At 35.8% G+C, this 72,089-nt stretch overlaps 1 protein-coding gene across 1 annotated transcript; it reads right to left on the bottom strand.

Moving 5' to 3' along the window:
* Positions 1-16,685: 16,685 nt before the first annotated feature.
* LOC116510288 (zona pellucida-like domain-containing protein 1) lies at positions 16,686-70,601 on the bottom strand. The gene is given in 14 exon segments (XM_032219779.1): positions 16,686-16,718; positions 16,721-16,863; positions 17,620-17,650; positions 17,838-17,899; positions 18,574-18,682; positions 21,250-21,308; positions 21,311-21,357; positions 21,359-21,418; positions 26,005-26,085; positions 27,767-27,864; positions 37,896-37,968; positions 38,380-38,561; positions 42,061-42,281; positions 70,490-70,601. Coding segments are annotated over 14 exon segments (1,305 nt in total). The 5' UTR covers positions 70,596-70,601.
* Positions 70,602-72,089: the final 1,488 nt, after the last annotated feature.

The following is a 72,089-nucleotide window of genomic DNA, read 5'->3' as shown; positions in this document are numbered from 1 at the left end:
AACAAATAAAATAGTGTCATACATTATCTTCATCAAGACAAGCAACTTTATATCTGATTTATAAAGAAGGGAGTGATCCAAGTGTCCAGAATTATAGAAACCTATTTATTTATTGGAAGACTGAATAGGATTAAATAGTCCTCTACTAGGAATAATAAGCTCTGAACAAATGGTATTTGTCCAAGAGAGATCTATAAAGGATAACGTATGATACATCTTGAATGCTTGAATGGTACCACTCAAAAAAGCAGAGACTATTTTCTTAATGGAGTAAAACAGCCTTTGGACTGGCACTTTTATTTTGTCATCATTAAAGAAGATTAACCTCTTATCCAAATCTTTTATCATTGATTGGAAATAATATAACCTTTTCATGCGTTCAAATCTGCTGCATCACAAAAGGAATAAAATAATTATTTTTTTCTCCTTGTTACTGGCTCTAGAGTTATTTGCAAGAAAGTTTCAGCAGAATAGTAAATTTCCAGAATTAAATGGCAAATAAGAATAAAAGTTAACATATATACTAATGATATTGTACTTAACAGTTCTCTAAAGGATTATCTACATTTGCTAATGGAATATAAACAGCAACATATTATGGACATTCCAGGACGTGCAGTCACTAGAGGCAAGGGAGGCGGAGCCTCACCAGTCTCCTCAGGAAAAAGAAAAAAATTTAAATTTTTTTTTTAAATAATTAAAGCCAAGATAGTTGCTACCAGATTCCAGCTCACAGTGGCTTGGTGTCTGCTTAGTGTTAACCAAAGCAGGAGGCAGAGAACTCGGGCCTCTTTTCCATAAGGAATTTTTCGCCTTCTAAAAGTTAATAAAGAGTTAAAAGGCAAAGAAGTTCAGATGGAAAAGAGGCACTAATTCTCCCGCCTCCTGATTTGGAAGCAGCCAATCGTGTCTTCTTGAGCACGCTTACGTTGGGCGGGGGTGCTTCAGAGGAGAGAGGAGTGGGCGAGAAGGAGGAGGCTGCCTCTTTGCTGCAGACCTGGGCGCTTGGCGGCTCCCGCGATGCAAAGTAAGTGCCCCACCCCCCGATGCTGCCGCCCGCTGCCCCGGCCTGCTTCTCCAGGCTCTGCCGCTGGAAGTCCTGGATCGCCTCTGGGGGAAGGCTGGGTGAGAAGCGGAGCGAAGCTTCTTGCGGCCTCCCGGCACTGCCCAGAGGCTCTTGCAGGAGCACGTGTCAGCGGCCGGCGGCCTGGAGCGGCCCCGGTTGTGAGACAAGGGAGCACTTAAAGCAGCCACTGCCGCTGCCGCCACCACCCCTCCTTCGCCCGGCGGGGCGGTGGTGGCGGCAGCGGCAGTGGCTGCTTTAAGTGCTCCCTTGTCTCACAACCGGGCCACTCCAGGCCGCCGGCCGCTGACACGTGCTCCAGCAAGAGCCTCTGGGCACGCCGGGAGGCCGCAGAGAAGCTTCGCTCCATTTTTCACTCAGCCTTCCCCCAGAGGCGATCCGGGACTTCCAGCGGCAGAGCTTGGAGAAGCAGCAGCCGCAGGCCGGGGCAGCAGGGGGCAGCGGGGCACTTTGCATCGCGGGAGCCACCAAGCGCCTTTGCTGCAGACCCGGGCTCTTGGTTGCTCCCGCAATGCAAATTCCCCCCCCCCCGCTGAGGCCGACCACTGCCCTGCTGAGCCTCACCAGGTATCAACTTCACCGCACGTCACTGGGACATTCACATTATCAACAGCAGATTCAGTAAGAATAAAACACTTACTTATTTAGAAAATTTATATGGTTGCCCACTCATTCTAATGACTCTGAGAGGCTAACAAAAATATGATTAAATGAAATTTATCCAAAGATGAACAATATTTCACATAAATAACAGTGTTTAACATTAGAATTAAATCAATTATATCCTTGAGAATTAATTAACTAGAAATAATAAGCATTTATTTGGAAAAAAAATTTTTGCAGACTTGGAAGAGCCAGACAGGCATATTCAAATGGAAAATAATAAGCTTACTTTAGCTAGAAAGAATAACAATAAAAATGATAATTAACGGTTACTTTCCTATTACAAATAATCTGAAAAGTTCAGTAATGAGCAGCAAAAACAGCAATTAAATCTAATTAAATAAACAATCAGGAATTAAATATAAGATTTTACAAGAAAATAAGATAAACTATACTAAATCTGAAGTTATACTATAAGGCTGGTTATTTGAACTGGATTACCGACTGGATTATACCACAATATGATTGTGTCATTCAAAGAAGAAAGATTTAGAGAAGGCCTACATAAATATCTAGGAAAGAATAAATAAATAGGAAAAGAATAACTACCAGTACTAAAAAAAAACCTCCACGGTATTAAAAGTGGTTTATTAAAAGCATGGGACACAAACACATGCATGCAAATACACAAATATAAATCCAGGTAGGTTTATTTTTTTCTATAAAAATTTATATACAAATTGGTACTAATATGCAATTCAAAGCTGAACAAGTTTAATGGATATAGCTTAAACAGTTGTTCATTTGTTTGAGAATAAATGGAAATAAATATCAAATTCATGATGAATCTTAGTGAATTTTCAGAGATCTGAATAAGATGATCTTCTTCTAGTATATTATCCCTATGATAGATAATATTCTTCTTCTTCTTTTGCCTTATCTATCATTGGATGTTGGCGATCATGTTGGTAATCCTATTTTTGTCAACAGCCGCATGAAAGAGTACTACTGAGTTTTGTCCAACCAGCCCTTAGGTTTTGAAGTCATAATGTTCTTCTTTTTCCTGGACCTCATTTGCCTTCAATCTTTCACTGTAGGATTAAGTGAAGGATGCCGAGAATTAATATACATTCAGAAAATTATTTAAAATGTAAAAATATTTGTTTTACTATACATCCGTTCACAAGAGGCTATCTTTGGAATCAATAATTTTAAATTTCCATTTTAAGAAAAGTTGTTGAGAAGATCACCGGGCTGCAGTTACAGGGAGCCCTGGAGGAAATTATCCAAATCCATTTTTGTCAGGTTTTGGATCACAATTTAGTTTGGAAATAATCTTGGTCATAAACAAAATGACGTGGAAGAGCTGTGGTAAAGGTGTCCATCCAACCTTGGCCCCTTGACCGTATTATCTTCTGAACTTGGTGCACTAGTTAGGAAATGGGAGAGACAGTTTTATAGTAGTTTTTTTTCTTTTGGGGGGCTGATTTCAGATAAAATGGTTGGGCATTTTAAAAAGAAGTATCAATATTTTTTAAAAAGATTAATTTTTTCAGTGCAACAAAGCATCTAAATAGCAAATAAATAGCTTGCAGAACAGATGTATGGAAAAGGGCCAATTTGTGTACGGTATAATTCTATACTTTGTTTAGTAATTCAATGGCTTATTTTTGTTAATTAAATGTAAAAAGAACACAATTTCATGAGGCATAGGCTACCTCAAGTGATGAAGAAAAAGAAATACTTCACTAGAACTGCACTTGCGGTAATATTTAAGGTTGCAAGCTAAAATATTTTGCTAACATCTAGGGAAAAAATCTCTGAAATATTCCTTTCTGCACGATTAAAGCAGACTGCTGTCTAAAATATGTTAACAAGCAAATTACAGTCATGTTAATAGAATGTATTTGTTGTTATTGAGTTACTCTTTCCTTTATGTTCCCTTAAAACAGAGAAAAAGAAGGGGGGTCTATTTTTCTCAGATAATGCTGTTCTGAAGAAGAAACTATTATGATATACCTTAGCAGGCAGTTATGAGAAATAGGTCAGAAAAGCTGAGGCTATTCAAATATCACTCTCAAGTTCCAAAAATCAATCACCAGCATTGCTCAAAAAATAAAAAGAAACTTTCCAGACCCAGGGGACAGGAGAATGAAGAGGAGCTCTTTCTAGAAAACTTCAATGGCTTTTCATGAAAGCAATATTGACTCTCAATTACCCAGTGATAGATTATTGTTAAAAGGAACAAAGAACTTTCACCTGGAGAATATCTTTCTCTAAATAGCACTTTTATTTCCTTACATGATATCTGATATTGTGATCTAGGTGTTGATTTAATCTAAACTTCAAAAACATACACATCAATCATTCTAGGGGTGGGGGGAAAGATGCTAGAAAAGAAGTGTTTTGCAATTTTTAGTATACAAAATCTATGGTGCAATCATGCAGATCCATGTTCATTGGCCAATTGATATAAGCCAAGCATACCTATAGAACTTTAAGAATTGTCCTAGCTTCATTATTGAATTATGTACAGCACCATAGAAAGAACTACATAGTTGTAAAAGCTAACAGCCAAAATGCTCCCTTATGAATGGAGAAAGGATAGAAACAGAATTGGAATATATGCAAATAATTGAAATCTAGGACAGCAACTTAAAAAAAAAAAGAAATAGTTTAGTATCAATATATTTATTTTTTCTGAGCAATATGTAGTTATGACTCTAAAACATGAGTAAAACATGAGCAAAATGCACTTTGTAGTGTTTTGTTTGACTCTTTCACATTCTATCTTGGCTTTGGTAGCTGGTTTTTTGTAGTTAGCCAGCCTTGCTTCATTATTTTATGGCTCCTTCCCAAAAGTCATGTTCAATCCTGGCAAGATGCCAGGCAGTTGGCTGCTATCCTTTCTGTTTCATCCATCAAAAACAATGTGTTCCTGCAGCTCTTGAAGCACAAATTAGATTTCTGAGTAGGATGTTGAAAATCAGGATTGCTATGAGCAGCTTTCCCCAAAATACTATTCCATTTTTGCTAAATGGAACAGTTAACAAGTTAAGCTGAACAGAGATTAAACAAACTGTGTTATAATATGCTGCCTTGCATCTGTTTTTTTATAAACATCGATCATTTCCATTTCTAGAACAGATGCTGTTTTTAGAGAAAGGTTGTTATTTCACATTTGAATTTTGTAACAAGCCTTAAATGTACTCACTGTCTAGTCCTAGCAATGAGTTTATTTTTAACTTTATCAAATAAAAAACAGCTTTGTTCATATTTATTTATCTCAATTCTTCAGATTCTTTAATTCATTGAGTTTCTCTGCAGATCTCTTATCTTTTGGCTTATTTTTAATGTCTATTGATTAATAAACCAATCACTGTCCCAAAGTTGCTTTAAAAAAGGCAATTGGACTTTATTTTTTTCCTTGAAGATGTTTTATTTTTCATCCAAGAAGCTTCTTTAGTCCTTCAAACTTCTCAGAGGAGAGGCAAAATGCCTTCAAAGAAAAACAAATTCCAGTTGCCTTTTAAAAAGCACCTTTGGACAACCATGACCTGGGTGACTGAGAATCTCCATAGACAGCAAACCAATTCTTGCCTTGGTCAATGTTGGCTTTGACTTTAGACAGATTTAGATATACATTTAGATATGGTGGCAATGTGGCTGAGATATTGTCATCTCATTGATCGATAGGGTTGATATGGTTGATCAGGCTGGTTAGATGCATGACCCCTTCCTCCCTTACCATTCCATGTGTATCTCTCCCAAAGATGTATGTTTGGTGGAAGAAGACAACCATCCCACATAGAAGTGTACTGATCTTCAGTCAACTGTGTATGATAGCTGTGCTCCACTGCTAGAACCTCCAAAGAAAGTCCATTTATTTTTTAATTATTTTCTGCAGCAAAATCTCTTTAATACTTCTTTTATTCTGCTTATTTATACATACTCCATGTCTGTATTGCTTGGTTATCCCATCTTGACAAGACTTCCCTTTCTTGAAGTGAACCTTTGATCTATTATACTTTCTCTATTATTTCTCTATCACTGCATACTATTCATATCAGCCTCTTGAATTTGATGAAACTTTTCTTGATCAGAATTAAATGTTAGAGCTATATTTTTACTTTATTTTTATGGTTTTCAATCATTTTTCAGTTAAACTGGCCTTTCACCTCCCTTTTTTCAATCCTTTCATGTTAAAAAAAACTGTACTCTTTTAAAATACATCTTGACTGTCCTTCCTTGGAAATGTTCCACTTAACAATATGTTAAAGTTAATGGCACTTGGTCAGCGTATAAAGTCTACAGCTTTGTAGAAGCAGGAATCAATTATGTTCATGTTCTGTCCACTTCCTTTCACTATTAGTTGCACATCACAGAATTATTGCCTCTATTACTTCATCTTTGGTAACCATTCTGGATATAAAAATTAAATAATCAACTTAGTCTGATTTTTCAACATTTTTCTATAACTCCATTTTCCTAAAAACATAATTTAGTCTTTAATGCAGATTTTTACAGATCTTTGCTCATTAATGCATCATATAATCTATTTAACATTCCCTTCAGATGATTTAGGATCTTTGCCAACAAGCCAATATTATCTAGTATTAGAATGCATAATATTTATGTTCCCAATCAGCGAAATACTGATTTCACAAAAAGCATGTACACAGTTTCCATATTTTTAGCAAAAACAATCAATCATTCTTTCCAAGTATACCATGTCAAGAAAAAGATATCATAAACCTCACTGTAAGCCAACATTGAAGCACACAGCACAGAGCAGCACAGAGGACAGGCACTAAGCACTAGATCCATAGAATTAGGGGTCTACTAGATAGAATCCAAGGTGCAGATTATGCAAAGGTGCCCCAGAAACTATCCAATACATAGTGGCAGGGTTTAAGATTGCATGCAGGAACAACATACACTGAGCAGCACAACCAAATAGCTGGCCTTGTGTATAACCATCTGCACTGTGGATGGATGATAGGTGTTCCCAAGTTCAAATGGGAAATTCCACAGAGGTTCCTGGTGAATAACAGGGTAAGATTTCTAAATCCATTCAGGTACTAGTCAATCAACTAGATATCATAGTATAGATAAGGACCAGAAGGTAGCAGTGGTGATAGATCAAGGGTGGGTTCCTGCCAGTTCTAACCTCTTCTATGGAAGAGGTTCCAAATCTACAGTGCCGTTTAGAACTGGTTCCAGCTCCCTCCCCCTGCCCATCCGCACATTATCAAGATGACGAGTGAGAGGAGGAATTCTGGGAGTTGAAGTCCCAAGTTTGAACACCCCTGGGTTTTGTTTCTAAAGGATTAGGGGTGCAAGGCTCTTGTAATTTGACAGCTTTAAGACTTGCACACTTCAATGCCAGAGTTCCTGAGCCAACATGACTGGACAAGGAATTCTGGGAGTTGAAGTCCACAAGTCTTAAAGCTGTCAAGTTTGAACACCTCTGGGTTTTTTTCTAAAGGGTTAGGGGAGCAAGGGTCTTGTAACTTGACAGCTTTAAGATTGTGTGCTTCAAATGCCAGAGTTTCTGAGCCAACATTTTGGTTGCTAAGCAAGAGCGTTGTTAAGTGAGTTTAACCATATTTTACAAGTTGGCCACACCCACCCAGTCACATGGCTGGTAAGCCACTCCCACCCAGTCACATGGCCAGCAAGCCACTCCCACCCACATGGCTGGCAAGCCATTCCCACAAAGCAGGCCACACCTACAGAAGAGTTTCTAAAAATTTGAAACCCACCACTGTGAGAGATATAGTTGTGTCAAGTGACAACAATATCAGGAAGAAGGAGTATGAGAAAATGTAGAAGGCTCCAAGAATGAATTGAAAGCTTGCATAAAGTAAAAGCCAAGTGGTCCCAGTGAAATAGGAGCACTCAGGATTGTGATCTAAGCTAGGAGAGTAGTTCCAATACATCGCTGGAATATGATGTTTTCTGTTCACTAAAAACAACTAAATTACAGTGCAGGGTTTTCAAATTCCCAGGCCTTTGATAGTGGACCTGAGATAGGACCTATTGGGTGACAAGAGATTAGACACATAAACGCACATGTATGTGTATATACAATGTAATACAAGGTATATAGCTTATAATAATTTAAAGAAAGATAAATATCATACTCTTTCCTACTGTATGAATTTACAGCACTACTTTTCTTAATAATCTGCTGCTAGTCTTATTTATTTGCTTATACATTTTAATTAAAGTTAAATTATAGTGAATTTTAATTATTTTTATTCAGATTTTTATCTGTGATTTTAATGCTTAATTGTAAGCCATCTGAGAAAACTTGCTTTTGAAGAATGGTTCTCCCATTTTAAAAATGCATGCATATGAATGAATAAAACATGATGTATACTGATAATGAGCCTTAATGAAGATCACTCTAAACGTAAAAATGCTAAGTTCACACTGTCTACCTTGCATTATTTATTTGTTTGTATAATATTATCTTCTATCAAAGGCCTCAAAACAGAACATCCAATTCTCCCCTCTCTATTCTAAGTAATCTATGAAGTATACAAGAAATGGCAACTGGTCCAGATCTATTCAGGAAATTTAATAACTGGATATTCAGTCTTGATCTCTCCAGTTCTAACTCAACCTGTTATTTTCACTGTTATGAAATTCTCTTTGAAATACACATGCTTTGGCTTACAAGTTTAGAATGCGTAATAAGGCTTATATAATTTATCTTCCCATTAAAATGCAATTAATCATCCCAGGACCTAGTTCTCTTCATGTCCTGAATGTTGTAGCCCCAAGTGCTCCAAAATTATTATCAATGCCATTTTTAACATGACAGAAGAAGAAAATTAAATACATTAACTGTATTGTATTAAATGAAAATAAGTATTTGTTTTGGCCACTATTTTTTGAAGAATACAATCTCTAACATAGGTGGTCCTAACTTGCAACCATTTGTTTAACAATTATTTGAAGTTACATTAGTGCTGAAAAAATGACTTAACACTAGTTCTCACACTTACAACTGTCGCAGCCTCCCTGTGATTGTGTAATCCAGTTAGACATTTGGTAATCAGCATGTATTTAGAATGGTCATAGTATCCTACATCTTGATTAAAAATTTATGACCTCCCAGCTGGCTTCTGAAAAGTATGGCCAAGTATGGCCAATTGGGAAAGCCAGTTTTGCTTAATGACCATATGATTCACATATCAACAATAACTTAACAGCCATAATTAAAGGTCATAAGTGTTGATCATGATCACTTAACCGATGGAAATTCTGGTCCCAATTGTGGACTGGCATGAATTTCAAACGACAGATGAAAGACTTGACTAAGAAGTTATGGACTTTTCTTCAGTTTTATTATTTTATTTTATTGATTATGTTCTTCAAAGTTCCATTTGTTCATGGATTTAGGTGTTTATTGGTTTTTGTTTGAATTTTTAAAATAAAATACAGTATTAAATAGAACGGAAGCAATTATGGAAATAACAGGAAGACAAAAAGGTAGAGGAATGAACAATGATTTTAGAAATGTTATGCAGGCTATAATTTTCAGGTTAAAAATAGATATATAGATAGATAGATATATAGATAGAGGTAGAGGTAGAGATACAGATATAGAGATAGAGATACAGGTAGAGTGTCAGCACTCTCCATTAGATAATTAGGAAAGAAAGACCACAAGACTCCATGTGTGGAAATCAAGTGTACTTTTAGTAATTATTAAATGATTTAAAGGCATAGCGAAGCGAAATCTGAATATTTAGGCGCGAAAGCGATTGATATATAGAATAGCCCATTCCCCTCCCCTTGGCATCACAGTTACAGTCCAATCATAATTCTCTCAAGTGTCAGGTGTGAGATAACTTCAAAAGGCATCACGAAGATGGAATGTCAGTGCCGTTAGTCCAGGCGGGAATCTCCCACGCATGCATAGTCCGACCAGCAGCTGAACTCCAGAACCTTCCTCCAGCACAATGAGTAACCCCTCCCAAATACCATGCCCTCCCTCCCGTTTCATGGCAGCCGAAGCAACAGCAAAGCAGAGGCTGACATAGAGGTAGTAACAAGATTGTTAAGTGAATTTGGCTTCCCTGTTGACTTTGCCTGTCAGAAGGCCACAAAAGATTATCATACGACTCTGGGACATTACAACCATCATAAAATATGAGTCAGTTGCCAAGCATCTAAAAATTGATCAGGTGATCCACATAAGTGTGAAAAACTGTCATGTCATTTTATGTCATTGTAACTTTGAACGGTCGCTAAATGAACTGTTGTAAGTTGAAACAAACTGTATAAAAGTTCCTGGCACTTGTTTTGTATTTTTAATGTTGGTTTCTAAAGTTGTTATGTTTCTTTCCTAAAGCTGAATGTTAAGCATGACAACTGCCAAAAGTAATATTGTGTCAAGCACAAGTGTAATCAGAGCTGTCATAAACAGTTCAATACAATACAAATTAGTTATGCTAATTTGAAGCAGCTTGTGAACATACTTCCACGCTGCTGATATGGTGACATTCAATATTCTAACTTTAACGATTCCTGTAATATGGTGGCTTGGTAAATTTACTACTTTTATGCTTACAGTAGTGTCGACAAAGCATTCCTGCATGTAGATTTATAATGATTTGAAAACGTGCTGCTACAAGAACAAAATGGTACTGTTATTAAGAAACCAAGAGCAGCCTATATAAATTACAAAGATTTATTTCTTTAATGATATTATATATTACATTCTCGGTTTGCCACTTAACAATATAAATCTGTTATTACTTCCCCTAATCTGTCAGAATCATCTGTCCATCTGGAAGGACCAAGAAACAGCCCTGCTGCACTTGTAAAATATAATAATTCCTAACATAATTCCTATTATAAGACATTGACTTAAAAAAAATTCTCCTTACATACTTTTTTTTAAGTGTCCATTAATTGCATGTTAGAGCACACTGGCTCAACAGCAGAATGAATGAAAGCAAGTTGTGATACCAAGGAAGGAAGTTTGAAATGTATCTTGTCATACCTTCTCAGTCACTCAAACTGTTTACAATGCAGAGAAATAACTTAGATATGAAACAGATTTCTTGATTTTAAGAAGTCAATTTTAATCTAGAAACAGCATCATGATCCCAAAATTACTCAGTTTCAGTTACAGGTAGTCCTCGCCATATGACTACAATCGAGCCCAGCATTTCTGTTGCTAAATGATACATTTGCTGTGACTTTTGCCCCTATTTTATGACTTTTCTTGCCACAATTGTTAAGCAAATCACTGCAGTTATTAAAGAAGGTTGTTAAGTGAATGTGGATTCCGCATTGTCTTTGCTTGTCAAAATGCAAAAGAGATCTATGACCCAGGGACATGTCAACCATCAAAAATATGAGCCAATTACATATACATCATATTTTTCTTCTAGATGTTTATTGGAAAGGCCTGAATGTCCACCATGTTTGATCCTTTTGCCTGGCAAGAAACGTAGACTCAAAATAATACATAATTAAACTAATTACAAGTACTAGCCTTAATATTTAATTATGTGGGTGGGTGGAAGCTTTTAAAACTCAGAGGAATTCCTATGCTGACAAAGAAACCGGGTGCACCATGTCCTCAAACTGCTCCTGATACATGGCTGGAATCTTAACGAAGCTGCGGGAAGCTCCACGTAAATTGAAAAGCAAAAGGGATTATCTGTTTAAGAATCTTTATCTCTGTAAATATATATAAAGGTCTAGTTCTTTGAGTCGATACTTATTCTTTTTGTCATGTAAGTCTAATACTCTTTATTTTTCTGTTCAGTGTATCCTTCAGAATTTTATGATTGTATACAAAAATATACTTTCTTAATTTCAAATTTCTTGTTGTACAATATTAAAATCCCAACTCAGTGTCCCATTTTTGTTATGATGACTTTGGACTTGTAAACAAGTGAATTGTACACTAAACTTATGGAAAATATGGAAAATTCATTTGAATTAATCGAGTGATGATGAAAATGCATAATGACCAGCTAGAGTCTAGACATTTGAAGAGGAGTGTGACTCTCAGGAAATTATAATTTTAATAAGACAAAAAAAGGATGAACTGATGGATGGAGTGTAACCATATTTATTTTATTGTTTATTTTCATTTTTAAAAATCCACATCAAACTCTCTTTTTGACCTAATGATAAATCCACATAGTTTTCTCGGCAAAAATATGGAAGTGGTTTCCATTGCTTCTTTCAAAGTGAGATGAATTCCTTGTTATTCTTCCCATGCAGTATTCTTTACTATCTCATAGAAAAAGTTTGCCCGTCTGAAATAGCCTTTGATGTTTCCTTGAATAATCAACAGCCTATAATTTCAGGGTAATTTCCTCATTCAAATACTAATCAGGGCCAACCCTGCTCAATTTCTACCACAAAAATGCTGAGAATATATATAAAGATGTCATTGACTTCTGCTTAACTCTGGTGACTTCATGCAGTTTTAAGGCACAGTTGGGAAGCAATGTACCACTCCATACTTCCAAGGTATTCATTCATTTACTTACTTACTTACTTCTTACTTACTTACTTACTTACTTACTTACTGTCAAGTCTACAGTTCTGGGATCACCTGTTGGTCTTATCTAAGTATTAAAAAAGCCTGTCCCTATTTAGTATACAAGCACAGACACTGAAATTCAATTCACTTTAAATTAGATTAAATCATTTTAGTTTTTGTTTCAGCATCAGTCCTTTTTGTGTGTTTTTTGTACCCTTACTCCTTTAATTACCTTCAAAGTTAAGTACTCAGGCCAAAAATGTTATTTACTCTTGACTTAAAGACAAATCATTACTTGACTCCTATTCAAAATGCAAGATTTGTATCATATGATAAATTTAGACCCAAATCTTTCAAGATTGAAAAAGCAGAATTGTCATTTAAAGATTACAGAATTTTAAAATTTAGTACCCTGTGCCACATAATTGATCTCTTCCACATATTAAATGATTACAAGACTTATGATGTAGAAATTACAATTGTGACTAAATATACAAAACAGACAAGAAAACAAACATATAACTCCACTGAATAAACCAACCCAGTATTCTCACTCAAAGCACAAATGACCAAGCTCAAAAGTTCCTACTTAGGAGAAAATTATTGGGTTCTGAAATTCTGCTGTTAAACAACGATGTTGCAATACCTAGTGTCACATGACCACAGCAACTTACAACAGCATTCCTGAATCCAAGTTCACATTGTTAAATAAATCCCATGCAATTGTAATGTCCCACAGTAGCATGATTGCCATTTCTACCTTCTGCCAGGTCATATTGACTTGGCTTGTTGGAAACCACATTGAACTTCACAAATGGCAGTTATATGATTGAAAGTACCACTGTGACATCATAACTGATCAGCTGCCAAGTGCATGAATTGCAAATACATGACTACAGAGACATTGTGACCCCCTCAGGTATCCATCATAAGGGTTTTTTAGTGCATTGTAACTTTGAACAGTTACATTATGAGTGGGCATTAAATGAGAAAAAACATATATGTGAAACTAGCTCTTTGGAAAAGATTTAATTCTGGGAAAAGTATAAAGAAAGAAGAAAAGGATAACCAACAGCAAAATGGCTGTGCCATTGGAAGGCCTGAAGGACTGGGTTAGCAATAGGCTGTCAGACAGAAAATCTGTCTTTATGATTCTAAGAGTCAATGCCAACTTGATGGTACACAGTCAATCAACAAATATACAAAAATCCTCATTTATACTCTTCAAATCTTAAGATAATAGTTACAGTCTCTGTACATTGCTGGAGTGTCATGTGATCACCAAACTGGAAGATATTTGCCTATGGCTGTTGAACAAAGACAACGCACCAGCATTTTCTGATATTATTTTCCAAATGACTTTATTAATCATATTTTACATGTGATCAGACCTATACCCTGAATTGCAAGTACATGTTTCTGAGGTATTAAGATTGGAGAAAACCATGCACAAGTTTCATGTAAAAAAAATACAGTTTAGCAGGTAGGTATTGGATGGGTATTTGGAACTCAGAATTAAGGACATGACAGGTTTTTTTAATATCATGATATGCAATAACCCTGACATTTTCTGTACATTCAGACACCCACACACAACGTTGTTTAGAGCAGTATGTACAGTACAGTTATATAGTTTGCCCATTGTGATGTTGAGCACAGCTCCAAGTTGTTAGCATAAAATTGACATTCAAATTACATCCTATATGCTAAGATGCATTCTGCATTATGTAGCCTATGACTGGCATACACTGTCACATATTTTGGTTTACAGTACAAACTATCTCTAAATTTCCATTCTTTGATGCCTGATATAAAAACTAAGCCATTGGCTAATAAAGCATCAAAACCCAGAGGTTTTGAGACTCTACCTTTAATTGGTTGAGAATTCTAAAATTGTAGTCCTAAGACATTTGAAAATTTTGAAAACAGGTTCAGAAAGACATGCCTAAGTGTATCAGAGTAGTTTTAGATGTAAAGTTAAAATAGTAATGATATTTGGCTTTGGCCTGTTGTTTTCACATTCTTTTTCTTCAGTTAGTGCTTTACTCATAGTAAAAAGCATATTTTTTACATGAAAGATAGATTGTGAAAGAATTAATTTACTCATGAGACACAATCCACTTCAGATAGTTTAGAACAGTGTTTTCCAAAACTTAGCAACTTAAAGATATTTCTACTTCTAGAATTTTCCAGACAGCATGCCGAGTTGAAGTTGACATATCTTTAAGTTGCCAACTTTGAAAAACACTGCTATAGGTTGAGCAATTAAAATCACATATTTCAGATCATAATTCAGAAATAACCTCTAGACTTTAATTTCTAGGATTGGTGTTAGAAACAGAAACTGATAATAGGTAGCATGTCAGAGTCCAACAGCACTGAGACTACAGTGTGCTACTACTGCTACACTACAAGCCACCATGCAGAAATACTCACAATACAGCAAACTGCAGTAATGTTTTGCTAGATTTTCAACAGCATTGTGGGGCTTTTAAATGGGCGATAGTTTGTTGTTGCTAGCATCAGTTGCCCATGAATGGGAAGGGATACCAATTTAGTTACATTCCACTGATATTTACCACTGATCCAGGAAATAGAAACAGAACACCTTCCAATTCTGTTTTGATTGATATGATCTACATTTACTACTGATTTTTTTAAATCAAAGATGCAAAGTAGAACTGGATGATAACATCCAGTACCTCAATTTTGTTTCAGCTATAATGTTAAAGGTAAATAAAGATTCAGTCAATTTAATGATGATATCAGGATTATAAATTAATTCTATAGGATTATAGGATTATAAATTAGTTCTATAACAAGTATTTATGTGAAAGTCACTAAACTTCATTTTTCTATAATCTTATATATTAACGTAGGGAGCTAAGTTAAAGCCGGTCACTCCATTAATGCAGTGTGCAGGCGACTTTCTTTAAGCTTAATTTGCTGAACATGTGGAGGCTTATCCAAACGTTTCCTTTATAAATATATGCAAGCCATTCCTTCACATTTTGAAAACACATTAAAGGTTTTGTAGAGCAATACACTGTGATATACCAATTTGATGAGCTGTAACCCAAAGTTTCATATCTAACCAAGAATACATCCTGTGTACAAAAGTTTAAATTACCTTACTGTAATAAAAATGAGAACCATAAATCTTACAGGCCCTTTGCTTTCCTTCCTTAAGTAGTAGTAAGTTTGGACAGCCTTTGGTAGATTGTTCCATTAATAATCAAGAAAATATTGAGCCTAAGTGAAAATCTATTTCACCATCCTAGAGATAGGATGTAGAAGAGAGCAAGAGAACATGCAACTAAGTAATGTTCATCAAATAAGAAGTGAAATATCATTTTCTTGTTCAAAAGCATTCTCTTGGCTATTTTATGTTTCACATTATCCTGTTCTTGAAACATCTCCAGAAAAATCCCTCAAGAATTAATTAATTTTGAGTGGAATAAATGATAATAGCAATTTCCATGAATGGAAAAATAAAGAACCTCCATGCTTCATTAACCTACTGTATGACAGGTTCCATTAACAGGAAAGGAGAGGATGGGGAGAGGGAGAGGGGATGGGGAGAGGGATGGGAATACACTATTTCTACTGGTTTCCTGCAGTTGATTATTTGGTTTAATGTATATAGCTGATTACAGTAAAACAGAACAGAAGAAACCAGTTTTAAAAATAGGGAAACAATTTTCAAACAATTCTAAAGGGGAAAAAAGAATAAGAGAAGGATGTTGATGCCCTGTCCTGCCTGCACATATTCAAAACAATGAAGAGTCTCAATCCATATTATTGAGTTTTGAATTTGCAATATAAATTATTTAGTTTAGGCAAAGTACAATCAAAATATAATTGTTCTATAATAGACGCTATGCTGAAACAAAGCAAAAGATCTCATTACAACATTCAATCTTATTTCCCAAGCTATTATAAACATAATCACTTTTTTATTTTGGTTGTTCTGAAGTGTTTTGTGTTGCCTGATATGAATTCAAAATTGTATGTCTATAATTATATAAAAACCAAAAATATACGCCTCTAGAGATATGCATAAAAAGTTTTAACCCTGTAGAAAGTAAGTACAAAAATTATCTTTTCTGAAAAGGATAATTTAACTATCCTTATCCTTTAAGGATAATTTACCTATCCTTTGAGTTTCATAGCATGCTGGTTTATATAGATGTATAGATTTAGACAAGGATTTGCTTTATTTAACCTTTATGATTCAGTTTTTATTATCAGTTATCCCGCTGGCAAAACATCAAAATACCTATTCTTTCACATACAAAGTACATCAATGACAGAAAACAACTACAGTGCTAATTCTATTACTTATTATCTATATAATAGCATAGCACTACTAGAAATAACAGGAATCTGATAACAATGAAGTGATACCTTGGTGACACTTTAAGGCAAATACATTTTATGGCAATTGGAGAATGTTCAAATGATTTGTTCCTTCTAATTGAAAACTGGATTTCTTACACCACTCAAATAAGGTTACTACTGTGCCCCTTTCTGTAGAAAAGGAGAAGGGATAATACACAAGAAATGGTGCTGATAATTCCTAGAATTACTATTCCTGAAATCAATGCACTGGTGACTGAATTCAGCTGGAAAGAAAATCCATTTGGACTTCCTACAAAGGAAAGGAATAGAGCAGAAAGTTAAAATATTTTGCAAGGCCTGAGAACAATCCAGATACATATATTTGACTTCTCAATTTCATAATTAACCCTATGCAGGAAGAGAGATTAGAGATTTCAGAAGAAAAGAGTCTGAATCAAAATAAAATGCATGTTGTTTTGTTGATCACAAAATAAACCTATCCCAAAACCAAAGGTGCCTGTTTCAACAGCACTATACCATGAATTCTAGGCCCAAAGGACTGCGTCCTCAAAGTGTGTTCTCAAAGAAGTCATTAATCTCATTGCCTCTCTAGAATTGGCAGACTTTATTCCTTTCCTCAGTTTTCAGTGTAATAGAGTTTTTAAAAGTTTCTAGAGGTAAGTCAGTGAAAAAGTGGCTCTGCTTTATTGATTTCATCTCGTGCCTTCTTTCTTAATATTTGGCATATCCACATTTCCACATCATTTTTTTCTCACCATTTCCCATGGAATGAAATCAGAGATATATCTGATCATGATATAATGTCTGATCACTGTAATATCAACAGAACTATGATTGTCTTTTTAAATGTATATGCTTTTCTAAAAGATGGGATCTAATAAGCTTTTAAAAGCTATCCAGAAAAATTTAATTTGGATGTTTACATTTTATGTCATTTAAATTAGGAGAAAATGTTGCACTACGTCAGCCTACAGTAAATACAAAGTATTTGACTAGGATAAAATTCAAATATTTCTTTTAAAATTACGGGAAATGTATTGCTTACCGAGCTGTGAATTGTTGGTTGGGAATTTCCTCTGTATCAAATACAAAAGGAGATTCATTTAATTTGAAGGTATTCATTTTCTTGTGCTTGGACACAATCATTGACACTTTAAACAGGAATAACTATCTGTCACCTCAAATCTAAATTTACATTTACAAAGATATTCATCAAAACAAAAATTTCTACCCAGGTTTCCAACCAGAAAACTTTCTATCTACAAGGTAAAGATATAGCCATTGTGCCAGTGTAGCATTCAAAGTACAGCACGCTATAAAATGCACTGGGATGAAATAGGAAAATAAAAATATGGGCTTTTTAGTTGCTTTATTGCACCCACATAAAACTTAAGTTGATGACTTAAGAGATGTTGAATAACTGCAATGAAGATCCAGGCTAGATTTATGTAGATTCTCTGCATGATTCTGATCTCTGCATAATCTGTTTTTTGAATCTATGAGAACTATGCAAGCAGTTCCAGGTTGAGAACATCCAATTACATTACAGACAACACATACTTTGAATGGGCTGCCTATTATTAAAAATGATGGGAGAGTGTTCCGTTCCTCTTTTCTCAAACTAATGAATCTGTGAACCTGCACAATTTAAATCTATTCCTCAAAGCAAATGAAGTCCTTGCTTCTAAAGCAAAGAACCCGCATTGCTTTACATTTCTTCATTCCTCTAGTGGTTTTAGAGGCTTCTACTCAAGTTATGCTTGAGTCTTGCAAAACCGTCTTATAATTACGACAATTGTCAAACAAGGCTAAATAAAGAAATTTGTTCCCAAGAAAACCATCAGTCTTCTCCTTCATGAGGAGCATGTGAGGCAAAACTGCCTTATGTATGACTACATACCTATGAGAATTAAACAATCAAATACAATGTTGAATCTATTTCTTGAACAGAAAACTTTCCATTTATATTTTAGACATCATGTAGGATGATTGTCCTTACCAGTTCTCGTAATTATCGGGCCAGCAGATATTACTGCACTTCCAGAAATGCTCTGAGGTGTCCAAGTGGTTTGCTTCATCACATCTCTTTTTTTTCTATTACTGCAGGCCTAGAAGTTTCAATCAAAGTAATTATGATTCAGAACAGATAGAAATAATATTTTTCTTTGGTGTTCTATTTTTAATTTGTATATAAACTGGACCTTTAAAAAAACAAAACTAAAAGCAGAACCCTCCTGCTTAAAAAAGCTTGCTTGCACTGAAACATTGGAAACCACTAAATATACCGTCATTCATTTTTGGTTGTTTTTCTTAACATATTCAGAACTTATTTATTGTATAATGGTTATATATGCATGAGGAATCTCATCAGTGGTGGTTTCTGGATCCCATTGCAACCAGTATGGTGCAACGGGGCCCGGGCGTTTACCACATGCAACGCACGCAGCACACACACGCAGCCTGTGCGCAGCATGCACATTCATAATTACCACCCATGATGCTCCATGATGCTCCAGCTGTTTGGTGGAGCATCGCGCAGGCGCCATATGCTCCATGCATGTAAGCCCTGATCAGCTCAAATACAGTAAGGAGGGTGGATGGGCTGGTGGTCCCTCCAGAGCACCATACTGGAATGGTACCTGGTGCTCCCAGCAGCCACCAGTACGCCCATACCGGGGCGTACCATCATATCCGACCACTGAATCTCATCTAGGAGGTTTTTCAAATTACTCCACATTTGTTGGAGAATAGCAGATGAAATTCAGGCTAATGATTGCTTCTTTCACTAATTCTTCACTGAAAAGTCTCCATCCAGCAGATACTTCCATAAAACCTAAGTAGGAAATTATTCCATAATCTACACTTGAATGTCCTCTGTATTTCCAGTCTTTGCTGAGCTGTTTCCAAACCCTTCAGAACACAATTACCCTCTTTATAACTTACATTATTCTACGTACTCAGAAAATCTATTTTAAAAGTTGGTCAGCACCTCAGCAGAACTTGGGGGGGGTGAAAACTTAAAATAAAAGATTAGAGAAATATTCCCTAGCTATGGAATTTGTTGTTCAAAGAATACTTCTTCTCAGTTGGAATACTTAGAAAATTAAAAAAATCATCAGCAATGAATATTTGAAAATATACAATACAAAAGTAGAATCAAAAGGTTGTTTTAGCAAACTGGCACACCATGGAGTCTCTATAATAAAAATGTAATATACCTACTATAACAGTTGTTAATTACCTGGATTACTAAGGAAAGGATATTAAACATAAAGGGATGTGGTTCCAACAGATTCTAGCAATTAAGCTTAGGTAAAGGTAAAGGTTCCCCTAACACATATGTGCTAGTCATTTCCACTCTAAGGGCCAGTGCTCATCTCCATTTCAAAGCCAAAGAGCCAGCATTGTCCAAAGTTGTCTCTGTGGTCATGTGGCTGGCATGACTAAATGCCGAAGGGCCACATAATGCTGTTACCTTCCCACCAAAGGTGGTTCTATTTTTTCTAATTGCATTTTTACATTCTTCGACTGCTAGGTTGACAGAAGCTGAGACAAGTAACCGGAGCTCACTCTGTTATGCGGCACTAGAACCGCAGAACTTTCCGATTGAGAAACTCAGCATCTTAGGCACTGAGCCACCATTCGGTATCTTATGCTTATTAATTATTTAAGCATAAGAAAGGGGAAAGAAAGCTCAGGCTGAGTCAAAGGAATCCCTTGGCCCTGATATACTCCAGGCAGTCCTGTGATCATTCTTAAGCACTTTAAATAATAAATCTAAGCTAGGTGCAAAAAGCAGCTAAAAGTATAATGTTACTACAAGCCTATTCTAGTTTTGGCTGAGAAAAGAAATCTATACAAATTAACTTCAATTGTAAACTTAATAAATTTAACTTCACAAATATTCACAGAGTCCAGCTTGGATATCTTTTATGCAATTATTGGGTAAAAAATAGTTCATAAACTGAAATACTGAATTAATTGACAGACTATTTATCAACAGCAGGTTGTTATTTGATTCACTATGGAGACATTCTACCCACATATAATAGAACAGTTTACTTAAACAGAACGCTTCCATCTGTAAAAACGTTGAAATAATAATACTATGCGGGATGCTGCCTACCTTTCTAAATGAACATATATTTCCTAGAGCACAAGAGGAAAGAGGAGTAATTTTTTCCCATCCTACTTTGGGCAACTCAAACACTCCTTGTATTCTGACACTGCTCGGTATCATTGATTATATCTAATTTTTCAGCAATTCGGGAATTTATATAAAGTATCTCCCTACATTAAGTTGATTTTATTTGGATTCAGTTTTTCTCACATAAGCTTATTGGAAGATGAATCTAGATTTTAGGTAATCATACTGACTTTCACATCACTCTTTCATAGTTATAATTAATAATTATCAAGCCCTACCTTTCTGTTAAATAAATAATGTGTCTGAGAGTGGAAGGAATCAGTCAGGAACAACAAGATTCACCAAAGCTACCAGAACTCAGTTTGATTATTTCATTTTAGTGTAACTTCCACATTGGAGATTCATCTATCATTGAGAGTATGGATTTATTGCACACTAGTCAACTACTTTCTAAAAAGATCATCTATTATCACCCACTAATGTTAAGTCCTTCAAGTTGCACCATTACACAAACACTATAAAACATACTTGAACAAGAAAGGGGCAGTCATCCGCTCTGCACACTTGTGATACAATGTAGAAAAACCGCAGGACATTTTCTGGTTCTTATGTTTCACAAAGCGGAACACCTCAAAGAAAATCGGCCATTTGACTCTTCCCATTTTCAATTATAGTGTCCTGAGGGTCTTTGTCACAACTGAAAAAAGAAATAAATGAAATTGAGTAACTTTCATATGCTTGAGAAATACATTAACATACTACATTTTAGAAATTCTTGGCATTTCTTTTCACATACCTTCTGCCTCTAAAAAAACAGCCTGACTTGGATATACCTAGAGTTTTGACATAAGAACATTGATTTCCATGACAAAGCATATATTATACATTAAATAAATGAATAAACTTCCTTTTGAACATACCCTATTGGTATTACCCTATTAACTATTTCAAAAGTTTAACATCAACATCTTTCAGATATAAATGCTTGTACCATATGGGACAACTGTATTGCTACAGCAACTCATCCTTAGGCCAATATAAATTCAGACTATGAACAAAATTAATTAGCTTCATAATTTAAATATGAATTGACATAATTCATAGTTATACAGTAAATAAGAATACTCTACATTTTTCATAATTCCCTACATCTTACCATCCACATTTCACTTAAATGTGTACATATATTAAAGAAATGTTGTCCCAAAATATCTACATTCCCGCTAATCAAGAAAATTATGGCAAAATCACATATGAATTTTCAACATAGTCCTCCAATATCTAAATAAGATTTCTTACATCTTCAATGTTGAGTATTTTTTTAAAAAAAAAGTTGGGAAACTTTTCAGAAAGCAAGAAAGGTAGATTCAGCAATTTATGAAAGACACTTGTTCAGTTTCTCCCAGCTGTTTGATAATTCTTGTTATCCATAAATATTTCCATGATACAGACCAATTCTTTTATGATTGACATCTTTTATTACATTTTCATTTTCTTTATACAATCACTTAAATACTGTGCAGTTAAAAAAAGAAGCAATAAACAACTCATAACACTTCTATCCTACATACACCCTTCCTTCTACCCCTCCAACTTTCATTTCTCCCTTCCAACAATCCCCTCTTCTACTTCCCCTCCCCTCAGCCATTCCTTTCTCCCCTTCCCACCATCTCACCTCCTTACATTCCCTTCTCACTCCCTCTTAATTCCCCCCCCCTCTTCTTTCCCTCTACACCTCACTTCGGTGTATTTCTAGTATTCATTGGTCTATTTGTTTTGTACTAAGACAAAAGAAAAATAAAAGGAAAAGAAAGAAGAAAAGAAAAAAAGAAAAAAAAGCAACAGTAATCCAAGTGCATTCATTGTTCTGAAAATTGAGTCTATATTTCCACCCTCCCCCCCACCCACCCCCAGAACCCCCCTCCCTGATCCCCTTCCGACTTCCCAGGTCCCATTCCCGGCATCATTCTTTATCAAGCAAAGTCTGGAGTATATTGAAACCAAATAGATTAGAGTTACAAAATAATAAAAAATAAAATAAAAAAATAAAGAACAAAAAGAAAGAATAATAAAAAGAAAAAAGGGGGGAAACCCCCCCCAAAAAAGAGAAGTCAGTAAACTTCTAACATTAAACTCAGCTTCTCATTATTTTTTAAATCTTAAACAATGTCTTTACCCGCTTCCGCATATAATTGTATACCTCCCATCCCTGGCCTTTACCCGTGTCCACATATATATTTTATCCTCATCCATGCTCCTCTCATATTTACTCCACCCTCGTGTAGACTCTCCAGATAATCTTTCTTAACCTTGTATTCAAATAACAATTTATACAAAAATCAGCTTACATTCTGGATCAAGGTAATCTAATTGAACTTTCACTACCCTTCCATCTACCCCACGCCACCCGACTCCATTCATCCCAAACCACAATCCAAGAAAACCTACGATCTCCGCTCTCCTCGCCCCAAAGAATAGATCATACGCAGTTTAAATTAAGATTCAAACAAGTCTTATATAAGTCCCATACAATATATGTCCAAATTCAGCACCGCTTCTTTCAGTCTCAATATCTCTTCATCGGTATACAGCTTTGTCATTTTATACCAGACAGGAGTCCTGAAATTTTATTCAGATTAAAATTTAGAAGTATTTTAAAGGCATAGCTGGATCTTTATTCTTTACTCTTCTGCCCTTCTGGAAGGGGAAAACAGCACCCTCCGCCTTGGAGCCACGTGTCCCGCTGCTTATCTTCTCCTTCTCCTTGTCTTTCTCCAAGTCCGGGTGAATCAGGAAGTCCCGCCTTCAGAGTTTTGTAGTAAAAATCTCGGGCTTCGCAAACAGAATTGAGACGATATTTTTGGTCTCAAATGTGACTGTGATACCAGATGGCACTTCCCATTTATATTGTATCTGAGAATCTCTGAGTTTTTCAGTTAAGAAAGTGTAGTCTCTCCTTGCTCTTAATATTTGAGATGGTATTTCTTTAAAAACAATCAAGTCCTGTCCATCGATTCGCAGCCTGTTATTGTAGAACTTCTGTATTATCGCATTTCTGGATTCTCTTGTGGTGAAATATATATTATGTCCCTCGGAAGCTGTCGTTGTTTTGCTACACACGAGTTCTGGTGATAAATTTTTTGAATCTGCCAATCAAAGTTAAATCCCGGACTTCCCACCGAACGTCTGAAAGCCTCAAAAAAGGTCTGTTTCAAATTCTCCTGTTCCTTTTCACGCATCCTCTGACTCTTATTGCAAATGCAGTCTTATTGTAATTTATCATAACGAGTTGTTTTTGAGCATTTTCAACTTCCTGTTGTAACGTTTGAATTTAGATGTCAAATTAGAATTAGCTTTTCTCCAAAAGTTCCAATTTTTCCTCCATTTCAGCAACATAGTCCTGTCATAACAGTCATAACTCCGAGCATACCTTCCCTTGTTTGAGCAATCTTGGCATCCAGTTTATCATATAGTCCGATAAAAGTTGTTTAATTTCCTGTCTGAACTCTTTAAGGGTTTCAAAAATAAATTCTTGCGTTAAGAAATCTCCAGTAGAGGGCGTGGGAGGCAAGGGCAGCGATTTTGTAACAATTTCTTGAGATGTATTATTAAGGAAACGCTTAGACTGCTTCGATTTGGGAGACATTATAAAAAACGCACAAACAAACAAGCAAACAAACAAAGTCTCTGCTCCCCTCGGTTTTAAATGGGATCTATTTATAGACTTTTAACAGTTAATAAGGAGAAGTCTTCAGGAGAATAGAGCTGATTGAGTGCGTCATATATCAAACGCAGAAGCTGTAAAATCGCCATCTTGTAACGCAGCTGGATAAGAAAGCCTTTTACAAAATTGAAGCTGGTATTTGAATAGTAATAAAAAAAAATTTCTCAGGAATGGTCCCTTCTCGAATTAATCTTAAATAGCTTAACTTTGTCCTGAGGGGGGGGGCAACCTGCCTAGGGCTGAAAAGAAACAGCCGAGAAGAACTGGCTGGAGTAAAAAAAAAAGCTCAGCTATTGTTGAACCTCTTCTCCGTTCACAGTGAAAAAAAGGGCTGTGAATTACAAAGAGATCCTAACGACTGAGCTACTCCCTGCCCCTTTCTGCCAAAAAGGGGAGATATCTATAGATCTTTTTAGATATACAGACCAGAACTCTGAGGGGAGCTCCGTTGAGCTCCCGACGGCAACAGCTCCTCCCCCGGAAGTCCGATACAGACCAATTCTTGTTGAACATAACAACAACTGTTTCATCTGAAGTAATGCATGACAAAAATTATGACCAGATTTACTGACAAATCAGAACAGACCAGGAGATAGAATGTTGGGTTTGTAAGGAAATTGTGTGCAATCAATGCTTATCACAGAATGCTACTCAAATGTACACTTAACTCTGAAGCAAAAATAACACTATTTATTTTCATTTATAAATTTTATCTGCATGGCCATAGGTATGTGGATTTTTGATTGGACATGTTCATTCAATAATGTGCAAGAATAATACTGAATGATTTTAACCACATCAATCTGTGAGAACTGTGGGAAAGAATAGTGGTAAATCATGCATACATCAATATGAGATATGAATACTATTTTAAAATACAAAATGAAACAAATGACATTCCAAGAATTGTTACTGCAGAAGTCTTTCTTCAAATATTTCTTTTTTCTTCACTGTTGGTATTATGCATTATCTGATTGTGGACAGAGTTGATTATAATATTTGATGCTAAGCATTTAACATCTGTGTAACTAGTACTAAAGCCTATAGTAAGACCATCTTAAAACAGACCAAAGTATAAATAATGGCCTAACAGCTGTAAGGGGATTGTAAACAGATATAAGTACATTCTTGCTTATGTTCTACCATAAATGGAATTGAAATATACACTTCCTCCAGTACTGGAAGAAATATATACTCAGTGTGACTTGTGTCCACTTATCATACTATTCCCCTAAATTTTTCCTCTGAATATAATGCAAATTGGAAGCCATCAATTGAGAATATTTGCTTAGAATATATTTATTGATGAAGGCAAATAGAATAGGTTAGACTTAGCAGATAGCCATTATTTATATCCATATTTCTGCACTGATTCCAAAGATTCAATTCTTCGATATGCATTACTTATTATATTAGCTGACATTTTAACAGTGTAAATAATTATTAAACTAATATTGTATCTAAGCAATTAAAACTTTTGAGTTGACTTTTAAAACAATATATTTTATGTAATCCATCACAATCATGTAAAATATAAACATGATGGTTAAAATGTCTACCTAAAGAAGAGATCATATCGCAAATTGTCATTTGGATTTCCAGATGGAGTAGTGTAGCAGTAATCCATCAAAACATTCCATCTGCCAAAGAAAAAGAATTAACAGTTAAAGAAACTATTTCTCATTCATTACAATCTTACGTGTATTTACTGTCTTTTTAGTAACTTACAACATGTGTAACGTTTTGGGGTAAAACCTTGCAAATGGATTTGCACAACATGTTAACTTAGGTAGGGTTTTTTTTTCATTTTTATTTATTGTTTGTTACTTTCTGTGACTTAGCAAGTTCCAGCGCAATTGGTTAGGTTATGGTTCAATGTGTTGTATGAGCCCACAAAATGAGTAATCACATTAAGTAATCATGTTCCAATATCTAAGGAGATGCCACAAAGCAGAAGAGGCCAGCCTGTTCTACAAAGCAATTGAAGGACAAGAAGCAATGGAGGGAAACTAATCAAGGAGAGAACCAACCAAGAAATAAGGAGACATTTCCTAACAGTGAGAACAATTAATCATGGACAGCATGCCCACAGAAGTTGTGGGTGGTCTGAAATGGTATAGGGCTGCCTGCTTGAGTTGGGGGTTGGATTAGAACATCTTCAGTGTCCCTTCCAACTCTATTATGTGTTTTAAGTGAATGTGCCCACTAAAATCCTCTGCCTTCTGAGCAAGATTTTTTTAAAAAAAAAAACTTCAGCCTAGAAATGGCAGATATCAAATAGAAGTATTCTGCTAAAAATCCTATCTACTACTCAGAAAGGAATCTATCTGCCTAAAGATTAATAGATATGTGCATCACACAATTCTACATTTTAGCTATGCAGTTTTTATTTTATTCCCTATAATCTATTGAGGTAGATTCTGCTTTTGAACATACAAGAAAATAACTGAAAAACACCTCTAGATTGTTTGGTTCATAAGTCCTACTAAGTCATAATATGGGTCTGAATTTGATATGATGTGAATTAACTAGCCATTCTATAGACAAACCATTGTTTATAGCTTAGGTTACTATGTAAGACCAGACAATGATCAATATCCAAAACTTTAAAATAATGTAAACTATTAACCAATTCATAGTGACTGAGTACAGAGTTTTGACAAGCCCAAAGAAAAGCTCCATTCTGAATGTCATATGTCGTATGCCTAAACTATGTGCTCAAGTTCTTTATACATTTGCAGTAGTTAAAGCTGTCAATTCTTATTTAAAGAATTGAAGAGCATATAATGGAAAATAATTTTGCCTGATATCCTGGTAAGTTAGAGTTAGTTATTCTGGGTGAGCTAAGCCAGTGATCTGCTTTTATTCAGTGATTATGCTTTTATTCAAACAGCATTCAACTAAAGACCAACCAGATGCTTTGGTCTTCCTAATGATCTTGAATATTCTTAACCTTGGTTAGATTTCTTCATTGCTTGTTTTGGAGAGTTCTTGGGAGTTTGTTTGTTTGTTTGGTGGCTGGTTGATTGGTTGGTTGGTTTGTGTTTTGTAGCTTAGCAGTTGGATGAACCTAGACCATCTAGGTTTTCTTTATGTAACTCAATCCAGGACCAATCATAATAGCAAAGTACAACAAATATGGTAAATAAAATAAAAAAATCTGACTCATTAACAGCAATGCTGGATCAACTTAGAAAACAAGTTAATCAATAATCAGGCTCTTTAGACATAATTTGTGAATTCAACCCATGTGAACAACTTCATAAGTTCACAACTCATGCATTAAATGCAAAGCTAATTTATTATTATAATTGGCAGTACCTTCCATCCAGGTTTGTTGCTCTCACAGCTGCAAAAACTTTTGTTTTTAAAGGTAGTCCTGTGTTAGGTATAATCAGCTGTTGGCTGTAGGTAGAGTCCTAGATAATAAATGCAAATATTGTAGCAATGTCATAACATAGAAGTTCCAGTGAAATTACAGAAATCTAAAATGTAATATTTTCTAACAGAAAATAAATAAGATAATTCATAGTTCTCTGCAAGGCAAGGAACGTTTAGTGCACACTACTTTAAAATATCACTGGAAGTCCTAGGAATTTCTCTCCTCCTAGGAAGGGGAAATAGTGTTGAACCAAGTGTAATTTATAATTTGTTTATACTGTTTTCCTCAAAATTGCTCCCCCAACACCTTTTTATCCACTTAAAAGCAAACATAATCCCTAACAAAATGACTCTAAAGGGACTATTGAGAAAAATAGTAAAAGAAGTCTAGACTGATCTTATATTTCTTTCTTTAAACAGTGGTTCTGCATGCATTTTTTCAGGGGGAAAGTTGTAGCCCAGATTGATAGGTCCATGTTTGCAATAAAAAATTTAATCTGGCCCATCACGTAAGACACCGATCCATGATGATTTTCTCATTTGTTACAATCATTTTAAAATAAATGGAACTTTTGCAAACAAATAGCTTTTAACTTCAACTGATTTACATGGTGTATTTGGCACCACCTAAAACTGAAACAGTGCACTGACACAATTCAATATGACCAAATGCACTTGCATGAATGCACTTAATATTGTAGTTTATAGGGACCATATGTCAGAATGTTTAAAGATAAGTTCTTCAGAAAATACAAATGGTATCAGACAGTATGTAAAGGAACTAATCAAATATTAATCATGCTACGTGAATGGTTAAAAAGTGTTACATTGAATCTATATATCAGGCTGTAAAATGCATTAACATACAAATAATCTGTCTCTTCAGTTTAGCAGTGTTTTTTTAAAAATTATCTAGAGTTCCCTTAATATCAAAAAGATATTGAGACAGTAAAAACAGCTTTACTTTTATAATCCCTACTTTTTGCGAATATACAACCATATATTCTGTTGAAACTATTGTACTGAAACTCATTGGCATTCAAGACAAAGCAAATTTAGATTTTTACATCTTATCAACTACATATTTAATACTTAGTTTTGATCATTTTAAATGTAATACTAGAAGCTAAATTGAATACTAGATGTTGAATTGAAATTTTAAATAAGATTGGGTAGTATCTCATTTTTTTAAAAAAGTAAATAAGCAATCATACATATAATGCAGTTTGACCTTATACAAAACAAAGGCATATTAAATTTAATAGGTTGTTACCAGATAAGTGTGCATAAAATTGCAACATGCCAGGCGACATGGCTCCATTCCCAAATACATAGTTCTGTTACATTGATATAAAACATCTCTATGACCTTTATTTTTGTGTAATCATTTCTAGAAATCCTTAACTAGTAGATTTAATGTTACCCCATTCTAATTCAAATCAAAGATGGTTTAGATAATCTTCTAGGATTCCTTTCAATATATAAACGTGGTACAAATACTTAAATCAATTGCTTTGATTTACAGTTTGAGAGGTCTTCTCATATTCATTCTATCACAGAATTTTAAATAAAAGTAAATAATTTCTTTAAAAAGTGAATTAATTTCTTCTGCAAGGATATCTTGCTTTGATTATATGCATTACAATTCTTTCATAAAAGTTATGCTTATCCTTCTAGATACTATCTTTAGTTACTAACTGGAATAATACATTTCAGAATTATTCTGCCTCAATTTAAGAATTATATATGACTCCATTTAAACTTTGTATTAGATATTGTTTTAGTGGGATTACTGAATATGTCAAGACATACTATAGATGAAAAATACTGGGACACAGATATAATTTTGATACATTGCCCACGAGATGCTTATATTATAGCAACATCACAGATAGAAAAAACATCAAAATCTGTATTTTGGAGTAAACTGAGGTTATCATACAGATACATTATTAAGGACAAGCTCATTTCTGAAGTAGCAATTTTTTAAAAATACTTGCAATATTAACTAATTAATTTGATATAGATATTATCTCTTAGTTGTCCAGCTTAAAAAACTGTTATTCTGTATATTTGAATCAGATACTTTTTTTTTTTGCTTTTGAAGTTCTATAGTAGTTAAAAATTTTGCAGTAAAAAACTAAATTTAGTAATACGTTCTTACAATTTACAAAGTTCTAAAAAGATTTTGCCTTCATAAAACAATGTATTTTGGTAAATGCTTTAAGCAATGTGAAATTAATTAATTAAAATGTGGTAGTTTCTTTATATCATATTTAATAGGAATTGATTGCAACTTGTTCTGTTATTACATTGTGGTGAAATCAATAACATTATTAATATATGGTTGGACCAACCATTGCCTGTTACAGAGACATTTTTGACAATATTCTGAATATCGGGCTTTGAATGTATCAAAATTAAAAACAGTGGATTTTAGGGCTAGGCTTTGGGTTTTCTCCTGTGAAACTGGAAGGAAAGATGTCTGCCTGCTTGCCATAATGCAGTGATGGTGAACCTTTTCAGCACTGAGTGCCCAAGGAGAGAGCACATGCGTGTGTGTTCGTTGGGCCCGCAACCCAGAACAGGACCTGCCCAAGGGGCATGCGCGTACCAAAAAGTGAACTTCCTGTTTCCGGCATGTGCATATGTGCCAGCCAGCTAGTCTTCCAGTTTCTGGTGCGCATGCACGTGCTGGCTGACATACCAGTTCTTCCAGTTTCCGGCACTGAAGGCCAACTGATCATCACACATGCATGCATGCCAGAAACCCAGAAGAGGAGCAAGCAATGCCCCACATGCCAGGCGACATGGCTCCACGTGCCACTTCAGGCACGCGTGCTATAGATTCACCATCACGGCCATAATGGATTGCTGAAAGCCAATAGTTGCTACAGAGTTTTCTCCCAGCAAAGGAATAAAAGAAGAGGACTATGATAAAAAATATATGGTTATAGCATAATTTAGCAGAGAGTCGTCAGTTTTTCTTTTCTTCCTTGTTAAGTATTATTGCAATGATAAACATTGTAGTTTTATTATTTCATGAACTTTATTGCATGAGGGTATATTTTAGTTTAATTGGTTTAAAATTCCTAAAAATAAAAATGCCTTTAGATTATACAAGGCTAACAAAATCAGTAGATGCCAAGTTTTAATATCCAATTAAATGGTGAAAACATCTGTTCCAAATCTGGAGTTCTTGCTTTGAATGAAATCCCTTCTCGCTTAGTGGGGCATCAAATCCATGTAACTTTATTTTACTACTAGAAAAATTTCAAGGTTATATATGAATGCTGTGTTGATATATACACACACACACACACACACACACACACACACACACACACACATGAGAAAGAGTAGCAGCTTGCAGAGCACTTGGCCTGAATTACCTATAAATTTACTAAGCCATATTTTTAGGACATTGATATAAAAGATATGGATCAAATTATATTTTAAGTCATGTGCTTTCCCAAAGCAGCTTGTTATTCTGAATTCTGACATGAATTCTAATTGCTGACTTTTTAGCCCCAGGAACATCACTATGATCTCCTTGTAATGATGTCTCTTCCAACTCTTCCAACTGTTTTATTTCCTATGTTCCCTTTTATATTTTTATTAAATTGTCATGTTTGAAAATGTCTAAGTATGTTTAAAGGAGTATTTGCATTTATTACATGATACCATAGTAAAAAAAAACGTAGGGATAATGAAGTGAATATACCAATAGCTTTTAGTTTTATTAATCTGAGAATGAACGCTACCTTAGCAGTATTTAAGTCACTCAGAGGCAATAGTGGATAATTGTACCTTAATTCATTAAGCAAACACAGCACAGCACTAGAGTATATTACATTTTAATATATGGAAATTAGTATCCTTTGTATTCATGCTTAATTAATTATGCTCCTCGTAGAGTAATATCTTGACCCCAACACAATCATTTCTCAAAAGCATCCCTTGTTCACCAAGTAATCCTAATAAATCCAATAGTAGATTTATACATATGTATGAATTCATTAGGAGCACCAACACCACAAAAGGAATTAATCCAATGTTGCCACCTTCTACTTAAGCAGAATGTGAATTTTGTTTTGCAAATATAATCCACAAATTGAATGCCCAGTATCAGCTTTGACAAATTTCAGGTACTTTTAACATACTATCAGCATTTATTTCCTTTAGGAAAATAAAAAGAAGCTGTCCTTCCAAATCTGGCTCTTTATTCCTAACCTTTCAATATGAAACAAGGCAGATCTGCAAGAAACTGTAACCACATTTTTGCAGTGGAGAGCACTGCATAATGCAATATAATGATCTTTACTTTCCTTACAGATATTTCATTCCAGTATGTGAAAGTTGAGTATAAAAGAGTGCCCCGAAGTGCTACACATTCTTTTTCAGAGTGCGTCAGATAGATTATTGCTTATGGAGCTACATTATAGTTACTATACCTCTGATCATCAGTCAGTTTGGGATAATGAATAAACAAACACACCAGCAGGGCAAATCGGTCTGAATCTACTGTGCTCCAATTTGTGTCCTTCCAAAATCATATCACTATCATGATCTATTTATTAGGGATGTCCCAAAGATGACAACACAAAGAAGTATGCTCAAAATGGAATGACACTTTGCTGCAGAAAGCAAATGAGTGGGGAATGATATTGGATTCAGCGAACAATGCATCTGTACTGAGCCTTAGAATAAGACAGCTACTGATAACTCTCCTTCCCCCATTCACTATGACTTGGGGAGTGGAGAAATATTACTATTTCCTTAACAAGTTTCCTGTCACCTTGATCTCTAGCACTAAATGGTTCCAAAATGGATTTATCTGGGCTAGCATTTCTGCTGCAGTCCTATAACCATTATTTCCAAAACATTCATCAATACACAGACTAATTTCTTATCAACATCCTTTCATTTTATTTAAAATCTCTCAACTACCTATTTAAAATTTGGCACAACTCACTCCTACCATATAGACTATTTTCAATTTTTTATCTCAGAGTAATGCTATAAGTCCCTTTACTAATACTATCTCATTTTGAAGGTTCAAAATGCATATACTAATTTTTGTCAAATTTGATGCCCCTCTTTGACAAAACAGTTTATCTGTTTTGAAGCTTTAAGTTATAATAAATGGCTGTGTGTATGTTTGTGTGTGTGTGTTTGTGTGTGTGTTCCAACTCTGGAATGCCTCAAGCAATTTTAACCAAATTTGGTACACGGATGACTTACTCCCTAGAAAAAAATACTGTGGGGGTAAGTAACCCCTAACGCCCCTTGAGGGGGGGTATTCTATTAAGATACAGCCTGCTGTGCCTTAAAATGGCTTCTACTGTACAGCACATTGGAGTTGCCATGGTAACAGCTTCACAGTACTCCATAAGGGCTCTCCCTCTGGTAAGGGAGAAAATGCAAGATTACAAATTACATTTGGCCCGGACATTTTCCCCCTATAAATAAATATCCAGGCAACACTGGGTTATCAGCTATATTCAATACTAAAAGACCCTCTGTTCTTTTATGTTTTTCTCATGCTAGACTACAGTATGAGAGAATGTAAACCAATATATAAATAAAAAAGCTAGATTATTTTTAAAAATCCAAAATAAATTATACAAACCAGAATAGTAATCCCCTGCCCCAGGGCTCTTAAACTCCCAGCCTGGGGACCGGTTGCATCACATACTGGTCACTCCCACACCCGGTTTAGCAAAGAGGGGGGAAATCCCAATAGTCACTTGATGCCACCATGATGACATGAGATTGACCTACACCTATCTAACCCATTTCCTAAATATTTGATATCATGCTTAAACTATAAATAGAAATGTACCATTCAGAATGAAGTTAGCCTTTATATTTTTAAAGTAGTGTACATGGCTTAACATGTGCTATTATTCTTTTCATACATGGAGGTGAGTGTGTTAATTTTGAGTTAGACAGTTGAGAAACGTGATTCTCTAATATTTTGTGGTATGAGTCAGCTGGAAAAATAAACTGATACATGATACTCACCAATTACATGCTCTAAAACAATTCTGTTAAGTTCTTTGTTTTTAAGGGGAAAACTGATTATAGTTATAACAATATCTAATAGATGTTACCATCTTAGAGTTTAGCAGCTCAGCTGTTCTAAAAGGATGAATAATTTGCACACCTCTTTGCATCAGAAAGCTATTCAACAAAATGCTTTATCATAAGAAGAGAAGGTTATTACACATTACTGGGAGAGAGCAACCTGCTGTGGGAAAGGGTACATCTTGTACAGAGGATTTTATTTATTTTATTTTTATATTAGTGTTATCTCACCTTTATTACATTTATAAAGGTGATGAATATGCATAGTACTGTTTTCTCCTCCTGTTTTCTCTACCACTAAAACCCTCTGAGTTGGATTGGGCTGAGAGACAGTGACTGGTCCAAAGTCTCCCAGGCAGTTTCTACGCATAGAACTCACAGGATCCTGATTTCTATAACAGCACTTAACTACTATGCCCAATTGGTTCTTATTTACAAGGTCAGTGTATAAAACCAAAAATTAGTACTATTGGCAAAATAGTACTGGCTACTATTAGTAGCATGAATTTTAATGAAACTAATTTATTTTGATCCTTTCAGCACAATATAATATTCCTTCTTCTCAAAGTTTTCAGAAATTTGCTCCTTTCTCTCTAATTGTGTACATACACTAGTTTTAATCTAACATCTTTTGATGTGGTCTGTAGAACTGCATGTCACTAGAAAGCAAAACAAGACATTTGTTTAACTACAGTTACTATTATTCCATTATGATAGTTGTAGCTCATTTGTTATATTCGAAATCCAAAGCGCAGACTTTTAAATCAACTGCATGAATTATACTCTAGGTTCATGATGAGATGAATAATAATCTTGAAAATGTAATTGTAATTTAGTAAAATGCCAGCTGAGCAATGGAAAGATGATTTTTTAAAATTATATATTTGAATGGATAAAGAAAAAATCTAATCAACACAAAATAAGATTTGGAAGATTATGTTGGCCTTATAAATAAAAATCAGTTAAATTTTCACATGTCCCACTGAATGACCCTATTTATTCAATACAAGCATTTTCAATTACATATATTCAAATTTAATTATCATGCTAATAAATAGAAAGCATTATCTGTCGTTAAGAACAATATAAAATATTAACTATCTTAATGCCCTGCCACAAAACCAAGTAAAGAGAATAAAATTAACATTGATTTATATTAGGGGTAAATGTTTTTTGAAATTCCTGATGATGAAAAAGTACAAGTCCCAGAATCCCTCACTACTAAGAGTTAAAGTTCTGAAATGACACAAGTTGCTTCCCCAAGTTTAAAAAACTGTAATTATTTGCTGTATCAGTACTTATGGCTATATATTTTTTAAAACAGGCCATTACCTAAGCATGGTTGGGATATCAGATAAATGCCTTCTTTTACAATGGATGTATGATTTCTGAAGCCGCTAGTGGAACCCTTGTGGAATCTACATCCAGGCTGAATAACTGAATCAGTTGAACTACTGTTGCCCGGTGGCAGATGGGCCAATCTTAGTGCTGATTAATCAGAACACTTCCATTGTAAACTGAAAACAAAATTGGAATGATGATGATGATTGTTGCTGTCGTTCAACAACATTATCCAGATTATAATCCTCAACTATGTTTTCAATATGTTTCTTTCTATCCATGTGACTGTTTTGTCATCTTGGGCTTTTTTAAGTTAAAATTTGAACAGAAGACACAATACTATGATTCCATATTATAATTATAATTAATGAATAAAGTATATCACCATTATCATCATTTTGTTTATTCACTGGCAAAAAAATTGGGTCAAGAATTAATAGCCCAAAGTTTCCTTCCTACATCTATCTTTCTATCTTTTTTGCAAGCATTAATGGAAAGTGGGTAAGAAAATTTCACAGCATACATGATGATATTACGTAGGTATCATCAATTTGGTGTCATTCCTATTTTTTGTAGAAACAGTAGTCATGCCACTTTTTTATTTTAAAAATCTATCCAGAAATTGTTTTAGCAATAATTAGGATTAATGAAAAATATGAAGAACACAAATTCAAGCCTACAGGTATCTACTCTCAAGCAACTCCTATAAGAACAATCCATTTAAAACCGATTTATCCTGTTGATTTCAGTGGAATCTGGTCTGGAATTGAAATTAAGAAAGAATCCACTTCTTTCCAAGATGGAAAGAAAGCCAGATCGTTTTTAAAAAGTGTAAACACAAAGCCCAGAACTGTAGAAAATATGTTAAGCAAGTCAGAGCTTAGAATAAACTGATGCTAGCAGATGCTAAGAACTGAATAAGGGCTTCCTTATACTGTATATGTTTAGAATAAATGGAAATAACTAGAAAATAGGGGCTGAATGAAGAATGCAAAGTGCTGAGGAGCAATAAAAGATCAGGAGAACAAACAATTCATCTCTTGTTTTTTTTATAATCTTCTTCGTCAAGAATATATGTGTTAAACAGTGAACTTGTGAAGAGCAAAGGGCATGCCTTGAAGACTGAGCCCGATAGACATGGACATAGAATTTCTGTATACCTTGAATGAATTTCATCTGAGGACACTCCGATTACATTCCAGGACACAGAAGAAACTAGAATTTTCAAATGTATTTTAAAGAAATTGCAGAGAATGCAGAAGAAGATCATAAAGTGGTAAATCGGTAAGCATTTCAAAAACAAGATGGCAATCACTGATGTGGTAACAATGTGCCATTGTCTAACTTTTATTGCCAGACTGACTTTCTCTCCATCTTTTCATATAACAGATTTCCTTAATAAAGTGTAGTAATAAAATATTTTTACTTTACTGAGAATTTGACAAAGTGTGCTATGACATCCTGATTAGCAAACTAATTAAATGTAGATTGGATGGCATGATTTTGGATACATACTTGGCTTGAAAATCACAAAGAGTTTTTATATTAAATTGGATCGAGTTCAATGCCAGAAGTACAATCTTAGGCTCTGTACTGGTCCAAAAGTTTATTAATGTCTTGGTTAAACTTATGAAGAAAATGTTTATAAAATTTTCAGATCTATCAAATTTTGACAGCATAACTAATATACAAAATGACAGAAGTAAAATTCAAAATAATCTTGCTTGAGATATGTTTGAGATATTATTCTACTCCAAATGAAATTTATCAGAGACAGATCCAATATTGGTACTTTACCAGATAAAACTCAGATGTTCCAGTGTAGGATAACACTTTGGTTGATAGCAGTACTTGGGCAAAAGAACATGGGATATTCATTGGTTATAAACTGACTATGACACTCAGTGTGACACAAGAGGCAGAAGCAATTTTATCAAGTTTCATTTTCAAATTATGATGATGAGTGAGTTTCAGTTTATTCTAATTTGATCAAAGTAAAATTCTAGCAGCTATGCTAATTTAAATAATTAGTTTCATTTTAAAAGGTCTAAAAGCAATGATTCACTGCTAGGAAACTAATTGTATGAAAAAAGCTTAAAAGGTGGTCCGGCCAGTTTTACTTTGGAAAAAGAAAAAGAATATGACAGCACTTTTTAATTCTGAAAAGAGATGATAAAAACCTATTTTCTAAATTTGGACTTCCAGGGAAACAATAGTGTACCAAAGATGGATCGGCAGATAAGCTCTTAGGGATTTTCTAGAGCAAGAAAGGACCCAGGATTGTCCCAAACATGTAGAGCCCCATCTACATGTTTCCCATGAGGACATCAAAAGACACTGGTCTCTTGCTTGGCAAACTGAGGGAAAGTCATCTTGTCTATCAAGGTCTGGCATCTTCAAAGGTACACTCGGTTTTGATACTTCCTCTCTTAACCACCTTAAAAAATAGTTTGTAAATGGCTTTCGGATGTTAAGGACATTCAGGTTTCATTAAACCAGATATGTTTCCTTTTATCCCTGATGAAAGAACTTTCATGCAAGTTTAAAGACTTTTTAAAATAAACAAATAAATAGCAAAAAGATGTCTAGAACATTTGTATAACAGAACAAATATATTAGGCCATTTGTTTCTACTTACATTGTAAAGGAGCAAATTCAAAGTGCTTATAAATGTACCATTGTTCTCTCTTACAGAAATTGCAGCTGATGACCTATGAATAGATTATAAAGCGAAACTATTTAATAGGTCACATATTCAATTCTCTTTCTTATTAAAACAAGACATATGCGCTAATTTTTATTTTATTTATCAAAATTTGCAACTACTTATCTTCCTCACAGAAAGAGCAATGCATTCATAACAAAAAATTAGGGAATGAATACAAAACAGTCATCCAGTAATTTATACGGTAGCATTTATTTCTGAGCCATATATTAAAATTTTGTTGTGTGAAAACCAATTGTATCTGAGGTAAATCATTTCAACAATTGTTTTCAGTTCAGTTACTTGCAGTGAAGCATCTAAATATCTACTTTGTGATTAATAAATATTTTGGAATAGTAACTTTTGATTACAAAACAGTAGTCATTTCTTTAAAAATAAATCTAATATTCATACTTACGAAGCAAGTTGTGTATTGTTGACTAGGTATTCCAAAGGATAACTACAGCTAAATTTATACAGAAGTCCTGGTAAATAGCTGATAATTGTTGGTGGATCTGGGGTATCTATATATCCTGAAATATTACCTATTTGGACTGTGGATGCATTGCCATATACATTGATACCTGGAACTGAGGTTACCTATTAGGATAAGCAAGAAAATTGAAATTACAGAGAGGTAAAGCTTATAGTAGAGAAGAATCTATAAAATGATACAGATGGGATTTTAGTACTTAAAACCATCTTTATTTTCTCATCTGAATGACTGACTCAACAGTGCAGTACCCCTTAAATAGTTTTTGGGTGACTTATCCAACCAACCCTATTGCTTTTCTTTACAATCATGAGGGAAAGAAATGGACCTACAGGTAACCACTTCAGACAAACTGGCAGAATGTTATGTTTTGATACAGAATCTTGGATCAATCAAAGTCTGTTGATCGCAAACATTTTTGTGAAGTTCCCCTTTAAAACATTGGGACATATTTGGCCTTTTGGTAGAAGGTAAGCAACATCAGAAATGTTTGAATAAAAATAGTTGGTGATTCCTCCCTTCAATCAACAGCCCAAATGAGGCAATTGTCTTTTATTTTTATCTCTTCAGATTTGCCTGTTGGAATTGTATTACCATATTTTTCAGACTATAAGATGCACTTTTCCCCCCTAAAAGAGGCTGAAAATTTCGGTGCATCCTATACTCCGAATATATCTTTTTTGAAGCTTTTTTTTCAGCCCTAATAAGGTGCTAACAAGTGAAGCAATCTTCCATGGTTTGCCTGATTTTCTCATTTCTGCTCCTTCCAACATTAGTGCCTCACTAGGGCTGAAAAAGCTTCTAAAGCACAGCTGAGTGTCGGAGGGAGCAGCAATGAGAAAAGCAGGCATGGAAGATCAGAAGATCACTTCATTCGTTAGCCCTTCATTAGGGCTGAAAAAAAGCTTCAAATATTTTTACTGCAGCATACTCACCCCTTTGGATACCAGTACGTCTAAGTGACACTTGGAGGAGTAGAGACAAACACAATTGAGTCTCTGCTTCAAGAACAATTTCTCAAGGAATGGAAAATCTACTTCTCTCCAATACAACACATTCTTTTGCAAATTGTGGCTATCTTCTTTGAATTTTCTTATTTAAGTATGGCCTTCAACTTTTATGTGGAGCAGATAATTTGCTGGTATTACTGCTCCAAGTTTCCAGAATAGAAATAGCATCAATCATGCTGGTTGATGATCTCAGATAGAGTTTAGATAGGAAAATGTACTCATTTTTTGGTCCAAATAGACTTCTCACTTCTCACTTGCCCTCAATAATGATTGTTTGTAATAATTGTAAGTAATTGTTAATTCAGTGTAGCCTTACTTGGAACACATAGTCCAGAGAATAAAAAGTGTGCACGCTCAAAACAAGCAACAAGCAATTTATATGCTGAAGCTGACCAGACTAAGGATGGTAGCCAGATGGATACCTGGTAGGCAGATTTTTTCCCCTATTTTCCTCCCCAAAAACTAAGGTGTACCTTATACTCCAAAAAATAAGCAATTAAACTTGCAATGTTTGTATTTAGAGGAAGAGGAAAAAGAGAGAATAGTATGGCCATGTTGCAAGACAATATAATTTCCAAATTCATGTATTTGGTCCAACTCACAACATTTAAGAATATTTCAGGTAAGCCTATCTTGAATTAAAATCCTCTCCATTCTGAAAGAATTATTTGGGCCTACTATCCTACTCCACCCATCCAATGCCAATTGAAATAGTAAAGAGAGACTTCATCATTGCCAGTCAATTTTATCATAGTCATTCTTTACCACTATGAGTGGTTAACCTATTTCTGAAAGTACAACAGACAAGATATGTATGTTTGGATTAAAATTGAGTTTGCTAGGGGATAAGATTATCACTATGATTTCTTTATCTGTGTCTAAACCTCCTCTTATTTTACCAGCTTCAAGAAAAAAGCATCTCAAGCAAAGTCTATTTCCTTATTTCCCCAACAACAGCTGTGAATGATGGTAAATCAAAAGACAAGTAATGTGTTCCACTTTTTCCTGCAGCATTTTTGTGTAAAAAAATCTTTTTCCGAAGTCATTAATTGTCCTCACAAGAACATTTTAATTTTGAAAAACAGTTTAGAGTGATGTCAAGCCTTGCCTGGGGATGTGGAGGAAGGAGATAAGGGAAAGAAATTTCTATAAGCCCTCCTATGTAAATTAGTGGCAACCAAGTAGAACATAGGATTTACCAAAAATGCATTTTAATTATATACAAAACACTCTGGATATTACTTTACTATTTATTTCAATCTTAATTTCCTATAGTTAGACTTTCTTTTAATCTTGATCTCTCTCTCTACTGGTCAATGACCCAACCCAAACAGTAAGTTTTTCATCTCTTCTTTTTTCCCCTGATTAACATCTAACACTTTTTATTTTTGGCTGGTTGGTTGTGATCAAAGAAAGCTTAACTCTGAGGCATTTATTATTTTAGACTCTTTTTTCGTCTCTTTTCCTAAATTAATCTGAGGGTGGTTACTATTCAATCATTTATCTCTTCCCGCTAAAGCAATACTTGTCTTCTTTTTTAGTATTCACCATTCCTCCAATAGCAGCTGTCAGAATTCTCTGGGTGAATGCAGGAATTTCTTTTCCACTAACTTCTTGTATCAGTCACTTCTGTACCATACAGCTGTGTTGCAACTCAGTTCTTGCATTTTTTCAGTTCTGGCAAACCATCCTGCTGATTTTGCATAACATGGGAGTTGTTCCACTTCCATTCCTCTTCTGGTCAGATTTACCTCCAAAGTTCTAGTGCATTTCCAATTCAATTTCCCCACTCATTTCTCATCTACATACTTCTAATAACAATAGCAATCACTGTGAATGCCCTCTCACACTTCCAAATAATGTTGACTAGTATATTATTAGGCACTACTGACAAAATATATCATGATAGGACAGGGATGAATATATAGTTTATTATTACATACAGGTAAAAGCTTCATTGCAATGATCTTATATGTCATAATGAAAAGGGAAGGAAGGAAGGAAGGAAGGAAGGAAGGAAGGAAGGAAGGAAGGAAGGAAGGAAGGAAGGAGCGAGCAGTGGGGGAGAGAGAGGAAGAGAGAGAGAGAATCTTCTTGGAAGAGTCTAAACATTTAAATCTAAATCATAGGTCTTACTTATGTACTCCTTATTATGGAGTTGAGAACATTAATTGCCCAGAAAATTTCTTTCTTACTAGCAGACTAGAAGTGTAGGAATCTAAATTTAATATACAAATCAAATATAAACTGTTTATTAAAATGGTATAAGATAGGTTTTGAAGGCAACAGAGCGATTAATAGATGACATTTTCCATTTTTCATGCTTCCATTCCAATAAGAGTTGTCTATTATTATTGTTTTGTTTCATAAATTGAAATTGGAGAAATCATGATTGCATTCCATAATATTAGAACCAAGGGCACAAAAGAATAAACACTTCTTTGAAATGAATGAGGCAATCTATCACCAATCAGAACATTATTGATCTTTAAATTAAAAGCATTCATATTTGTATGTCATGCCCTCATTTCACACAATTTTAGGTGCCTAATAGCACCTAACAATTGTATGGAGCTTCCGAAGATTCTTGTCTTACCATTAAAGAACTTCCACAAGATTCCAAAGTGCTGAGATTGATTATGAAAATTACCACTGCTGGAAATGTGTTGTTGTTTATAAATCCCCTGCAGTGAGAGTCCCCGTGTTTCCCATTTAGTGCTAAATCAGTTTCAGAGTAACCAGAAAACAGGACAGTGCAAAAATTAATCTTCATAGTAATTGCCTGAACTCCACAGTAGACGTTGATATCTTGTTCTGCTACAATAAAAAAGGAACTATTCAGATTATATTGAATTATATTTTTGAATGTTACATTAGGAAATAAGCCTAATTTCAAAACAATTTTAAAACACAGACAACATAAGAAGCAAACTAAAAATAATAACAATAATAACAAAGGGAGATCTCTTACCAATGAATTCCATAAGATTGTGCCATAACTGAGAATACTACACTTAATAACATGACTTTAATGTGATTTACCTTCATGCACTTCCTTGAATGTTGGGAATAAGCAGAGTCTTCTTTTCATTGCACATCCTATCAGTTTTCCCTCAGCATACTTAGAAAACAAGCCCCAAATATCCCCAAAAGTTTCAACAGAACACTATATTGGTATCATTTGTATTTTGCAGATAATAATCCATTAAATAGCCATGCCAAATAGCAATCATTTAGTGTAACCAGAGACAAACATAAATTAGTAATAAATAATTAGAATAAAATACCAGATTTCAGTTTTAAACAGCCCCAAACAGCATCAAAACATTTGTATACACAAAAATGAAAGCAATAATTGATAAAGCAGCTTTATAACATACAGTCAGATAAATAATGATTCATAGTACTACTATTATTTTTGGTAAATAGTAGTTATAAAAAAAATTACAGGTTGCAATTTTAGTAAACACAATCAAGGAGGCTGAGATAGCAGAAAGTTTTCTAATAACATTTTAGCACAATAACAAATGTATCTGCTGTATTATAAAACATTAGATGACTTAGGTGAGGGAATAGAAGAGGAACTCATCAAATTTGCAGATAACCCTAAGCTAGCAGGAATAGCCAATACCACAGAAAACAAGCTCAGGATTCAAAAAATATATATTGAACAATGGGCCTTATCCAACAACATTAATTTAATGTGGAGAAAAGCAAGATTTTACACTTAGGAATGAAAAAGCAAAGGTACAAGTACAGATTAGGGGAAACTTGGCTCAAAAACAATAACTGTGAGAGGGACCTTGGAATCCTAGTGGATAATCACTTAAATGTAAGCAAGAAGTCTGTGGCAGCAGCCAAAAAAGCTAATACAATCCTTGGTTGCATAAAGGGATAGAACCAGCAGAGGTATGGAATATAAATCACATAAAGTATTAGTACTGCTTTATAAATATTCTTAGTAAGACTACACCTGGAATACTGCATCCAGATGTTGATACTTTGGAAAAAGTGCAGAGAAGAACAAGTAGGATGATTAAAGGCCTGGAGACTAAAACATATTAAGAACAGTTGCAGGAACTGGGTATGGGTAGTCGAGAGAAAAGAAGGACTAGGGGTGACATGATAGCAGTATTCCAGTATTTGAGGAGCTGCGACAAAGAAGAGGGTGTCAATTTATTTTCCAAAGCATCAGAACTCAAGAAACAATGGATGGCAACTAATCAAGGAGAGAAGCAATATGGAATTAAGAAGAAACTTGAACAATTGTTCTAACAATTACTGGAGGTTTTTAAGTCAGTTGTCTGAAATGATATAGGTGTCCTGATTAAGCAGGGAATTGGACTAGAAGACCTCTAAGGTTCCTTCCAACTCTATTCTAATTGAATGATTATAAAATCTAATCAAAATAAATGAGCGTCATCAGCTTAATTCACACATATTGCAACACCATATTTTATTCTTTATCATAGCCATATTTATTTAGGACATTTATTTTAATAGTTGCAGGTGAGCATATAGGTATGTATAACATATCCAGTGTTGGGCAATAATCATAGAAACAAGCAGTTTCTATGTTCTAGATTGTGTAAATCTTTAGAATTCAAAATACTTCCAAGTTTGAAACAGTTTCTCCTTATTTTGAGCATTTTTGTGTAGCTTTTCTGGAAGTGTTTGAATTTGAAATACAGTTGTTTAATAGATATAATACCGTATTTTCACCCATATAACCCGCCCACACAAATAACCCGCCCACGCGAATAACCCGCAGGTTTTCAGGATCGTGTAAAATATTTTCCGTATACCCCGCCCACGCATATAACCCGCGACGAGTAAGGGAGAAGGAAAACTGCTGAGATCGGGGGAAGGAACGTGAGACAAAAGCCTGTGCAGCTGCGGAAGGGTTGGAGGAATGGAGGAGAAGGAAACTGCTGAGATGGGGGGGGGAAGGAACGTGAGACGAAAGCCTGTGCGAGCTGGGAAAGGGTTGGAGGAACGGAGGAGAAGGAAACTGCTGAGATGGGGGGGGAAGGAACGTGAGACAAAAGCCTGTGCGAGCTGGGAAAGGGTTGGAGGAACGGAGGAGAAGGAAACTGCTGAGATGTGGGGGGAAAGAACGTGAGACGAAAGCCTGTGCGAGCTGGGAAAGGGTTGGAGGAACGGAGGAGAAGGAAACTGCTGAGATGGGGGGGAAGGAACGTGAGACCCCACAGCCCATTGACCCCTCCATGTTTCCAACGTGGCCAGCCAAAAGCGAAGCGTGTGAAACGAGGCACAAGCCCGCGACCCCCAGAAGGAGGACTGGGGTACAGTCAGCTGGGTGACGATGACATTAAAGATACTTCCTTATGGCATAGTTTATACTCCTTCACTTCAGAGCGGGGCTAGGAGAGCTTTTCCTCCCACGGAGTTCAATAAAGTAGATGGAAGGGAGGGAGGAAGGGTCCCTCCCTCTTACTTTCCGCCCATTGAGATGAACCAGAGCCCTTCTTGAACCAGAGCCGCTTGCGTTGATATACTGTCCATCTATCCATCCATCCATCCACCCTTCCTAAATAACACCGAAACCTTTTACAAGAAAATCCACTCAAATCCTCTTACAAATATCTGGGGATATGGATTTTTTCTTCTTTGGGGAAAAATATTTCCTTCCACTCCCCTCCAGAAGAACGGAGCTGATCTCGGAGTTTGGATTCTTAGGACTTAGGGCGGTTTTTTCTCCCCGTAAAATCCCCCTATTCTCCCACGATCCTTGCAGGCAAAGCGTTGAATTCCCTGGCAAAGAACAAACGGCAGGAAGGGAGAATCCGGCTCCTTTATCGTAGGAAACGTTTCTGAGGTTTATGGAGCTTAAAGGTTCAAGTGCAAGAAAACGGGAAAGAAAAAATGAAAGAGAGAGGGGGGTGCCGTTCTTGACTTCCGCAGGACTTCTTCTTGTCGTCCTCTCCCCCCCAGCTGTAATACACATGCTCGTTCAAACACACACACACACACAAGCACGCACGCACACACACACACAAAACACACAGGCGCGCGCGCTGCCCGTCTGCCTTGCTAGCGAAGGGCGGAGCGCTCTCGTTTAGCAGGTGTGGGCAGGGAGGGGGGTTTTTGGGGCGAGAGAGGGGTGGTCGAGAGGTGAAGAAGCGGAGGGTGAGGCGTTGGGCTCCGGTTGGTATGGAGAAGGGTGAGCAATTGTCTTTTGGGGTCTTTTGGGGGGGGGAGATTGGCACGGTTGGGCTCTCCTTCTTCCTTCTGATCTGGAATTGTGTAAAGGGGCCTGATGGGGACGAGGGGGAAAGGTCCAGCATATAATTTTTCCCTTTTGAGCTGCCAACCTGAGCAGTTAAGGAGTTTTACTTCTCCGTGGGAAGTAGGAAGAATGAGGCAAAAAGCTTGACAATTGGAAAGGGCCAGGAATGAAAACGAAGGGAGAAGAAAAACCAACCAACCCCCCCCCCCCAAAACAGAAACCTACGCTTCCAAAGGGGCAACGTCTCTTCCCCATGTGAAGCTGAAGCAGCAGACACGTTTGGGGGCGGGGGGGGGGAAAGGAATGCTTTAGAATTGTCGAGGCCTCTGCGGAAGGTTGGGGGAACGGGGGGGGGAACGGGAAGGAACGTGAGCTGAAAGCCTCTGCGGAAGGTTGGGGGAATGTGGGGGAACGGGAAGGAACGTGAGCTGAAAGCCTCTGCGGAAGGTTGGGGGAACGGGGGGGAACGGGAAGGAAAGTGAGCCGAAAGCCTCTGCGGAAGGTTGGGGGAACGGGAAAAAAAGAAAGCACCTCTCATTTCTATTTATGTTTTTCCCATTCAGATTACCGGTATTTTTTTTTCTTGTTTGTACATATGTAGAATAAAAAAGAAAATGATTTTTTTTAAAAAAGCGAGCTGTCATGGCGTTGGACTGCGGGCTTCCTTCCACAAGCTGTTGCCTCTCGTGCAAACGTAGGCGGAAAAAATACCGGTACTCGCCGCTACCGAATCAACTGGATAGGAGGAGCAAGAAGGGGGTGCAGGGGAGGCTGTGCCCGGCGCGACTCCGCTCCCTCGTGCCAAATAGCAGCAAAAGATACAAAGAGCAGCAAGTCAGCCCCGCAGGAAGAAAATCTCCCTCAAAAAGTCATTTAAACCGCTTCGAGTCCAGTCGTCTTTTCAGAGCAATTTGTCAAAAAAAAAAAAAATGCAGAAGTCATTAATCACTTCATGTGATTAAACAGAAGGATTGAAAATGAATTGATATATGTTTAACCCACACCGAATACTTTTAGAAATTTTTAAAAACGTTCTTTGGGGAGAAAAAATATACACATGCATGCACACAAAGTTTTATGATGTAACAAGAGCTTGTTGAAACAATAGCTTTTTTTTGTATACCCTAGAAATGGAAACCATAAGGTAATTACCAAAAGGAATGGGAATCCTTTGTAATATCCCTCAGATCTTTCGGGTTATTGCTCTCTCAACCCTAACCCTAACCAACCAACCCCCCAAAACAGAAACCTATGCTTCCAAAGGGGCAATGTCTCTTCCCTTCGCTCTTTGCCCAACCTTGTTGAGGAGGCTTTTAAGGCGCCTCCGCCCCCTTCAACTCCCCCCGCTCCCTCATACACACACACACATCACCTCTCCTTAAAAAAAAAAAGAAGAAGAAGCCCTGGGTCCTAAACCAAAATTATGCAGCTGGAACAGAGTTGAGGCATGTGAAGCTGAAGCAGCAGACACGTTTGGGGGCGGGGGGGAAAGGAAGGCAAAGCGGGACACCCTCGACAATTCTAAAGCATTCTTTATTGGTCAAAATATTCAATAACTAGAGTTAACAGGGCACCTCTTCAGCTGACTTCTTTGGGGAAAAATATTTCCTTCCACTCCCCTCCAGAAGAACGGAGCTGATCTCGGAGTTTGGATTCTTAGGACTTAGGGCGGTTTTTTCTCCCCGTAAAATCCCCCTATTCTCCCACGATCCTTGCAGGCAAAGCGTTGAATTCCCTGGCAAAGAACAAACGGCAGGAAGGGAGAATCCGGCTCCTTCATCGTAGGAAACGTTTCTGAGGTTTATGGAGCTTAAAGGTTCATTTCGATTCTCCCTTCCTGCCGTTTCTCCCCAAAGAAGAAAAAATCCATATCCCCAGATATTTGTAAGAGGATTTGAGCGGATTTTCTTGTAAAAGGTTTCGGTGTTATTTAGGAAGGGTGGATGGATGGACGGATAGATGGACAGTATATCAAAGCAAGCGGCTCTGGTTCAAGAAGGGCTCTGGTTCATCTCAATGGGCGGAAATTAAGAGGGAGAGACCCTTCCTCCCTCCCTTCCATCTACTTTATTGAACTCCATGGGAGGAAAAGCTCTCCCGCCGCCTCCCCTTCCCTTCCTGCCAGACTTCCAAGCCAGAGAAGGCGAGGAGCTGCTGAACTGGGCAGAATCCGGGCTGCCGAGCGGCTGCCAAAGGGAAGGGAGGGTTAGGGCGCTTCTCCCAACAGCCCAGGGCCGGCTCCTCTTCCTTCCTCGGTGGGTGGGAGACCGCTGCGCACCTTTCAGTCTGGTACAGTGATATCAATAAACTTCTGCCCTCTACAACTGTGATATCTGATGTGTTGTGTTCCAAATGAGGATCCATCTTTATTCGAAAGTCCCACAAAATCTTCACCTTCTCATTTTTGGTAACTTTTTCCACTTTGTACTCCCATGACTTTTTGGATGCAGGTAAGTTGTATATTTTACATAATGACCAGTGGATTAATTTAGCAACTCAATCTTGTCTAGCTTTGTACTCAGTTTGTGCAGTTTTATTGCATTCACATATTACATGTGAAACAGTTTCGACTTCTTGTTGCAAAGTCGGCAGTTTGGATTGTCAGTGGATTTTTGTATCTTTGCTTACATGGCATTAGTTTGTAGTGCTTGTTCTTGAGCCACCAGTATTAAACCTTCCATTTCTTTCTTGATGGTGCCCATCTTAAGCCATGTCCATGTCAAGTTGTCATCACATTTTCCTTCAATGTTTTTCAAGTGCTGTCCATGTAAAGGTTTGGTTTTCCATCTATTTAATCTGTCATCCAGCTGTTTTTCCTTATATACTGCCTTTGTTTCTGTTGTTTTTATACTGTTCTCCATTTTCACAGCCTACAGCAATTTTTCTATACTTTGGTTCACATAATCATGCAAACTTCATTTTTCTTCTTCTACAGTTTGATGGATTTGCAATAGCCCTCTGCCACTTGTTTTTCTTGGCAGGTACAATCTGTCGATGTCACTTTGTGGATGTAAAAGGTGGTACATATTCAAATGTTTGTGCGTTATCCAATTCAGCCAAAGTCCAGTTGATGTTTCCAGATGAATAGTGCATCACTGGAACTGCCCATGTATTAATTGCTTTAATTATGTTTCCAACAGTCAGCTTTCATTTTAATATTTTGCGGACCCTCCTGACGTATTCCTTTTGCATTGACTCTTTGACTTTTCCATTCAAGATGTTATCTGCTTCCAATATACCTAGGTATTTGTAACCGTTATCCTTTGCTAATGCTTTCACTATGCTTCCATTTCCCAGTTCTATTCCTTCTATTTTTTTTCTATTTTTCCATGCTGCATGGATAATATAGCATATTTTTCAAGTCCAAAGTTCATTTTTATGTCACCGCTGAACAGTTGAACTGTATTGAGTATTGATTTAAGTTCAGTGGGGCTTTTTGCATACATTTTAAGTCATGTATAGTAGATGGTTTATCTTATCATGTTGGTTTGAAATTTGGTATCCGAGTTTTGTGTTTTGTAGAATTATTGTCAGTGGAATTAACGTGATGTTGAACAGTAGTGTTGAAAGCGAGTCCCACTGGAAGATTCCTTGTCTGATGTTGACTTCACCAATGTTCTTTCCATTTGCTATTAGAACCGTAATGAGTCAAATGTCTTCTTGTAATCAATCTATGTCATATTTAAATTTGTTTTTCTTCATTTTGCATCTTTTAGTACCATTTTGTCAATGAGCAGCTCATCTTTTATTCCTCTTGATTTTTTATACTTTCCTTTTTGATCTACTGGATGCAAACTGTTTTCCATCAGATGATTGAATGATGAATTTGCCAGTATCATAAAAAATTTGAGCGTTGTTCGCAGATAAGTAATTGGGTGATTGTTGCTTGGTTCTGTGCCCTTTTCGGGATCTTTCATTATCAAGTATGCTTGACCAGCTGTTAACCATTCTTTGCTTATTGCATTTCGAAGTATTTGATCAAATTGAGTGGCCATGCGATGATGGAGGCTGGTCAGCCAGTATCCATGCAGTTCATCCAGGCCAGGTGCATTTCAGTTCTTGACTTTCATTATTTGTTTTGCCACCATGTCAGTTTTTATTACAATATTTTCCATTTTGTTTCATGTTTTTTGTTGTTGAATATCTTTAATCCAGGAAGCAATTTTGTTGTGTTCCACTGGGTTTTCCCACAGTTCTTTCCAAAAGTCAAAGTTTTTTCTTTACATGGGTGAACATTAGTTTGGACTCAATTTTCATCAAGGGACTGGTAGAAGAGGTGTCAGTTTCTTCTGAACTGGACATTTTGACAATATTGTTTTATTTGTCTTTCATATCTTTCAATTTACTTTGCTGTTGCTATTACATGTTGTTTTAGTTCTTCCATGATTTCCATTATTGTTTTTTCCTCCAAATTGTATTTTTGTGTAAACTATTTTTCAGCTTTTTGGTCTTTATTTTTCCTTCTTTCAAGTACTGTATTTCAGATTGCTAACATCCCCTTTTAGTTTTATTTTATTTTAATTTCAAGTCAAAAGTTTTCACTTTGGCGTTCCAGTGGGTTTCTTTTTTGGCATTTTATAATGGTGGCTGTGCTATACATTAATTGATTGGTTTCATATAGTCTGGTGGATGGGATGGAAATTAAAATGTTGTTCACGGCAATTAGCAGATCTTTCACTTGTTTGCTATGCACTTCACGAATGGTAGGTAGTTTTTTTCTTTCTACATTTTCTTTAATGTGGTTTTCAATTTTTTCTTTCAGCAGTTTTGCTAGATCACTTAGCTCTACACTTTCAAGTTGTTGTACAGGAGGATCGTCATTCTGTATATTGGTTTCTTCTACTGGCTGGTCAGTTTGTTCAGGTGTTGGAGCAGTTTCTTCAGCTTGTTCATCATCACTTGTTGTTTTCTTTTTAGCCAATATTTCTAGATGTTGCATTTCCACATGAGTGAAAACTTTATTACGGATGATGAAGCGTGTTTGATCCATTAATATTTGTTTGGTTATGTCACTTTCCAGGTGTTGTTCCTTCTACAGTTGCATCATTCTTTTTTGAAATCACATGGCTTTTGGTTCTGCCTGGTAGTAATATTTGAGGATTTCTCAATTTTCATCGGTTGTCCAAGTTTTTGCACTTTGGTTCCAGTCGCTTTGCAGTTGCATGTACTGGTTCCCTGCCAGTAGCAACTAAACCCTGTGGCCCATTTTTTGACAGATGTACAGGAGCCATGGCATCTAATGCAGTCCTTGTTGACCCAGGTGATGACCAGCCCAATGTGGAATTTGTTGATGTCTTCTCATCATTTCTCATGGTATGTGCTGGGTTGGTTCTCAGTGGCTAAGCCACTACTGATCCAAAGATGATAATCCCATAACCTTAGGAATCACACCAGATAGCTGTCCAGGCCAGTGATGTGCGGTGAGGTTTATGCCTGGTGAGGCTCAGCTGGGCATCCTTTTGCGAAGGGCAGCATTCGGCCTCGGCGGTGTGGGGGGGGAATTTGCATCGCGGGAGCCGCCAAACGCCCGGGTCTGCAGCAAAGGCGCTTGGTGGCTCCCGCGTTGCAAAGTGCCCCGCCGCCCCCAATGCCGCCGCCCACCCGCTGACCCTGCCTCCCGGCCGGGAGGCCACAGAGAAGCTTCGCTCCGCTTCTCACTCAGCTTTCCCCCAGAGGTGATCCGAGACTTCCAGTGGCGGAGCTTGGAGAAGCAGCGGCCACAGGCTGGGTCAGCGGGTGGGCGGCGGGGCACTTTGCATCGTGGGAGCCGCCAAGCACCCAGGTCTGCAGTAAAGGCGCTTGGCAGCTCCCGCGATTCAAAGTGCCCGTCTCCACAAGAAAGAAGCGAGGGCTTCTCCCGCCTGGCTCTTGTAAGGAAACCCCCAGCTAAGCATTTTGTGGCTGGCTGAAATGCGCGGACATTTCCAGCCACCCACAGGGGGACTAGGAGGGAAGGAGTCGCTCCTCGGGAGTCTAGCTAGCCAGCAGCCCCAGGAGACACCCCCCACCCCCCAGAGAAGAATTGGGGCCACCAAAGCTCCCACACCAACCCACATTTGGGATGCAAGAGACAGCAAGGCTTGCAGCGAAGGGAATCTGGACCCTGGGAAGGTTGGGGAGGGGTGAAGAGCGAGCCTCCTCCTTCTCCCCCACTCCTCTCTCCTCTGAAGTGCGCCCTCCAAAATAACCCGCCCAACGTAAGCGTGCTCAAGAAGACATGATTGGTTGCTTCCAGATCAGGAGGCGGGAGAATTAGTGCCTCTTTTCCATCTGAACTTCTTTGCCTTTTAACTCTTTCTTAACTTTTAGAAGGCGAAAAATTCCTTATTGAAAGAGGCCCCGAGTTCTCTCGCCTCCTGCTTTGGTTAACACTAAGCAGACACCAAGCCACTGTGACCTGGAATCTGGTAGCAACTATCTTGGCTTTAATTATTTAAAAAAATATTTAAATTTCTTTTCTTTTCCTGAGGAAAGTGGTGAGGCTCCGCCTCCCTTGCCTCTAGTGACTGCACGTCCCTGGTCCAGGCCCAGCCACAGCAAGAAAGTGGTCTACAAAGACAGTTTCCATTTTTGTATTTTGTTTTTCTTTAATCTAAAGAGTCTGCAGAGTAAACTTTGACATATATACATACATACACCACACACACACACACACACACACAGACATACACACACACACAGAGACGCGCGCACGCGTGCACACACACACACACACATATATGTGTGTGTGTATATATATGTCTGTGTATGCATGTATATATATATGTGTGTGTATATATATGTCTGTGTATGCATGTATATATATATATGTGTGTGTGTGTATATGTGTGTGTGTGTGTGTGTGTGTGTATATATATATATATATATACACACACACACATACACACACACACACACACACACACACACACACACACACACACATATATATATATATATATATATATATATATATATATATATATATATACACTGTATGTTTCTATGTTATTTGTAAACTAATTTTTTGGGGAATATAATATACTGCAGATTTTTGCAAGATACTTTCATAATTTCTTTTATTTCCAAGAATAGCCACCTGCCATTAAAGTTATCAAGTACTACATGAATACACATGCAAGGAAAACTGCTATTTTACATTCAGGCTCTTGTTCCTTTTTTGTCCATCAAAATCTTTTTTTTGCCTGCCAGTGAGTTTTATTTTCTCCTGCTTTTATTCTGTCTCATTCAGAATAAAATCCTCGTGCTGTATCGTGCTATTATTCCTGCCATTAGAATTATCAATCAATGGTTGACAGTTACCTCTATCCATTTATGTGCCCTTGTAATAACAAGGATATTAAACCAATCAATTTTCTTCCATAGTGGAGAAAAAAATTGAGCATGAGATTTTAGCACTAGTAGAAGGTAAAAAAGTAAAAGATCCTTTGTTTATCAAAATTCAAACTTTTCTCTTCAGCAAGATTCTGATTTTGTTGCTTTTTCATCTTCTTTTTTGCATTTCACTCTTGTTACAGTTCACTTTTTTCTGTGACTGAAAGAACTTTATTGTTGTTGGTTTCATTACTAAGTGTTAATAGCTCACTATAGCCTCTAAAGTAAGGTTAACTGCTGCTTTGCAAAACGTATTTTAGCTGCTTGTCTTGCATTTAACAGAAGATTTGATTTGAATCCAAATCAAAGATATATTTTGTTTCCCAATAAATGCAATGCTCTTTGTAATCTTACCTGTTAGCCTAAACAACTTTTAGGGGACATCTGCTTGCAGAAGTGAACCTGACCAGAGAGAGGACCCTAGAAACCAAAAATCATGAATACTGACAGGTACATAAGAATTATCCTTACATGATTCACCTTCTGGTCTGGGATTTATGGGAACATTGTATCAAAGTCTATAAACTTTATCCTTTGTCCTTTGGTATGTCATGCTATGCTGTCAGATGACAACACACAGCAGCTTCATGGAGATGTTAAGCAAGAGCTTAGAAAGTACCAAAACCTGTGGAATACCATAAAGCAAGGACTGAGTATGAAACCTTTCTCCCACAATCAACAATAACAGGAATCAGCACCCAGAAGAAGAAGAATCAACACCTAATCCTAAAGTCTGAAATCAATCCAAAAGTAAACAATTACTGATGGTTCTGAACCACTGAGACATCAAGGTAGGGACATACTGGCTCTATCTTGCTCCACTAGAGATTAACCAAAAGGGCAACCAGTACTGTTAAATTTACTTTCTTGGCTGAAAGATATCCAAATAATCTGCTTTTTCCTGGTTCTCTAAACCTGTTGTTCAACCACCTTCTCTACAATCTTCCCTAAATGGACAAAGGTTTATCCAGTATAGCTGGATCTAGCAATGATTTTTTTTTGAAAAGGTGTCAACCTCTACATATTTAAAAGATGCTGAGTGTCATGTATTAAAGATATATAGTTGTGTTAAGCCCTGCTAAAGTGAAACTAACCTTTAGATGACCCTATCTGTCAACTCCAACTGTTTTGGGCGGGCTCTTTCAAGTATTATAATTGGTTAAGGCCCTGTGGACTCAGAGTATAAATTACAACAATTTGCCAGTTGTTCCACAGTTCCAGTTTGGGTCAACAAATGCTGTTGTATCTATGCTGGTCTGTTCTTGCCTACTGCAGACCACTACACAATACTGAGAAAACACCTTCTCTCATAATTCACCGCTGTCAGCACCAAGTCACACATAACTTTCCTGGAGACTTTGGCCTTAGCCACTCAAATTTTTCAGATTTTTAAAATTCTGCCTTATACCGAGGGACTGCAGATTATTAAAAAGATAGGCTTGTACTTGCTTACTCAATACTCAGTAATATATGTTTTCCTGCAATATATCTTTTAAACACTATAATTTAGATTTGCATGCAATGAAAGGGAAAGTCTGGGTGATTATCATACATATTTGCATCAATTAACCTGTTATGTGCTTTTACAGATATAAACCATGAAATAAAAGTGAAAATAATAAATGGATAACCTTTTGCTACGATTAAAAGGTACATTTTGTGCTCACCTCAGTTACCACTCACCAAGATTCTACATACAGCTCTATCCAGTAAAATATCCCAAGAGATTTGGTACAATATCCAATAGAGGTATATTACTCTGGCAATGGTAGTACTACTTGCAATACCTATGAGAAGTTAAATTGCTCATCCCTAGTCACTTCACATGTTTTCCACAATGTCAAGAGCAAATAAACTTACTGTGATAACCCAGGGCTGGACATGGAAGCAACACAGCCTGAACAAAGGTTTAACTCCCCTCTATTACTCCAGTTTTCCCCCCAAAGTCCTCCAAAGCTTTAAAAATGCACTCCCATCAACAGTTCCTGGCTGTTATTACTCCAGCACAGTTCTGAGAGCAGACCTATGTCACTGTGAACTTGCAGATAATCAGGTCAGGCAAGCAGGGTAAGGCAAGCAAAGTATCCAGGCATCAGTAATAGCATGTGAAAAAGGCAACACTTGTTCCCGACAATCGCCCCTCTTTAAATCTCATTCCCCAGGTGAGCCTTGTAAAGGGGTGAGGAACGCCCTCCTCCCAAGTTGTCAAGTCACCCTGCGCCGATCCCACCTCCTCTCCATTCTCCATGCTTGGGAATCAGAGAGGAGGTAATTGCTCATTGCTGGAGCTCCAATGCTCCTCTGCTCTGCTGCCTGCACTCTTCTCCACCTCCCTTGGTCATCCACCTTCTCTCCTTTGCTGGCAATCCCTTCTAGGCCTGAGGGATCTAGGACTGCCTCATCCTGCTCCTCCAGTGATTCCTCCAAGTTTAGAAAGGCCAACACCATCTTCCTCCATTGGCCCTAGGTCCATCTTGTCCTCAGACCCAGGCTCCGACAGGGCTATGACACAAACAGTACTTCAGATGAAATGTCCAAATGATATTGCATCATCTATTGTCTGAGTTTCCTTTTGCAACATTCTCCAATTCATAATTGTTTACTATGGCATCATATTTGGAAAAAGAGGTTCAAAATAAACATAATACTTGACTCTGATATAGCAACAACTATATGTCAGAGTGAAATCATGCCTCTTCACAAATCACCACTGTATCAATAACAACTATATCATATAAAATTAACATACTCTTAACCTATTCCTTAGAATTTTCCAGAGTATTTTCACATTTCAGGATAAAATTGTCACTTGAAATTGAAAAAGAATGCAACCATTCATCCAACTAGTTTGCCACACAGACATATTCTACTTTGTCTCTGACAATGTGTGAAAAGAGAATCATGATGTTTTGAAGACCATAACAATGACCAAGTAGCTTACTCTATTCTACTGGTATTTTCAATAATAGTCACCTACACCGAAACAATCAGATAAAATTTGAATCTGATGCATATAAGATTTCTCAACAGAGATATCAAATGTAACAGGTACATTACTCTTACAGTAGATGACATCATTCCTGATCCATTTGCTGCTAAATTCTTCTGCTCTTAATGCTTGTTACATTATTATAAAACTGGATATCCATGTGATTTACAATTGTGTTATAGACCTATTATTATTATTTTGCTGTATTTCAGTATTGAAATGTCTGTCAGCTGCTGAAATATTCCCAAAAGTAATTATTGTGTTACTTACTGAATTAAAAGATAGTTTAATATTAGTGGTGACTCATGAGTGTATGGTACCACTTCATGTTTTCATAGTTTTGACCACTTGCATTATGTCAATCTGATCTTATTTGGAACAAATATGAATTTAACAATTTAACAATTTAAATTATTTGGCTATGTGTTCTTGGCAAATCTCCACAAGGTAAAGATAAAAATTGCAATGCCAACTGGTTCCACTTACATATGCAGTCTGCCGGGATTCCTGATCTTCCAATCTTATCTCAGATTATCAGAAATCTTAGAAGAAAAGATTACACATGGGAATAGCGGAGACCTACCACTTGTCTCTGATGTTTTCGTGTCATATTTTGATCTAAGAAAGCAAATGGAAATCAGGGTGGATGAAGCCATCCCACAAATATAGTCAGAAGGCAAAGTCTAAAGTGTTATGTATGCCAACAGAACTTACAGCACTATGAAACCAAAATATGATCTAATATAAAGAGAATCTTGTACTGCTGTTTTGATATGCTCTAACTTTGTTGTATGCTTGTATGATTCTTTTTTCACTTTCATAACTAATGAAAACTTTTTTTGAGCCAACAATCCATCTTTTCAGCCCTTCTGCTTACTAAGAACTTTCGCTCAAATTTCAAGAGTATAACTGTGAAGTCCTTTATCTATTAGGAAAAATTATAAAGCTGATTATTTCTCAAAAAAACTGGTACTAGACCAACTTCAGTGAAACTTTGAACTTTGTTCAAATGCTTTCACTTTCACAGGTAGAGACTATTATACGATGGAATGGAAAACTTTTGGAACAGTAGAAAATGCCCAATAATTGATGTATGTGGTAATTATCATATGACCTAAAGCACATGTGATACAATATGTTAATATTCATCATTATTCCAAGCTGTAAATTCACATGCTAAATGCCTCCATATTTTACTTCTCCCCTCATTATCATGAACTGAAATCAGTGAAGATTTTTGTTGTTATTAATAGCCCATATCCTGCAGTGGAATTGATCACAATCAGATCTGCCAAATAATATTTCCAAAGCTAGAGAACCTTTTTTATTATTTTTGCCATAGAACCTATTCTTAAAACTGACAAGAAATCATCTTTTCATGGAAATCATTCTCATTTTTCTAATTATTTTGGTTTTACATTTCAATAAATCATGGCCTAAGTTAATGGAGAGTTCAGACACTCCAAAAAGTTTTCCAAACTTCCACAGCAGGTGGTGTTCTCTAACAACAATAATTGTTCACATTTCTTAGGAGTGATACTGTTTAGACCCATTGTCAACTCTGAAACAGATCATGACACTCATACTATATAGGATTTGCAACAGCTATGTCCACATTTGGCAGATTAATTACAACTAAACAGTCCAGCTCCCCAGAAAAAACCTTATTTTAAAGCAATGGGTGTTTGGGGAAATTGTGTAATTAAATGAAATGCAGATAAATTCAAACAAACATTCAAACTTGGAGAAATGTAGAATCTATACAACCTTAAAACAATCAAGAGATACACTGTATTATGATCCTGGCACAAAGAAGCAGCCCTCAAATCAGTAGAATTATCGTATTCCACAATTCTAGCCATTCTATAATACATTTCTAAATAATGATGATGGTGATGTCCACCTTATCAGAGAAAGACTTGTGTGTCATTTTAAACTCATTGGTGTCTATTACACCATCACAAGTTAGTTAGTTATTCTATCCTATCTCTAGAACACCATTCATTAGACTCCAGGGTATCTGAAGGACAGAATACAGAATATCTATGGTGAGTGCTTAGTTTTCATATCATAGAATTTGTGGAAAGAGTTATATTTCTATCATGACATTAGTATTGGACTATTGTTTACTTTTTATCATAATTAAAAGAAAAGGAAATGATGTGGCATTCTGTTTAACTTGCTCTATAATCCAACACAAGTTCCAAGGGACACTTGTTTAGAAAAAAAAAAAACAGTCCAGATTTTAGAGCCGATCAGAGAGAAGGCTTGGGGCCAGTATTTAAAAATGTATAAGACAAAACAGAAATTGTTTAGTATCTTTTAGTGTTAAGGAAGTTTGTTGCAATGTCTCATTTGCACCTTTTGCAGGTATCTTCAAGAGGTGTAGCAGTCAGGAAGAAGAATTTGAGGTGGAATGTATGGGGAGGGGCTAAGATGACTTCACCTCCTATTTCCTTTGAAATGATCCCCCACCTCCCACTTCATCATACCTTTCAAACATGCAGGCATACTCTGCTATGCTACAGAGAAAAATGGAAAGTTGGAAAGAGAAGAGTAACAGCAATAACTATTCTGACTGGAGTGAAGAAACAGTTCTAAACAGATATTATAGGAAAATCCTTTCTGCTGGACAATAAAAAACAGATATCTTCTTCCTCACCCACTCCCATTAATTATTTCCACAGTTCTATGCATCATTTCTATAGCTCATACATATACCTGTTTGATCGATATCAAAATATTTAAACTATTTGCAAAAATGTACAGAATAAAACACTTTAGAAATGAACAGTAAGAATTACTATGGAAAAGATGACTGGTCAAACATGTTGAAAATCTGAAGAATTGTTTATGATTTCTTTTATAATCTAAGTTTGCCTTAAGAACCAGTTTTAGCAATGCTAGAACAATCTTTATCTTTAATATGCTAGGATAAATATTGCCAAACAAGAAACATTTAATCTTCACTGTACTATAATTATTTTTCATGCTATGCCACTATATGGATCATTAATTTAAACAGGGAATTTATTAGATCATCATTATGATTTAGTATTTTTTTAAAAATCAAAGGATTACATATTGACATTAATCAGTATGTCAGAATGAATAATAGCACTATGTTTTCAATTACCTGATGATACTGGAATGTTGAACACAAATATACCATGTTCTAATTACGTTGAGAAGTGACAGTGTCTCTAGATCAATTTAATAGTGGTTTCTACAGGAACAGAAGAGATTTTATCAATCCAGGACTCTATTATTAAAATAAGTGAAGGGGAATGGCAGTTACTTAGTAAAAGAATTTTCTTTTCCTGCATAAGATTTCAATCAGCATTCCAAATGCAAAGGAACATGATTTGGAAAAACTGTATATGAATTTTAAAAGAAACACTGCTCCCATAACTGACTCTAACAAAATACGTTAACTTGTGTATTTTTAATATTGTTGCTTCCCAAGTGTGAAATATAATGAACATTTAACTAAACTATGAAATAAGATCATATCTGAGATATAATTCTGTTCATCATTTTTGTATGAAATAGGCTTTATGGTTAGTTTATATGTATGTTTGGGTGCATTCCCAGAAGCCATGATGCAGATAGACAGAAGATCTAACAATATAAATTGGCATGGCCTCAATTCCTCACTACATTTTGCTATCCATAAACTGTGAATATATGCACAGGACTCTTCATTTCATGTTATAATAAAGGTATTATAGAATGTGCAGTTGGCATTACTGTTATTACTGTTATCATTAATTACTTGCTTTGCTAACAAAAGGACTAGAATGAAGGAAAAACCTAAAAGATAGGTAGGTACAGATGTAATTGGGCAGATTGGTAGGTGTGGGGAGGGAGGCAGGCAGGGAGGGAGGCAGGGAAGAAAGGAAGGAAGGAAGGAAGGAAGGAAGGAAGGAAAGAAAGGAAGGAAGGAAGGAAGGAGCCAACCTTTAGTAATAAAATTGTTTCCAATAGACAAATCACATTCCATTAATCACCACCCATTAGTATTTGTGTTTGTAGTGTTGTATTTACAGTATAATTTGATAGGTTGTTATGAAAGAAAATAGCAAATGTCTAGTCCATAGTAAGATATTGGAAATACGAGAGTGGAAAGAATGCTTGCCTATCCATCATCAAAGAAAAAAAGACTGAATATCAGAGATTAAGTCAAAATAAACAGCCCAAACTTTAATTTCACATTTTTGCTCTATATAAATAATTCAGATGATGTCTGCTATCATTATTTTGTTTTTTGAACAATATAATTTAAAAGTTACAAGAAGTTCATAAATATTTGGGAATACCAAGTTACATGTGATGTAATAGATGTAATACCCAGTAATAATCATTATTTTCAAAAGTTATTACCAGTATTATTATATTTTTTATTCAATCAGTAGCATTTTAGAGGTACCACCAAACTTCATTTTTTGTTGTATTAAAATATCAGGAGAAGAACTTTTCGAAGCAAGTGTTTAGTTTTGTTTTTCTCACAGTCTTTTCTGCATAACATATAAAAACCAAATAACTTCTGTGACTGGTAATTAACATACTTTCATTCATTCATTTCAAATATAGTACTGGAACAATCTATAGGCATAGATTTATCAAAACATATAAGAATAAAATGAAATTTAAAGTCATAAACATTGCACAGAAAAATAGTTATATATTTCTGGAAACATATGAAAATAAGTCACAGGATTGTAGATTTAAGTGAAAATATGATTTATTGAACAATGCTTTTTACAATGTTCTATATTTAATCATAGATCTGGTTGAAAAGTATATAAACTCTCTGACTCAAAAAAAAAAGATTATAAATCAATGCCAAAACCAACAGTACTACTATTAAGATATTTACTTAAATTATAAAGAGCTATGAAAAACTTCCCATGTATTCCTACTTTAGTTATATATGCATGGGTAAATAATTTTGTGAAATGACATGTACGTAAAGCATGGGAGTAGATATTGTCATTCTAATGGAGTCTATATATTGGGAAGACTTATAATTTATTTTCAAACATGGTTTGACAAGATTGTATCTATTCTGTTTCATAATTAACATACACATACTTTTTTGCTACCATTTATAGTAAATAAGCACCCATGGCTATAAAAGTCTACACTGGCTTTCAAATCTGTGGGTTAAATTAAATTAATGCATAAGTGTATGCTCCGTACTAAATGTGTATAATATTCGCTCTACAGAAGAATGAAAAGTCAGCCTTGAACTATTTATTGTGGTTTGCTTATTTTTATTTAAAAACCCAGTGGAACTATTAATAACAATAATTTTCTGTATAAAGACGTAGCCTTAATTTCCATGGCTTCTTTTGTACATTCATCTTAAACATAGAGCTATTTCCTGTATCTAAATGTAGAAATGATGAGGTGTTGCCTTCCTTTGTTTTAAAGGAGAAATGAGCAAAGATTGAGGAAGGTGCCCTAGGACATTAGCCTAATGCATATATACACAACATAGTTATTCTAAAAGCAAGGGGAAAGTAACTGCTTCAACTCATTGGCACAATGAAAAAAATTAACTATCAGATAAAAGCTCTTTAGAAACTGACAAAATAAAGTATTTTAAAAGTTTTTTTACTACTGAAACTTCTTATGCATGCTTGGAAGGCTACTTTGAATCATAGGAATGAATGCAAAGGAGAATTTCAAGCAGGAGAAACTTCATTGTGAGAATAGTAACACAGCTATACAAAGTCCTAGAAAGAGATGCTTCACAATGGGCAGGTGCACATATAAAGAATCATTAGTTTCATCTTTACAAGCTTCATACACTGCTTTGAAAGTTGCCCATGGCTGTCTCAGCATGAACAAAGGGATGCTTTGCACAGCCTTAGAAGTTCCAAAATAACTGTACAAGAGGGAGGTCACTTTTACCATTTGTTCTTACTCCATTGTTGCTTCTCCACAGTCAAAGACCAAGACTTGTCATTTAATTTGTTTTACTTGAGCCTCTGTTTAAAAAAAACACCCAAACATCTGTCCCCCTGAATTATTCTTTTCATACATATCTGTGCTTTTTTAAGATACATAAAAATGAAAGACTAAAAAGGAAAAGGAAAACAAAGCAAAACAAAGAAATAAAACAGAAATATAGTGAAAGTCACTTGATACAAATTTTAAGCAGATCATTAAACCTTGATAATACAGCACTATATTGATCAGACTTTCCATTACACTGATAGGCAGCCAGTTTATAGATGGAAAGTGAATTCAGATTGTAATCATGGGGCTGTACTCTCTTCCCAGCATTGAAGAGTAATATTTTTATTAAATGATTACCAGCCATTTATAAACTTAAGTGTGCAGGTTAGATTATCAGTGGTAATAATATCTAATTTATGGCCTCGAATTTCTATTAATAAAACATCATTTTGGCAATAACACTTAGACTTATATATTGTTTCATAGTGATTTACAGCATGTCTAAGTGGTTTACAGACTCAGCATATTGCCTCCAACAATGTGAGTTCTCATTTTACCAACCTCAAAAGGCTGGAAAACAGTAAACCTTGAGTCAGTCAGGACTGAACTCTTGGCAGTCAACAGACAAGCTTGCAATACTGCATTCTAACCACTGTGCCACCCCAGCTCTTTATAAAAGTATGATAGCACTGGACCCAAAAAATTAATGTATATTGTCTATTGAGATTCTCAGTCAACCAGACCCTGGTTGTCCCAAAGATGCTTTTTTCAAAAGGCAACTGGGTTTTCTTTATTTTTCCTTCTCATCCACAAACTAAGAGAACTGAAAGAGCTTCTTGGATGAGAAGCGAAATGTCTTCAAGGAAAATTAAAGAAAGTCCAGTTGCCTTTTAAAAAGCACCTTTGGGATATTAATGTATATTCTATAATGTGCATCCTATACCATTCGAAACCAATAGCTTTTCCTGCTTACATAGATGTAATGGTGTTCTTGTTTGAAGACATTAAGGTTCATATAAAATATGTAACTAGTTGTAATCTTTGAAAGACTCATTTAAAATTTGATCATTTCTTAGAAATGTTCCCCAAAATAATAATAATAATAATAATAATAATAATAATAATAATAATAACTCCGCCGTTGCCGGTCCCAAGCCCGGATGAGAAAGGAGGAAGGTTGGGAACAGGTTGGCATCTGGTCCCGTAAAAAAAACCCCGCCAACCCATACAATATGGTGAAAAAAATGAATAAGAATTCCATACCGCATCGGTTGTCGCGCGGGTTAACAAGGGCCGCGGCGGATGTTGGGGTCCCTGGACATCCGTCGACAAGTGGGCTACAAGTGGACCAGCCAACAAAACGACAAAAATATAGTGCAGATGAAAACCGTGCCATAATGGCCTATTACTACAACTCAGAGCCAGAAAAAAGAGGATATTTAAAGCGAATGTATGAATTATGGAAACAACAATATCCAGATTCAAATGTTAGTGAACAACGACTAGCAGATCAAAGGCGATTTATTATACGGAATAAAGTGTTTAGTGAAGTTGAACATGAGGAAATTCAGGCAAATTGCAAAACCCAAAAAACAATATCACAAGCGGAAATAACTGATATTCAAGACACAACTAAAGACACTATAGTAGAACTCCCAGAAGAAGCTCTCAGGGAGGAAATAACATCACCACCACTAGAACCAGTTATCACTGAACCAACTGATGAACTAACTCAAAAACAAAAAGAATTGAAGGATAAGATCATGGAGCATTTTCTGCTTAATGAGGAAAGGCAACGTTTACCATCACTAAAAACTGTGCCTAAGAAAATTTTGGCCCCTATGATGAAAATGGTTAATGCAGTGTTTTCAACAATTGAACCGGGATCCATCTTGGAAACAAACCAGTTAATGTACAGCGCAGCTGTAATAGTCACTAATGAACTAGGCATTAAAATTAAAGTACCTAGTCACACAACAGAAAAAGCATCAAAGCCAAAGTGGAAAATCCGTCTAGAACAAAAAATCAAAAAATTAAGGGCAGATGCTAGTAACTTAAAGAACATGCATGAGCAACGGCTTAAAAACAACAAAATCATAGATCGGCTAATCAGAAGATATAGATTGGATACAAGAAACATCAATGAAGCTGTAGAGATTGTAAAACAGCAGATAACAGCAACAGCTAGAAAAATTGAAAGATATGAGGCACGAATCATCCAATATAAACAAAATCAGCAATTTCGATCAGACCAACGGCGTTTTTATCAAAGTCTTAATGTGAATGGTGACACCAAAAGTGAAAAACCAGAAAAGCAGGCCACAGTTGAATTCTGGAAAGAATTGTGGGAAAATGCAAAGGACTACAACAAGGAAGCAAAGTGGATACATGACTTTGAGAAAAGCATTGGCAACAAACAAATGCAAGTATTAGAAATAACAACTGAGATGATCAAAAATCGAGTAAAAAAGGTAAAGAATTGGACATCACCTGGAAAGGACCAATTACATGGTTTCTGGCTCAAATATCTGACCAGTTTACATGCAATATTGGCCAGGCAACTGAATGAAATTTTACAAAAGGGCCAAATTGATGAATGGTTGACAACTGGAAAAACATACTTGATTCAGAAAGATCCAACTAAAGGAACAACACCTGAAAACTATAGACCAATAACATGCTTACCAACAACCTTCAAATTACTCACAGGCATTATTGCAGATAACATGATGGATTATTTGGAAACAAACAACATCTTGCCAGTAGAGAAAAAAGGCAACAAAAGAAGGAGCAGGGGCACAAAAGATCAGCTTCTAATTGATAAAATGATATTAGAAAATTGTAAGAACAGAAAAACGAACTTGAATATGGTCTGGATTGATTACAAAAAGGCATTTGACTCACTGCCACATAGTTGGATCATAAAATGCTTAGAAACAACTGGCATTAGCAAAAATATTACATCCTTTACTGAAAAGGCAATGAAACAATGGAGAACTGAGTTGGCAGTAGGGAATGAGAGCTACGGAATGGTTAATATCAAGCGAGGAATTTTCCAGGGTGATTCACTTTCACCTCTTCTCTTCATCATCGCAATGATCCCACTATCAGTAATCTTAAAAAAAAATGAAATTAGGCTACCAAACAGCCAAAAAAGCTGAAAAAAATTCGCATTTACTATATATGGATGATTTGAAACTCTATGGAAAGTCAGAAATAGAAATCCAATCATTGACAAATACAGTCCGAGTATTCAGCACCGATATTTCAATGCAGTTTGGCATGGAAAAATGCGCCACTGTATCCATAAAAAGGGGCAAAATCACTGCATCTGAGGGAATTGAAATGCCCAATGGCCAACTAATTAAATGCAAAGAAAATGAAGCCTACAAATACTTAGGCATTCTGCAGTTGGATAACATCAAGCATGGAGAAGTAAAAACTATTGTCAGGCGAGAGTACACCAACAGAGTTAGGAAAATTTTGAAATCTAAATTGAATGGTGGAAATACAATCAAGGCCATAAATACCTGGGCAATACCAGTTATAAGATACACAGCTGGCATAGTTAACTGGACACAAGCTGATTTGGACCTTTTGGACTGAAAAACCAGGAAACTAATGACAATGCACTACAGTTTACATCCACGTGGTGATACTGATAGACTGTACCTGCCCCGAAAATCAGGTGGCAGAGGATTATTACAAGTGAAGCAAACAGTTGAAGAAGAAAAACATGCACTGGCTGATTATTTAAAAGACACTCAGGAACATCTATTAATCGAAGTAAAGAACAAAAATCTACTGAAGGCCCAACAGACAAAACAAGAATACAGAAAAGATGTGATAAAATCAAGAATGGAGAGTTGGCAGAACAAAGCACTGCATGGTCAATTTCTGGAAAAAATAAAAGATAAAGTGGACAGTGAACAAACTTGGTTATGGTTAAAAACAGGTACATTAAAGAAAGAAACAGAGTCACTAATCCTGGCTGCGCAAGAACAAGCTATCCACACAAATGCCATTAAGGCCAAAATCGAAAAATCCTCTGATGATGCCAAATGCAGACTTTACAAAGAAGCTGACGAAACTGTTGATCACATACTCAGCTGCTGTAAAAAAATCGCGCAGACTGATTATAAATTGCGGCACAATTCAGTAGCACAAATGATCCATTGGAATTTGTGCAAAAATTATAATATTAAAACAGCAGCAAACTGGTGGGAACATCAGCCTGAAAAAGTCACCGAAAATCAGATGGTCAAGTTCTTGTGGGATTTCCGTATACAAACCGACAAAATACTGGCGCATAATACACCAGACATCACACTGGTTGAGAAAAATAAGGTCACAATCATAGACATCGCAATACCAGGTGATAGCAGGGTCGCCGAGAAGGAACATGAAAAAATCGCAAGATACCAGGACTTAAAAATCGAAATTCAACGACTATGGCACAAACCAGCAGTGGTAATTCCAGTGGTAATTGGCACACTGGGTGCTATTCCAAAAGCACTGGAATTACATTTAAAACAGTTAAAAATTGACAAAATCACCATCAGTCAAATGCAAAAAGCCGCACTGCTTGGATCTGCACGCATATTACGAAAATACGTTACGACGTCCTAGGCCCTGGGTGGGGCCCAACTAGTAACCAATGCCAAATCCGGCGAAACAACTGGCCGCTGTGATACAATTGTACAACAACAACAATAATAATAATAATAACTAGTAGCCCGGCTAGTAACCAATGCCAAATCCGGCGAAACAACTGGCCGCTGTGATATAATAATAATAAAAAGTCACCGAAAATCAGATGGTCAAGATCTTGTGGGATTTCCGTATACAAACAGACAAAATACTGGCGCATAATACACCAGACATCACATTGGTTGAGAAAAATAAGGTCACAATCATAGACATCGCAATACCAGGTGATAGCAGGGTCGCCAAGAAGGAACATGAAACAATCACAAGATACCAGGACTTAAAAATCGAAATTCAATGACTATGGCACAAACCAGCAGTGATAATTCCAGTGGTAATTGGCACACTGGGTGCTATACCAAAAGCACTGGAATTACATTTAAAACAGTTAAAAATTGACAAAATCACCATCAGTCAAATGCAAAAAGCCGCACTGCTTGGATCTGCACGCATTTTACGAAAATACGTTACGACCTCCTAGGCCTCTGGGTGGGGCCCGACTAGTAACCAATGCCAAATCCGGCGAAACAACTGGCCACTGTGATACAATTGTATAATAATAGTAATAATAATATTAAGCAAAATATTGTTTCAAAAAGTCTAGATAGCTAAAAATCAACCTTTGGCTGGATTTCCTTACAAGGCATATTGAAAATGAAGTATTTCGTTTTGTCTTGTTCCATAGCCAATGTGGGCAGCCTTTCTCTAAGTGAGAAATTAAAACCATAATCATCAACCTCACTATTATTGTCATTATCATCAAAAGTTTCCCTTCCTCTAATTCAGTCCTGTGGCAATAAGCTTCTCCAAAACATCTGGTGCAAATACTTCTTCACGCAATAATCTACCTATAAACAAAAAACTGGTAGAAAAAGAATTCAGTCTTTTTTTAATTACTACTATTAGCTATGAGATGAGTTTTCCTCAATAACTTTCATTCTGAACTGTCAGAAGTTGGGAGGAAGGCATCTGGTGTAAAAAATCATTATCATTTTTGCCTTCTATTTGAGAGATCTCACTTGGCAAGAAAAATGCAGAAATTTCACAAGAGCAGCACAGAAGGCTGGATCTAAGTGGAAGTGGAAACCAGCTTCAAAAATAACTTCTATTCCAAGCATCCACTCAAGCAGCAGTAAAAGCAAACTGCATATTTCTTTGAATGCTGCTATAAACGTATCTTGCTCATCATTATAAGAAATGTTTAGAAATTAGAAATTATCTCAGTGATAATTTAATAAGTGGATTACTTCATTTTGAATCTGTCTTCTTTCAAAGACTTTTCCATATCTGTAGCACAGCATTTATCACAATATTCAAGCAGAGTATTTCTTGTTTGATGTGAATTAATCTTCAGAATCTTCAGCTCTGCCATGTTTTGATCTGAAGCTCATTTGATCTAAAACTTGATCATCAAGTTCTAAATTTCAGTTTCAAATTATGCACAGACTTTTATCTGCATGAATTCATTCATTCTAAAAGTTTGTAAATAATGTGAAAAGGCAATCAGAAGCCCGGATGAACTTTATGGTCTTTCTTTTGGAGGTTGGAACCAGCTCTAGCTGGAAGTGTTGATTGATTAGAAGGGCAAGTAGAAACTTTATTTTGGATGAAAAATATATGGCCCATAAACCAGCAGTTTTTTTTTAGGAAAAAAAAACAGTTACAATTTCTGTTCCCTATTAAAGAATAAAGCAGTCTAGAAATAAAGAGATTACCATTTAATCCAGAATTCCAACTCCTAAAGTCAGCATACCATCATGTCAAAGAAAAATCATAAATCATTTTCAGTTATGCATTACTAACTGCTCAGATTCACTAAGTACTGTAGTTATTAAATTAGCATTTAATAGATTTTAAATTTCTTTTAACGGTCAATTATTCTTCTATTTTATTTTGTATTTATCTTTTTTCTGAGATTAATTATAGAGAATCAATTATTTTAATATGTTATGCTGTTACAAACCATCCTGAAGGGATATTTTATTAGATCAGTTCTATAGCCTTTGGAATATGGCCGAGTTTTGGGTACACATTTTACGGATTTACATGCTTGAAGTATAACATAAAAAGCTCAGGATTTTAAAGTGAAGAGCGAGATCCTAATCTTATGCAACTTGGGCTTGGGTGGAATGGAGACGTGAAACGAAGGGTAGGAAGATGAGTAGCGAAAGTATGATTAGACTGCTCTGTATTTGAAGATAAATTGATTTTTGTATAAACTAATATTTGAATATAAGGTTAAGAAAGGTTTTCTGGAGAGTCTACAGGAAGATGGGGGTAAATATCAAAGAAGTAAGGGACGAGGACAAAATATAAATGGAATGATTCACACTGTTTAAACTTTAAGAATGATGGGAGGCTGAGCATAATGCAAAAGATTTTTTAAATTTTTATTTATTTATTTACTTTTTCGTTTTTTTTTTTTTTCGTTTTTTTTCTTTCTCGGAGTGTTCTTTTTATTTTATTTTCATTATTATTGTTAATAAGATATTTTGAAGGTGAAGGGTACTGAACTGTGCCGGGTGTGGGACCTGGGAAGTCGGAGGGGGTTAGGGAGGGGGGTTCATTGGGGGTGGGTGGGCGGGTGAAGATATAGTTTCAATATATAGAATAAGAAGAATACACTTGTATACTGTTGATTTTTATATTTTCTTTTTATTTTTCTCTTTTTTTTTTCTTTTTTCCTTTCTTTTTTCTTTTTAGCGTAACTGAATAGATTAAGGAATAGAGAAATGCACCATAGTGAGAAGTAGAGGAAAGGAAGAGGGAGAAGTAAGGAGGGAGGAAGAGGGGAATGTAAGGAGGATGAGAGGGGAAGGAGGAGAGAAAGGAAGATAGGAGGGGAAAGGGAAGTAGGAGGGGTGATTGTTGGAGGGAGAAAGGAAAGTTGGAGGGGGAGAAGAAGGGGTGTATGAAAGCGATAGGTTGGGTTTATGAGTTGTGTTTAGGTTGGGGTTTTTCTTTTCTTACTATTATATTATTATTATTGCAAATATCCAGTATATAAGTGAATGTACAAAATTGAAAATGAAAATGAATAAAACATTTAATAGCAAAAAGGAGGCGGCGGACAAAACCCCCCAAAAAAAAAGGAATATGGCCGAGTTAACTTGGGAGCAGAAAGAATTTCACTAACCATTTATTGAACATGCCTCCCTTTGACTTAGCAATCTCAAGATGGCAAAATAATGCAAATTTATGCCATTTAACTTTCTGCCTCTAATTATTATGTACATAAGGTTCAAATAATCTATTCATATTCCTGACTTGGAACTTTGCAATATTTATTGGGAAGGTCAATAAGATATTTTAATTGAGAATTACTGAAAGTTTTTAACATTTCATGATGAAATCTTTTAGGATAATATTCTTAAATAATGGTAATCACAGAACTAGCAACTGAACATGTGTTTTGAATTCCGTCTTAAAAACAAAACTGATGAATTCTCTAATTATACATCTAAAATCTTCCAGTATTGCTGGAAAAATGTCTTGGTGTATTAAATTCACTTTTTTTAATGACAACATGAAACTCTCATCTTTATTTTCATTACTAGGGACCATACCTGAATGAAGCAGAGCTGATATTTTTATGTTTCTTCAATGGAATTCAGTCACTTAATGAATACTCTCCATATGCTTCTTTAACTAAAAAGGTTGGCATTTATTACAAGTAAGTATCCTTTCAAAGCAGGGGAATAAAAACTTTGCATTTAAAATATAGTAGTAAATACTTACCAGGAAACCTGCTATGTAAGTTAGCATCACAGTTATATCCATTGAATTGTGCAGTCACTGACAGCAATTTTACAGACAGCAAAAGCAGGAGCCATATTCGTTCCATTGCAAAACCTAGGAAAATATTAGACAGATCGTATTTAAAATAGAAAGCTTCAGAAAAGGATGCTGTACTTGATCTGATTTTAGAATAGAAGTCCACAGTAGTGGACTATAAGTAGTTCTTACAGAATGTGAATATCTGCTTGTAATTCTTTAACTAAGATAAATCTATTTTCATTTTTCTTGCGTTCCATTCAAAATACGTTATTTTATAATTTATTTTATTTCGAAATAAAAATAAATTTCTTTTAAATTCCTTTCTAACAGTATATTTAATTCTATGTGGGACTGTGAACAAAATGTTTGGACAATTCTTTTTTCTTCAGGCTTATAACAAGCGATGAATGGAGTATTGTCAGCAGGGACACTTGATTTAATTGTTATCTGTTGTTTATCAATTTCACTGTTGAGGTTATTTACAATAAATTAATAGTAACTAATATACAGGAAAGACCACCAATAAAAAGCTAGAACTGTTATGTTTTTTTTAATAAGGATAACTAGCAATATGTTTGTTAGGAAAATGCCTAAGCAAAATTTGGTAGACTATACAGAAGGTAGGATTTCTGCTTTATCAGATAACCTGTTTCAGACAAAAAAGTAGAACATATGAAAATACCCCATATTTTTATGTCAATGATAACCTTCTACCCTCATTTTTACCTGTTTTTGTCTTCACTAATCAAATAATGAAAGCCTATTTAGTATCACGGGTAAGGCGCCAAGCTAGAAGCCAGGAAACTAGTAGATTTAGTAGACTACTGATCATATAGATTTTACCTTCTAATGAGATAATCAAAGCAATTCATTAAATAAAAAACTTGCATTTGGTATTAGGAAATTTCTCCTAATATCTGTTGGTTTTCATTTCACTGAAAAGAAATATCCAATTTATTATATTGTATCACTGGATAGTTAGAAAACATACTAGAACAATAACATTATGTAATTTGATATTTATCTAAACTCTTAAAATGTATTGTATTCAAACATCCCAATAAAAAAACCAAATTACTGCTTATGTCTAAAATATATCTTAATCACCCTGAGTTTTTCTACTGTAAGAAATGAGAAATCAATTACTTCATTTTTTTCCCTAGAAATTGTCATGGGTCTTCTCTAAGCACATCTAAGTTTCAACCCAAGATTGAAATATTATTCATATGATGAAAATAAAAAACCTGTAAATAATATATAGATTTTATATACATATTAATATTTATGTTAATTAACTTTATAATATATAGCATTTCAACATTAGATTTATATTTATTCAGCCTGAATGCTACAACCATAAATAATCATTCCTAGTTGCAATCCTGAAGTTAATATTTCCATTTCCATAATCTTGAAAAAAATGCCTTAAATTTTTAATATTCTTAAATTTGGGCAAAGTGGGTTGAGACATGTTTTCTTGTCTATCCTTTCTAAGATCTGTTTGTTTGTTTATTTATGGGTATCTGGTCCCATTTGGTAGGAAACTTTTTGGTCAATATAA

The sequence above is a fragment of the Thamnophis elegans genome, chromosome 6, assembly GCF_009769535.1.
Source record: "Thamnophis elegans isolate rThaEle1 chromosome 6, rThaEle1.pri, whole genome shotgun sequence".
Taxonomy (NCBI): Eukaryota; Metazoa; Chordata; class Lepidosauria; order Squamata; family Colubridae; genus Thamnophis; species Thamnophis elegans.
Note: the sequence above shows the minus strand (reverse complement) of the source record. Positions and strands in the feature narration are given on the sequence as shown.